General features: G+C 37.3%; 2 protein-coding genes across 5 annotated transcripts; one reads left to right on the forward strand and one right to left on the reverse strand.

Annotated features, from left to right (window-relative positions):
• Window positions 1-3,436: 3,436 nt before the first annotated feature.
• On the forward strand, window positions 3,437-36,016 carry TRMT10A (tRNA methyltransferase 10A). Of its 4 annotated transcripts, XR_009353062.1 has the most exons (9): window positions 3,785-3,928; window positions 9,151-9,356; window positions 10,190-10,352; window positions 11,714-11,785; window positions 12,830-12,904; window positions 15,249-15,398; window positions 17,073-17,178; window positions 18,376-21,441; window positions 34,978-36,016. XR_009353062.1 is itself a non-coding variant. In XM_059172420.1 (8 exons), exons 2-8 carry the CDS (start codon window positions 9,172-9,174, stop codon window positions 18,642-18,644), a joined length of 1,020 nt encoding a protein of 339 aa, XP_059028403.1. In that variant the 5' UTR covers window positions 3,437-3,570; window positions 9,151-9,171; the 3' UTR covers window positions 18,645-22,075. The 4 variants fall into 4 exon arrangements, 3 of the variants coding, with proteins under 3 accessions (XP_059028403.1, XP_059028389.1, XP_059028408.1); XM_059172420.1 differs by lacking the exons at window positions 3,785-3,928; window positions 34,978-36,016 and adding an exon at window positions 3,437-3,570 and having other exon boundaries at window positions 18,376-22,075; XM_059172406.1 differs by lacking the exon at window positions 34,978-36,016 and having other exon boundaries at window positions 18,376-22,075.
• Window positions 29,084-58,620, reverse strand: C1H4orf17 (chromosome 1 C4orf17 homolog). The gene is made up of 9 exons (XM_059172429.1): window positions 58,382-58,620; window positions 51,768-51,987; window positions 43,693-43,902; window positions 41,070-41,134; window positions 38,147-38,290; window positions 33,872-33,953; window positions 32,309-32,495; window positions 31,351-31,394; window positions 29,084-29,897 (listed from the first exon to the last, which is right to left on the reverse strand). Exons 2-9 carry the CDS (start codon window positions 51,892-51,894, stop codon window positions 29,710-29,712), a joined length of 1,047 nt encoding a protein of 348 aa, XP_059028412.1. The 5' UTR covers window positions 51,895-51,987; window positions 58,382-58,620; the 3' UTR covers window positions 29,084-29,709.
• Between the last annotated feature and the right edge of the window lie 13,469 nt (window positions 58,621-72,089).

Consider the following 72,089-nt stretch of genomic DNA (forward strand, 5'->3'; position numbering starts at 1 on the left):
GATTGGGTGTAATAGATTTCTAGCCTCATGGTTTTAAAACTTCCTTTTCTCATGTTTTCCTACAATGACACCTATGTATCCTTGTCATTTCTGAGCTCTGTCTCTTCTCTCTCACTTTGATTTGGACCTTAATTTTTCTTTGCCTCTACTGTCCCATTCCTGTTCAATTTGGATTCTATTCCCAGAAGTTTCTTTTCTTAGAAGAAAAGCCCAACAGGGGAGCTCAGGTTTATTAAGTTTTATAAGTTCATAAACTTATATCTCTCCAGCACTTTCAGACCTTCCTGCTCCTCCCTTTCTACTTACCCTGAGATTACAGACAGCCCGTTTTGCTCTTGATCTCATATTGGTCTCCCTTGCTTTTCAGTAAATACGTGTGGGCAGTTTGGGGGCCCTCCCATTCTCATGGCCTTCAGAAGCTCTGTTGTCATCCTGTTGTTTCTTCCTACCCAGAAACTGATATTAAGTTGACAGTTTGTTCCCACCTGCTCATATTATGAGCTTTATGAGGCTTCTTTTTCACTTAGTTATGTTTTAGTCATGGTCTGTATTTGTTATTGTTATTGTTTTGCTATCCAAGGTGTTCAACCTGTTTTTAAAAAGAGATTCAGACTACAATGCCTCCATAGTTATCTTCACAGAGCTTCAATATTCATGTATTAATTGGAGAGGGGGTACGTTATATCTTTTCAAGTTTTAAACTTTTCCTATATATTTGAAATCAATCAAAATACAAGTTGAAATTATTATATTATTCTGCCTTTTAGATAACTCCAGCTAATTTAAAAATCAATTTGTTTTGCTTTCTTAGCCTGAAATTAATGTACTCACAAGGATTAGTCTATTCCCATACCTCCCCACTCCCAACTTGCTGAAGGACACTCTTAGACTTAATGAAATAATACAAGTAGGCTTAAAATAATGCAATTTGTGATTACTGCCCAATGTTCTCAGGCCAAACATTTGGAGGAGCTCATGATTGTATTTATTACCATTTGTTATTGTTGTCATTGTTGTTGTTGTTGTTACAGATTTCTGGTTCTATCTGAGCCCCTTTCTCACCCTACAAACTACAGTCCAACTTAACAAACTGGCTGCTAATTATCTGACTGTGGTCCACATGTTTTGTTTAGCCTGCTCACTATTTAAAAAATGAACAAAATAGTTGTCAACACTTAAAAACCAGATTTTACATAAAAATCCGGTTTCCTGGCTTCTCTTTAAAAATTAAGATCTGGTGTAATGAAGCCCATATTCCTACTTGGAATCAGTGCCCTGACTAAACAGAGAAAGGTCTCTCAGGTTAGTACTTTTCTCCCATATAATTTCTCTCATTGTTATCTTCTAGTCCTCATAGACATTATAGGTTTGCAACCCATGAACTTGAATCTCTTTTATTTCAAACTCTTATTTTGGCTTAAACCACTAAATATTTGCTAATGATTTCTAAATCTGTTTCTACTTAGAAATCCCACATACTCCCCCGAACCCACATATTCAATATCAAACTATTTTTTTTTAAACCTAATTTTCTCCCACTATTCCCTAAATGACCCAGTTAACATAATTGCATTCCTATAGTTGTCCAAATTAAAAAACCCTTAGGGTTATTCTTTTCTCCTTTTTCTTCATCCTATCCACAGCTTTTCAATCATGTGCCAAATTGTGACATGTCTTTGTTTTTATAGCTCCCAATATTTGAATACCTTTTTCTTCTTTATACCTTGAAAACCACTTACTTTCCAACATGGAGCAAAATTATTCAATTTCTAAAACTATATTTCCTGTCTCCAAGAGCATTTAGTTGCTCCTTTTCATGTATAGGTATCTCAAGTACATTGTATGTTGTATGGGTATTTATTTACTGTTGGCTTGCCACTAGTCTATGGATTCCTTACAAGGACACAGATTATGATCTAGTTATCTTTGTATGAACAGTACTAAGACAAAAACATGAACTCGATAAACACATGAATTTTATAAATCAATGAAGGTTATTTCAGATCATGAATTTACTTTCCTATACTTTCTATATTATGCTTCAATTTCTGATTAATCCTCCCCCCCTTTTTTTGCTGGCACTTTTTTGGTGCTTGATAGTAGAATCATTGATAGTAGATCACTTAAATATTTGCACCACATGACTGTAGAGTTAAAATGGCTGTATCAAAAGAAAACTTAGACTCTGCCATGAAAATATGAAGGTTTTTAAGGTAACTTAAAAAAATCCTGCCTTAAATACATAAGGATGCCAAATAGTAACACTGAAAAAATATATTATTACTCATAAACAGAATCCTGAGAGGCACTGAACAGCTGTTGAAAAACTTGGCACGTCATTATGCCAGCCTGAGTTTAATGACCTACATGTGAAGGGCTACATATCCAATTACTAATCCTCACTCAGCTACTCTTTGCCCTGATATAGAAGCAGCTGGAAAAGAGATGCCCTACTAACATCAGAAATGGATCCAGAGTTTGTTGTCAATGTTCAGTTAAGAGATCTTTTAGATTTAAGATGAGGAAGAAACAGGGAGTAACCCGCAGTCTTATAGCTGACCTAGCTTTTCAAGTAAAATTTGAGGGTTTAAAACAAGAATGCTTTCAGTTTTGTGATGAGAGAACTCAAATTTTGAATTTAATTTTCTATTCATTAAAGCCTTTAAACATGTTCAAATATGTTTTCAAGTATCAATAATTTACTTCATAATTCTTCCCATACCAATATGGCAGTCTTCTATTCATCCATTCAAATCTCATTCTTATATTCAAATTCTGCAACAATCACCTATTAGAAGAAGGCTAAAATAAAAGCTAAAATCGCCAGTCTACTAGATTATGTTTCAGTTTTCCCTCAAGTTGACTTGGTCTATATATAGCAAAAAGATCATATAAGGTCATGTATTATGAACAATGAAACGTCACATGATGTTTTGCAAAACTGTAAGAAATTAGTTCAAGGAATGAATGGAGAGTAAGACTTAGGGTATAATGAAGAAAAAAAAATTAAACATTCTAGATTTAAATGCATCTTATTGGGAATTTGACTCACTCTTCCAATTTGATTTTCCATTTGAGTTGTGTGAGATCATGTGATACTGACAGCCTTCTTCCGTATACATCATAGTTCAGGCGTAGCTATGCTTTCCTTCCATCTCCAGTAGAGAATTAAAGAGCTCTCCAACACTGCTTCGCATTTAAAATTTATAAAAGTAGTTATGCCTTACACCCTCCTCTATCCCCATAGGAATATATAAATGAATACATGAATACATGCCTGCAAGCATACACTTGCTTTGAGGTGCAAAAGCGGACATCATTGTAACTACCTCCCCTCCAAAAACCCTCACTCCAGACCCCGCCCAACATGAATTCCCTCCCCTTTCTGCAGGTCCAAATGTGGCGCGGTTTGATGACGTAAAGACGTACGCGCCCTAGCCTCCTACGCGTAGCCGCGGTCCCTGCCTCTGGGAGTTGAAGTTTCCTTAGGAAGATTCGGGAGCTCTATCAAGACCATTACGAGAAGGCTCTGGGTTGGTGTTCTCAGTTCCCTGACAACTCCTCGGCTCCGTAAGTCTCTTGGCACTGCCTCTGGCTCCTGCCTACTCTCTGGTCTTCTTTGGGCGCAAAAGGGGCTCTTGGCGATGCCATTCTCGACTAGCAACACGGCTTCCGGGGGAGAGGGGAGTGGGGCTGTAGAAATGGAGCCGCGACTCCGTTCCCGAAGGAAGTGATGTCACATAGAGCGCGTCCCCCGCGCCACGCAGCTCCCTGATTCGCTGGCTGGAGTTTAATCCCTCCTCGAGTGCGTCCGCCGACGGCTGCCCTGGAGGGGAGTGTTGGGCGAGGCTCGGCCCACCCGCAGTGGGAGTGCCGGCGGTCGGCGTGTGTGTGGGGGTCGGGATCCGGTCCCTAGTGTATGAAGAGAGTGAGTTTCCAAATAATGAAGGGAGAGGGAAATCTGGGCCCCGAAAGGCTGGCAAACGAGTGTGGTTCTGCCCCTTGGTGGCTAGAGACCGCGAGCTGCCGCTTTACCTCTTTAAACCCGCCTTACCGCTGGGAGCAGCGAGGGGCGGTCGTAGCTGAACGCTCTGAAATGCTGAGAGCCCCAGGGAAAGTTGCTGCAGGTGCAGGTAGCCCCATGGTGGTGAGCCGAGGATGGTTTTTAAGAAGACAGGCGTTACTTGATTTCAGCGAACTATTTTAAGTGTTAAAATTCGAGAATTTTTTTCTAGAAATATAAAGAGGATAGCAACAGATGATGACTTTCTCCCTTTTGGTTTTGGTGGTTTTAATTCCTTCCCCTCTCCCTAGGCCAGCCCAGCTAAATCGTGCGCTTTCGATACCGCAGATCTGGCCGGCGCCTTTTAACAAAGGTTTTCTTTCCCTCTCACTTTTCTTAAACGACCTGTCACTGTCAGGCCATTCAACTCCATTTTGCAGTTATTCCAACATTCGTTTGGGTCTTTCAGGTGGGGAGGTTGTCATAAGTAATGAAGACTTTATTTAGCCCAATCAAAATCCTTTTTTTTTTTTTTTTTTTTAAACTTTTGACTGATATATGTCTGTGTTCCCTCCTGGAAGCTGTGCTGAGAACTGGAAATACAAGGAAGATTGAGATGACTTTTACTTATTTGTCTCACACCAAATGGCCTTAGTCACCTTTATCCAGTTCTTGGTGTTATCAGACCATCTGATAACCTAATTCTTGTAACTAAGCGAACCAACTTTGTAAAAATTCTCTATTAAAGTAAACTAAATTTCACACAGATATTTCTATACAAAATATTCTTAAGTATTTGTTGAACGTGATTGAATAAATGAAAATATACTGTGTCACAGCATGGGAGGGAGGAACACAAAACTGCTATGGAGCTTATAAACTGTGGCACAAACTTTAAAAAGCAAGTATACCTGGTAAAAAATGCCACATTTTGCTTCAGGTCATCTGAACAAGCTAGTATATGGTGAAATGCTTATTGTATGGTATCGGAAGTGAGAGTTGATACTTATCTTTGAAGAGTGTGATGTAAGCAGCAATATATTGGGTCTCAAGCTAGCATCATTTTTATTTTGTGCCTCAATGCATCTAGATTATCAAAGCTTAAAAAAATTCACTCGCTGCAGTGTATTTTTTTAATTCAGAATAGCTTTTAAAATAATGAAATTGTCAACCAGCTCGTGACCTTTAGGCCAAGTTAAATTTAGACTACTCAGGTACGAAAGACAAAAGCTCCCCCTGGTGTACATGAGCTGTAAAACATAGCTATATATTGCCTTTTTTTTTTTTTTTTTTTTTTTTTTAATTTTCACATTATAGAGCCAGTCAACACTTGAAGTTTTTTAACAGAATAAAGAATAGCAAAACACGATGCCATTGATTAACAGAAATGTTCTCTTTTGGAATATGAGTCATTGTTTTATGAAGGGAGCAATTTGTTTCCTGTGAATTTTAAGTTTGCGTATTTAGCTTAGTGGATCGGGTTTAACTTATTTTCTCTACCTTGTACGGTTTTGCATACATGCATTGCTTTTATTTAATGAACTATGTATATAAAGGAAGTAAAATAAAAGTGATTCTGGGGATCACAATATATATTTTAAAATTTTCTTTCTTCTGATTTTTTCAGGTTTGCTGATTTTCTCCATCTCCTGTTTCTTAAGTTGAATGCTTATTTATTTTCCAGCTTTTTAAAAACACTCTTTAATGAATGAACTCAAGGTTGTACATTGATCTCCAGTTTACCTTTTTGCTTGTATCTCTCTCATCCTAATATTAAGTCTTTCATGTCATTTTGTTTCTCTGAATTCTGAGATTGTCAGGATGTCTTCTAATTCATCCATTTCCTCTTGGGCTCCAGGTAATATGGAGTTTATCTTATATCTTGAATTTTTTATGTCTTTATTTACTGGTTTCCAAATAGGCTCTTTTCCATAGATTCTTCTTTTGCTTATTTTATACCTGCTTTTGTGTCCCAATTTCTGGTTTAGTTTTTATTGTTCTATTGCTATGATCTCTGAAAGATTCCAATCAAATTTATTTTAAAGTCTTTCACATTGTCCTATTATTTTCAGTTTGTGAAGAGTGGATTTATCTCCTGATCATTGATTTTTCTGGGATTTTCCCATCATTTCTTTGTGTAACTTTGCTTTGCATAGTCCTCTTACAGAATTATCTCTACCCACCCCTCAAAACCATCTTTCTATCTGCTGCTGAATTTGTGGTTGCTCCTATCCTGGCCCTGTTAAATGCTTCCTTCCATGCACAGCTTGCAAAAGTGATTCAGATTTCCAATTCTAAAATATTCTAAGTTCATATGTCATCTCATCGTTTGGCTCCAGTTATAGCTGAGAACTAGACACGGCTTCCTTCAGGTTTCCCCAGGTAACCAGTATGGTATAAGCCTTTAGTCTAAATTTCATCTGTTTTCAGGCTTTTCTTCATGGAAAAAGGAGCCCCATCCCCAACACTAGTTTAAGGTTCATCTTAAACTCTTTGCTAGGGGTGCCTGGCGCTCAGTTGATTAGATTCTTGATTTTGGTTCCTGTCATGATCTCAGGGTTGTGAGATTAAGCCCTTGTTCAGTAGGGAACCTGCTTCTCTCTTTCTCCCTGACCCTCTCCCTGCCCGGCCCCCACCAGTGCATGTGTTTTCTCTCTCTCTCTCTTTCTCTTTCTCTCTAAAATAAGTAAATAAATCTTTTAATAATAATTTTAAAAAGTGTTATTCTCTCTACCATCCTCTTTAAAGCTAGGAGAACTCCCAGTTGTCTTTACATTGCAGACCCAGCAGGAACAACATCTATTTTAGTTCTTGGTTTTGAGAGAAGCTATTCCTTTTTTGTTTCCCCTTGGATCTTATCTACTGTTGTCACGTATTTCAAGATACAGGAGACAGGATGCCTCAAAACATGAACTTTTGGCAACTATCTCTAGGAATATTCTGTCCCATTTTTGTATTCAGTTGCATAGGAATTGAACTGGAGCTATTTTTTCTCCTCTTTCAGTGACACAGTGTTCTCAGAGCCCTCCAGCTGTAGGGGTGAAGCTGCACAGCTCTTTTACATTCTTTGGAAACCCTCATTTTCTAAATAAGATTTTGGATTTCTGGGAGAGAGTAGAGTTGAAGCTGGGTTTGAATCTTAGCTCCATCACTTTATTTTCTATTCATTCAGCAAGTATTTAGAGGACTTTGTCCTAGATTTGTTCTAGATGTCTTGTTTCTTAGGAATTAATTAGTACTTTTGTAATTTGAGGCAAGTTATTTTATCTCACGGTGCCTAAAGTGGACATGATGCTTTCTACCTTGTAGGGTTGTTTTAAGGATTAATTTAGATAATATTATTTAGCATAGTAAGAATTAACAAGTGTTTGTTATAACTACTTTCATCACTTTTAAAAACTTTTGTAATATATTCACTCATTTGTTTATTTTGCAAATAAATAATAAGCATCTACTGACATCCAGGCACTCTGTTAGTAATGTAATGTGGTGCTAAATGTTAGGCAAAAGCAGACCTCATCCATGCCCACAGGCAGTTTCCAGTATAAAATCAAATTTGGGTTGTCACTTCTAAGAGATATTTGCCCCCAGACTAAGGATACTGTTTGGTTAGTGGCATAAGGAAAACTTGCGAACTCTTACTTGGATTATCAGATGGTTCTTTCCCCTTCAGTAATTTGTGACTTAGCAAAACGCCAGGGTTTTTGCTGTAGCCCCTAATACACACATCTTAAAATTTATCTTTCAGTCAAAGTCTGGTAACCTTTGTATTTTCTTAGTTATCCCCATGTGTCCTGTTATAACATTACATTTTTAAAGAAAGCGAGAACCCTAATAAAACTGCGTAAATTATCTTCTGCAAGGTTTTGTCCTTTCCGTTATCTGAATTGTTGGAATTTTTCTCTTAGATTCTAGCTTCTCTGCACAGACTTGTTAGCCATCTCTTTAAGAAGGAAGAATCATAGAGTTTTCTTTAATGCCAGTAGAACATTTGCAAATCATGCTTAGTCTTTGCTAGGGATAAATAAATTTTTAAGTTATAGTGCTAGTAATCTATTAAAGAGAAAAGACATCTTAGTATTTTTAGCTCTTTCCTAATCTGAGGGTAAATTCAGTTCTGGACAACAGATATGAAGATGTGGGCAGTTAATCCAATTAAATATGTTTGAGATGGTCCTGCACCTCCCATGACTGATTATAAGATCAGCTTACATATTTTGTTCTATAGCCAAGACTAAGGTGGATATTTATAATTATGTATTTACAATGAAATATACTGAGAGGCAACCAAATTTGTTTTCTTCACTGTCCAAAATATATAAATCTATAACATATCTTTTGTTAAAAATCATTTCCGAGTGTACACCCAGGTAATGAAAATAACCTTTCCCTTGTACTGTAGCATTAATGACAACTAAAAAAACGTTCTTCCCATCACTTTTTTAAAGTATTTTTTCTTTCATAAAGCAATATATTTTCATTATATAAAATATAGAAAATGCAAAAAGGTGGGTAAAAATTAAACATGATTATGTGTACATATTCTTTTTAAAACAAAGTTGGACATAATGTTTATATTGTTTCTGGTTTTTATTTTTTTCTACTTAGTATAACCATTTCCTTTTATCACAATAGTTTGGGGACACAAGATTTTTACTGGGTGGTTAGTATTCCCAGCCCATGTTATAGATGAATTGTAATTTACAGACCCCTCTTGCTGACATGCAAGTAATTTCTAATTTTCATTGTTAAAAAGTATATTCTGGTACATATACTCTTTTGCATTAATTTTGTGTATATTTCTAATCCATTTACAGGATTTTATTCTAAGGAAACAAATTATTGGGTCAAAGGGTATCATGACATTTTAAAGCTCTTGAAACACAGTTCTGCGTAACTTTCTGGAAAAATTGCCATGACTGCTAATAGTATATGCAAACACCCATTTCATCAAATGGTCTTTGCCAGTAAATGACATTTAATTGTCTAAATTTATATTTTTTTCATTATTGATAGGATTTAATTTTAATTACATCTTTTGGTCTTTTTTTTTTTTTTTAACTTTCTGTGTGTGTGTGTGTGTGTGTGTGAGAGAGAGAGAGAGAGAGAGAGACACTTACCTGTTCACATCAAAAGTTGCTTTTCAGTTTTTTCAGAGGCATCAAATAATGTCTTCTGAAATGTTGCCAGCATTTACTGAGTCTTCTAATGTTGAAAGAAAGCAAAGCTTAAGTGAAGATCAAGAGAAGAGCCAGAAGCCAAGATTAGGTGAAGAGTTTGAACCAATATCTAAAAGACAAATGAAGAAGCTAATTAAACAGAAACAGTGGGAAGAACAAAGAGAGCTCCGCAAGTATGTTTCAAAATGTATATATATGCTGTACCATTCAGGAGTGCTGAACTTTGCATAGCCCTTTGACACATCAAAAGTAACTGTGATAATTAAAATTGGGGCTATGTATGTTGTTAGCACTGTCATTTGGCTGTTATTTGTTTCCATCTTGGTAGATTTACAGTACACTTTTTGTCACGCAGAGCGTATTGTGAATAGCAGCACAGTTTCTGAAATAGCTGACTTAGATAAGGGATATAGTTAGCATCCATGTCCTAGATATAGAACAAAAATAACCACCTCAGAAAGATCAAATTTGGGCCTGACATTGATTTTGCTAGAAAAACCATTGGTTTTGGTGAGAGCAGTTAAGCTGAAGCTATTATTATATAATGCCAACATTTATTGAGGGAAAATAAACTTATAGTTGGTGTAGATTATAGGAAAAGTATGAAGTGTTTTTAAAAAAACACTCTTACTTTGCTTTATTCTATATTAATGTTGTTTGAAAATCATGTAGGAGAAGAATGATAAAAGTAAAAATTCATCCTTAAGTCCAAAATTTAGTATTTTACAAAGTCTTAGTACAGTGTAATACCAATGATAAATGAAATTAGGAGTAGTGAGGGTCTGTATAGAAAGTATTTTATTGATTTTACAAAATAATATTCTTTCTATCTAAAGCTTTTTGGTGGACAATATAAAATAGCTAACATTTGATCCACAGAAGTGGCAGTTTTATGTGGTTCAGCCTGCTAATTCAAATAAAACTATTGGCTTTTTTTGTCTATTTAGAAGAGTCTTGTAAATATCAGAATGTGTAAATAACAAAACGTTTCAATTCCTAATTTTAGACAAAAGCGGAAGGAAAAACGCAAGAGAAAACAATTAGAACGACAATGTCAACTGGAATCAAACGTAGATGGAAATGACAGAAAACGCATTCGAAGAGATGTTGTCCACAGTACACTCCGCCTTATCATTGACTGCAGTTTTGACAGCTTGATGGTATTAAAGGTATCATGAATCGTTGTCAGAAAAATCCTGTAGGTAAAGTAGGTTGAGGGGCGCTTGGGTGGCTCGGTAGGTTAAGTGTCTGCCATTGGCCCAGGTCATGATCCCAGGATCCTGGGGGGAGCCCAGAGCCTATTTCTTCCTCTCCCTCTGCCACTCCCCCTGCTTGTGCTCTCTCACTCTCTCTCTCAAATAAATAAATAAAGTCTTAAAAAAAAAAAATAGGTTGAATAATTCTTGCTTTAATAGGTAATATCACTTTAATGTAAACTTATGTACTAAAATGTATCTTAAATAAAGTTTTTCAAGATCATGCCCCCTAAGTTAAACTAGCTAATAAATTGCTCTTATATGCATAGAAGAGAGAGACAGACATGGTAATTAGATTATAAGACTCAGTAACTGTATATTAATCATAAAGATCCAGGAGTTTTTTTTGTTATTTGTCCTAATCAGAAGAAGAAAGTAAGAAATGTGATTGGTTTAATAAAATTATTTCTTATGTAGTAATTTGAGAAAACTGGCTATCTGAACAATGTAGGAAAGAAAACATGCTTTACTTACTTTCCAAACCATTAGTAGGTTATGAAATAGCAGTAGTGTGGCTCTACAAGAGTTTTTCTTCTTTTGTTGTCTTTTATTTATTTATTTATTTATTTTTTGAAAGATTTTATTTATTTATTTGACAGAGAGAAAGCACAAGTAGGCAGAGAGGCAGGCAGAGGGAAAGGGAGAAGCAGGCTTCTGGCTGAGCAGGGACCCCAATGCAGGGCTCGATCCCAGGACCCTGGGATCATGACCTGAGCCAAAGGCAGACTAGACTCATAACGACTAAGCCACCCAGGTGCCCCCTTTTGTTGTTGTTTTTTTTTTTTAAGATTTTTTTTTTTTTAATTTATTTGTCAGAGAGAGAGAGAGCGCGCGAGAGAGAGCAAGCGCAGGCAGAAAGAGTGGCAGGCAGAGGCAGAGGGAGAAGCAGGCTCACTGCTGAGCAAGGAGCCTGATGTGGGACTCGATCCCAGGACAATGGGATCATGACCTGAGCCAAAGGCAGCCGTTTAACCAACTGAGCCACCCAGGCATCCCCCTTTTGTTATATTTTAAGAAGAGTAAATACTTTCATGAGTGAGCATTTTAAGTGGGTACAAAATTGAGTTACTGATCAGGGTATTGACTTGACTTACAGTAATTATTAAATCAGTATGTACAGAAGTTGAATGGAAAATGTCACAAAGGACCTGTATTTCCAGAGGAAAAAGTGTACTGTCTTGACCCTCTCTTTTGCTTATTTTATTCTACTAAGATTATGGAATGGCCATAGGTGATTTTCAAAGTGCTGCTTTAAAAATTGCACTCTTTTATAGGACATTAAGAAACTTCATAAACAGATTCAGCGATGTTATGCCGAAAATCGGCGAGCACTGCATCCTGTGCAGGTATGTTTGGGGAATTTAAAACAGATTCCAGGTTCCTTTTTCTGGAAACTTCTTCTAGAAAAGGCGTAGATAATCCCAGTTGCCTGTACAAGAATCTTACAGATGCTTTTCCCTAAAGAACAAAATGCCTATTTGAAAAATGTTCTAATTTGCTACAAAAATAAAGTATTTTCAACATTTTTTCCTGTGTCAGTCTTAGTCACACGCTGCACAGTCATTGTGTTTTGTACCCACTGACCTCATTCCTGTGTAGTTGAACATCTTTGCTAAAGGACATATATGTATTTTCATACCAGTTTCTCAGCTCTCAACTCCTTTCCTCACAGAAAGTGAGGGAACTTCCCCCAGCTTGATGTGTGCCATCGTACCTGTTGGTTAGGTTTCTTCTACCTAAGGGATTTTGAGTCTGTGGCCATTTGGAGAAGTACTCCCACTGTTAAGAGTAGATTGGGTCTTTTTTCTATTTGTTTGAATTCTAGGTGACCTAAAAATGAACACTAGCTCACTGATGTTAAGAACCAGAAATTCTTAATATATTTCTGATTAGATATTTATTTTCTTTTTATCAAGTAATAGTATTTTTATATTTTTACATCTTATATTCTTCTCACCCTTGATTAGACTTGGAATCGGTGTCAGGGTTTAGAATCAAAGGAAGATTATGAAGACTTTGGACTGGTTAAAAAAAAGTGGTGGCAAAAGAAACTGAATGAAAACTTGACATAAATGTAGGGAGTTTGTAGAGAAGCGATTATTAAGGGAGAGTCAGATTGTAGCTGCTTGTAAAATGGGAGAAAAATGTGGATGGAATACTCAAAGTAGTGGGTTATGAGATACACCAAACATGTCACTTTTATCATACATTTATTCTTGTATGTTTTAAAGCATGTCACAAATTATTTTTTTCTAAAATGGCTATATATATATATATATATATATATATATGGTTCATTGATGATCAGATGATTTTAGAAGAAAAATAAAATACTGGACTCTGGTAGTTATTTGCTCTTTCTTTCTGTGTCCACCAATCTCTTTTATCAGTTTTACTTGACAAGCCATGGAGGCCAATTGAAAAAGAACATGGATGAAAATGACAAAGGATGGGTCAACTGGAAGGTAATTAAAATAGATGAACTCTCACATAATTCCAAGTATTTTTATGCTTAAATTTTTTACTTAAATTCTAAGTAATGCCAATAAATACAGGAATCGACAGTCTCTAAACCCTGTATATCACTATACCTAAGTCTAATGTTACTAATGGTAGAAGCTAAAGAAACTGAAATGCCTATTCACATGTTCTCATTAAGTCTCACTTATTTTGCCACCTTTATCTTTTTATTTTGTTATTTCTTTTTTTAAAAATTTATTTATTATTTATTTTCAGCATAACAGTATTCATTATTTTTGCAACCACACCCAGTGCTCCATGCAATCCGTGTCCTATATAATACCCACCACCTGGTACCCCGACCTCCCACCCCCAGCCCCTTCAAAACCCTCAGATTGTTTTAATTCTAGTTAGGTAACATATAAGGTGAAATTGGTTTCAGGTGTAGAATTTAGTGATTCATCACTTACATATCACACCCAGTGCTCCTCAAAACAAGTGCAGTCCTAAATTCCTATCACCCATCTGGCCCATTCCCTGCCCACCCCCCACTCCAGCAACCCTCACTTTGTTCTTTACTGCCAACTTTAAAACAATTTTAAAGTCTGTGTGTATAATCTCTACCTAGCAAACTGGTAATACATTACCAGAGTGAAATCTCTTTAAAACTTGGAAATGTACTTATATTCTGTTTCTACTAAATCTGTGCCATCCTGTGTGGTGACCACTATCCACCTGTGGATATTGAACTCTTGAAATGGGACTGGTCTGAATGGAGATGTGCTATAAATGTGAAATATACATTGGATTTGAAAGACAGTATAAAAAAAAAAGAGAGAATGTATAATACCTGCTTGAAATTTTTAAAAAAACATTATATGTTGAAATGTTAACATATTGGGTATAATGTGTTGGGAACAATGTATTAAAATTAATTTCACCAATTTTTGCTTTTTTAAATGTGTCTACTGAAAGATTTAAAATTACATATGTGGCTCACATTTTCTTTTTCTTTTGGACTAAACTGTTCTCATTTGCAAAGATAACAAATAGTTTGGCTTTAGTACTAATCCCTGAGGAACCTTGCCCTATTCTGAGAAGTACTGGGGTAGTCCTATTTTTTTTTCTGTCTCAGAGCCAGTTTTTACGTGATAAACTTTCCCTCTCACACTCACTAATCCCATAATACTGCTTTTTTTTTTTTTTGGAGAGGTGGGTGGGGGAGGAAGAGAGAAGATCCTAAACTGGGACATGGGGCTTGATCTCATGACCTTGAGATCATGACCTAAGGTGAAATCAAGAGACACCTAAACGACTGAGCCACCCAGGCACCCCTGAATTTATTTTAATAATAGCCTATGGTATGAAACATTTTCTTCAAAAGCTTTCCTAAGTTTTAAAGTACAATATATTTACCAAGTTTTATACCCATGCCTATTTTCCTAAGAGATAATGTAATTAGTATAGGCATACTTTCAGTTATTTTCTGGCTTGTTAAATTTATTATTTATACCACCAGTTTTTCAGAGACTCACAAGTTAACTGGTCTTTACTCAGGGCCCTCCAGGACCCCCCATTAAGCATGGCCGTCAAATTAATAATACCATTTTCCAGAAAAGCAGCTATTTATTACCTAGTAGGTTATACATTTAAGGTGAAAAATCTCCTTCATTTTTTATTTCTTTAAAAATTACTAAGTAAATGCCATCTGAGTCTGGTGATGCATCATCTCTTATTCTATCAATGTAGTTTGCAAAATTTTGACTGCTGAATGTTGTTCAGTCTTGTACCTCTGACCTGATAATTTTGGTGAAGATTTCAAATGTGATCTTTATAGAAACAGATGTGTAGAATTTATTAAATCTATAGTCCTTTTGTGATGATACAGGCAGATGGATAGGAAGGATTGGAAGAGGCATTCTTTGGTTAGAGAGAAGTTTGAGCAGATTGTGGCCAAAAAAATACATTTGTTTTGTTGGAACAGAGCCAAAGTTAGAAAGCTACATTAGTGCCATATTCAAGAAAGAGTTACTGAGTAAAAGGGTTTAAGTTTCATCCTAAATCATTGAAAGTAGGGTTTTTAGAAAGTGAGTCTGCCATTGGTATATAGAAGTAAACTGGAGGGATCTGGGGCTAGAGACAGGGAAATAGCAATAGGAGGCTGCTTAAATAATTGGGGTGTGAGGTGATGAGGAATTGAAGTAGTAGGTTCTCGATAATTGTAAAATATTGTTTCATACTTCTTTTCATATGCTCTCGGGTGGCTTTGCTTAAGGAAAAGAAAATAATCCTTTTTAGCCAATTTTTACAAAATCTTATTAATAACATCTTTCTACTTATGTCTTAAAGGATATACACATCAAAGCAGAGCATTATAGTGAATTCATAAAGAAAGAAGACCTAATTTATCTAACATCAGACTCACCTAATGTGCTGAAGGAATTAGATGAATCAAAGGCTTATGTGATTGGAGGGTTAGTAGATCACAACCATCACAAGGTACTATTAAGTTTTTATTTTTACTTTTTTGCTCATATTTTAAAATGGATATCACCAATTTTCTTGATAGTAAAATAATACCAATAGCTGATCATTATTGAATGCCTACTATAATCCAGTCACCTTTCTAGCTAAGAAAGCATTTCACATATATTTCTAGTTTGCTTAATCCTCCCTACAACACAGTGAGGTTAGTGTTATTATCTATATTTTTGATGAGGAACTGGGGGCACAGAGAAACTAAGTCTAAACTCAATAGTAGTAGGTGATAAAGCAGATATTTGACACCAGCAGATGGTTCCAGAGTCCACATGCTTAAATGATAAGCTGTATTGATAGTAGATGCTGCTGATGGTAAGATTTATACCAAAATTAATGCCAAATGGTAAATTTATATGAGTTTTTAAATACATAATTTTCATGGGATGTGTTTTCTATTCTCTTGTATTTTGTACTTTTGTCTCTTCCCACCACCTCCTTACCCTCATTTGAATGAAAAATTACAGAAATTTACTTTATAAAAGAAAACATTATTTTGTTCTTGGCCAGCTACTTTGCAGTATGCTAAATTCAACCCAACTCAAGAAAAACATGTTTACCAGTTGTCTAAGGAAATGCTATCAGAATAATATGAAATAATTCATTATTCTTGTATAACATCACTCTGAGGTAGAAACTGTCAGTACTGTTGGGATAGTTTATATCATCTTGTCCATTATGATAGCCATGTGCTGTTGAGCACATGTAATGTACATAGTTTGATTGAGAAACTCATCAATTTAAACTTAAGCAGTCACAGTTGTGGCTGTAACTGGGGAATGCAGCTCTGTAGCATCACAGGAAATTTGTATCAGAATGATCTTTAGCTTCTTAAAATTTTTTTCTTAGTGGAAAAATTCTATTTTGTTGTTTGTGTAGAATCATATTTTTTTCTCTAATGTTCTATGTTTTTCTGAACTACATTAAGTTTGTTTTCAAAAGCACCTGTCTCAGTCTATTATTTGTCCCTAAAATTTGCAAACTACTGGTTAAGAAATTTAGCTCTTCTTTCTCCTGTACTTTGTCTTTTGGCTATTTCAGTTCTGTTTAGAACAGACTCTAAGAATTTTAATTTTGAGGAGAAAATCTATATTTAACAATCTTTTAATTGGTAGGGAAAATAAAATTTATAGGCAATTTAAAATTTTTTTCAAATCAGGTTTTCTTTTACTTTGTCTTTGCCATTTGTGCCTCTTACTGTTATATAATTGAAACATAGTTTTATCTTTATATGTTTTTACATTTACGGGAAGAGTGATGATGCTTCTCTAGGAATTCAATTTGAGTATTTTAAACTGAGAGGAAGGCAGTGTGGAATGGTGAAGAGCTATCTGAGTCAAAAGGCATGAGTCAGATTTTTCTTGTGGTTCTTCCACTGAGGAGCTTTGTGTTGGGGTAGGAAACACTAAATTAGTCTTTGGTTTCCTCATTTGTAAAGCTGTTAAAGCAAATGCCCTAAACATTCTGGACGATACTTTCTGTCGAAAGAATGCTTCCAGATTAGCAATTACACACACAAACACACACACTTCGTCAGATAATATTCTCTGAACTAAAGTTGTTTCTTATTCTGTTGTAGACTGTAAGTTAAAATAATCTAATGTTCTAGTCCGAGTTATAGTATCTTTGTTTTAGGGACTCACATATAAACAAGCATCAGATCATGGAATTGACCATGCACAGCTCCCCCTTGGAAATTTTGTGAAGATGAATAGTAGGAAAGTTTTGGCAATTAATCATGGTAAGCTATAAGTGGATTATGAAAATATGCTTGAGTGAACAGTGTGAAGAATAACATTACCTTTGGACAAGTAGAAAATATACATCTTGCTGGAGACAAAATTATAAAATGTAATCATTTATAATTTGAATATTGCATATTTTAGAAAAAATTAGAAATGTAGAAAAATACGCTATAATTCCACTACCTAGAGTTACTTGCTATTAACTTCTTGGGTGTGTCCTTCCAGTTCTTTTCCTATGCATAGATAATATTATTTGTTACATAATTGGATTTTTACTCTGATGCATAAAATATTTTAAATTTGGATGTTTTCTCCCATTTATAATTTTATTTTCTGTCATTGAATCATTATTAATGGCTACATAATATTCCATCATCTGAATATACAGTAATGTAACTGTTGATTTTTTTTTTCTTTTTTACTTTTGTAAATAACATTGTAGTAGATACTCTTAGACCTGAGTTTTGCCTGGAGTTTTGCTAAGATTTTTTTTTTTAGTGGAGATTTTTGTTAGTATACAACTACTTATTGAGCTCTTTTTATGTGCTAAATTAAACACTTTCTCTACAGCACACTCTAGGGAATTACAGAAATGAATTTATTGATTCAAGGAATGAACTTCTAAGACCTTTGATAGATAGTGGAAATTACTTTTTCATAAAGAAATTCAAATTATGCCCTTTAGCAATATATTAAAATGAGAGTAACTTGCAGACAGTATTTATATTCTTTATCTCTAATGTAAAAAAAAAAAAAGGGAGGGCAAGATACTTCCCAGAGTGAGTGACTCTCTATAGGAAGGACAGAAAAAATTTAGATTAATGCTAACCAGTTTTTTTGTTTGTTCCTAGTTTATGTTAGCATATAAAGGATATAGAAGTGAAACGGGTAAGAAGAATAAGAAGGAAATGAAAATGGTGCCCTGCCTATTGATTATAATTGACAAAAGATAATGGTATATCTTTGAGTGCTCAAGAACTGAATTGAGGAAAAACTAGAGATGAGGTATCAGGCCTAGTGGGCCTTGGGGCAGATTGGCTCTTAACAATGCATAGGAGAAGGAAGTGATACAAACAATGTAGTTACTAGGACATCTTAGCACTCTTAATACAAAGGCAGTGTATTTTAAAATACAGAATGCAACATTGTGATGAACCTGGCCAAGAAATGTATGGATTTTTTCTTTGTTGCAGTGTTTGAGATTATTCTGGAATATCTGGAAACCAAAGACTGGCAGGAAGCATTTTTTACTATCTTACCCCAACGGAAAGGAGCTGTTCCCACAGACAAAACCTGTGAAAGTTTTTCGTATGACAAGACATCTGTCAGGGTTGAAGATGGATTGGACAGTGATTCTAGTGAGGAAGAAAATAGCAGAAATGAACTAGAATCACCACATGAAGAAGAAAAGCAAGATAAAGAAAATAGTAATGAATCTACAGTGAACTCTATGCCACACTAATGTTATCTGTTGTTTTTTGTTTTTTGTTTTTGGTTGTTTTTTTTTTTTAGTTTAAGGAAAGCCAGAGAAAATGAGGTGCTTCATAGAATATTCTAACTGGGAGAAAATTTTATTTCCTCTTATTTCTGTTGTCAATTTTTAAAACTTTTTTTAGAGCTAATTGATAAAAAGCCCTTATAAGAAAGTATTTTTTGTTTTTACATAAAATGTAAATGTATAATTTTTAAAATAGTTTTCTAAGTCTCAAGAGGTAAAACTTCATTCTCTCATTTACTGGATTATATTTTTTCGAATGTGCCTTCTGACCTTTCAGTTTTATTTTTTAATGTTTATATCAAGTGTCTTTCTGATTTTTGCCTACTTAGTTGTAGAGGTACATATTCATCAATCTCCTCTAAGTCTACTGAAATGTTCTGTCTGGGAGGTTACCTCCTATTTGCAGCTTTTTTTAATTCAACTTAGTTACTTCAAAAGAATGCAGTTATCTTAGGAAGAAGTATTAGACTGATAAACTCAACAATTTATTTCTTTTGGACTATGGAGCCCATCTCTATTCCTCCTCTGTGATGCCTTTTTGTGGCTCTAAAGCAATCACCGAAGAGGGTAAAGAATCTCTTTAATGGTCTTTCCGAAGTTCAATAATGGTGGTAACTTATTTCAATTACCAAATGTAATTCTTCAGACTAGATTATTTTAAAAGGCCATTGAGTATCAATTTTGTCTTAAATTTAAAAGGAAACAGCTCTTAGCTGTCCTTTCCTTCTGTATGTACTTCTATTAAATAATATATTTCTTGGTTCTTAAAGTGAACAAAGTTAACTTTATATGTGCATCTGTCTACTAGCATATAATATACAAGCTAATATAACTGTATGTTCCTATAAATAAGCATGTATGAAAAATATACAATTGTATATATATCCACAATCATGTATGATTCTCAGTTAATAACAGAACTGAGTTGCCAAATATCTGTATAATTGCCTCAATGACTGTGTTGAACAACACTAAGAACTTGAATTTCAGAAAGTGCAAAAATCCATAGCTAAACTTTTATATGAGGACATTGGCAAGGTGGGGCTGAAAGGAGATGTTTTTATTTTCTCCTGGTAAATGTAGAGCAGATATGTTTAAAATAGTGATTATTCTTTGTCATAGCTAAAGCAAGATTTCAGAAGCCTTCACTGAGTTTGGTTAAATTTTCTGTTCTTTTTACTCACTGACATCTCAAATTATGTACACATTTGGTAGAAAGTTCATTAGATTTAGTATTGATAGTCACGGTCTCTTAATTTTTGTTGCTTTATTCCTAGTAATATAGTTATCCGTTTAAAAGAAGGTCTGTGAGCAAGGTACAGAAATAAAAGCCCCTACCATTCTAGAAGAGCAAAGCATATATCTCGAGTTGTATTTCTCAAAGGTTCAGGTTTTCCTAAGTACGGTTTAGTAAAATGAAATCTAGTTAATCCTTGAAAAGTGTGGGGATGAGGGTCAGCAACCCCCACAGTTGAAAATCCATGTATAACCTTGTCTCAAAACTTAATAGCCTACTGTTGACCCAAGATCTTACTGATAACACAGTAAGTGTATTTAAACATGTATTTCTATGTTATATGTATTATATACTGTGTTCTGAAAATAAACTAGAGAAAATGTTAAGAAAATCATAAGAGAAAATACATTTACAATACTGTACTATATAGAAAAAAATTCACATATAAGTGGACCCATGCATTTCAAACCTGTGTTGTTCAGGGGTCAACTGTATTATGCCTTTTACTTAAAGTATTTAATATGGAATGAGGCACAAGTTAATTTTGAAAGGAGGGGCAAAATCATTACAGGCACTGTGCAGTTTGTCACTCATTATGAAAGCCCTGTATTATTTCCTAGTGCTGCCATAACAAATTACCACCCGGTGGTTTAAAATAACAGGAATTTTTTCCCTACAGTTCTGGCGGCTAAAACTCAGAATCAAGATGGATCATGTACCCTCTGAAGGCTAAAGGGAAAAAAGTCCTTCCTAGCCTCTTCTTGGTTTTTGGTGGTCCCAGCAATCCTTGCTGTTCCTTGGCTTACAGCTGCATCACTCCAGTATCTGCTTTGTCATCAAATGGCTTCTGCCCCAGTCTTTCTTGCCTGTGTCTGTGTCCCTCTTATAAGCATAGCAATCATTGGATCAGTGTCCAACATAATCCAGTATGACCTCATCTTAACTGGATTACATTTGCAAAGATCCTATTTCCAAATAAGGTCACATTTAAAAGGTACAAGATACTAGGACTTGAACATATATTTGAGTAGGCACAGTTCTATCCATACAAGTTTATATCTTAGGCTGTTGGTGACAGGGAGATACAACCTTCACCTCAGGGTAAGATTACAATGAGAAATAAGTAATTGCTGAGGTATTTAAAAATCTTTTTTAAATTATGGTAATCTCTCATTTTAATGTATTACTTTTAACATTGTTTTGGCTTATTGAGGTGCCTTATTTAAGACTTCATTTGCAGTGAAGTCTCCTGTATTGGGACATAATAAAGGTAAGGAATTCAGTTAGTATTTAAATAAATGCATCCAAAGGAAATATGTCTCCTGAAATAATAAAATTTTCTCTCACTTCATTTCTTCAAAAACCTGCAGTGTTAATAAATCAAGCTTGTTGATAAAGGAAGGAGCGTTCTTTGGATTGATTCCCCAGAAGTCAGTGTGTTGCCATCTGGAAGCATTTGAAAATACTTGAAATTGGAAAAGAAAAACAAACAAAAAAGGCAAGCACTTCTGAAAGAATGTTAAGGTGAATGAACAGTTACGAAACCTATCAACTATTGCCAATTAAAAAGGAAAGTGATAGACCATTTTATAGATGGAGAGAGTCACAGATGATATAGGGAAAAGGCAAGAATTGTCCATAGAGCACTGAGAACACATACAACAGTTGTAAGAAGAAAATTTTAAAAAGGGAAAAAAATGGCAGAGATTAGAATTAGGCAGCAGTGGTGTATGGTGCTCATTAAACTTTGACCTCAATTGGCAGAGAGATGCTTATGTGTGTTTCTAGCTCCTAGTCAAGCACATAGAATAGGCTTTTCATAAATGTGAAGGAAAGAAGCAGTGTCACAATGAAAAGACAACAGAGTTAGTGGGAAGAATAGGCTTAAATTTTGGCACAGCCACCTTTTGATTATGACTCTGGGGGAACTTAATGAACTTCTGTCAGTTTTTGTGTCCTCACTTGTGAAATAGGAATGTTACCCATTTATCCTTTCTCTTAGGGTTGAGCAATCAATTGATTTGAAACTGAGCAGAAGCTAACTTCACAATACTTTCTCATTAACATTCCTTCATATCTTGCCTTGTTTCCCTTGTTTCACATTGTTTGACATGATATGCACCCCCCCGCAAAATGAATAAACCATATATAAGCCTTTGTTTCAGACTCTGCTTTCTGGAACCCAGATGTAGAGAAGATTTTAAAATGTGAACTTCTAAATTAGCAGAATGAGCACTCGTGTAACAAAATATGGATATCATGGATCATTTAGTGAATTATTTTAAAAGACACTGAAAACAGAATGCTAATATAAAACACAATAACCTCACAAAACCAAATCTCTCCTATGAACAAGTATAAATGTTGAAAACCACCAGTGTTAAATTAAAAAGAATGAAGAAGGGCATATTGGGCTAATAAAAAGAAGTCAAGTTTAACATTAATTAAAGGAACAGAAGGGCAGGTTGTAATGTTCAAGAATGCGATCCTTATGGGCGCTGCATGGCTCAGTTGGTTAAGTGTCTGCCTTTGGCTCAGGTCATGATCTCAGGATCCTGCTCAGTGGAGAGCCTACTTCTCCCTCTCCCTCTATCCACCGCCCCCCCCCCCCCGACCCTTTCACTGTGTATGCGTGGGTGCATGCTTTCTCTCAAATAAATAAAATCTTTAAAAAAAAAATAAAAATAATGAAATCCTTAGTTAAGATTTGACAGTTGTGAATATCTATACACAAAGCTTAGTATTCAAATTCACTGAGGAAAAACTGGGATTATATGAAATACTAAGAAATTCATTAGTAGAAGGAGGCTTTAAGGCATACTTCACAACCTATGATAGCTGAAATGGACAAAAGATAAGTATATGGGAGATGTAAATGCTATAATTAATAATTGATAAATATCAAGTTCTCTAAGCTGAAAGTAGTTTTCAGCATCCATGTAATGTTCATTAAAGTATCTATATATTAGGCCACAAAAGAAAATATTTGCAAACATAAGCAATAGGCAGCTTATCTGATAATATATTAAAGTAGGAAATAAACTTGTGAATGGGAGGAATGCCTTACTACCCAGAACTTTTTTCAGTAAAATATTTTGTAAAAATAGTGTTAGAGATAAAGTTGGTCGTAACTTCATTATAAAATTATGGACTGTGTTTGCACATCATGTCAAAATGTATGAATCAAAATGGACAAAATTACAAAAACCACAGAAATACAGACATTTTTATTACACATCTTTCTAATTGATAAACAAAGAAAAGTTAGATAGTATATATAAAATTTGAACAGTACAAATAACACATTTGTTCTAATGGATAGAGCTGCAAATTTGCATCCAAAAATTTTTAATTTCTCTACGAGGCATTTATAAAATTGACCATATGCTAAACCTCAAAACTACCCTCAAGAAGATAAAAGGATTGGTCATTTTTACAGATCACATTATCTGACCACAATGCAATTAAATCATTTAAAAATCTAACAAGATTGAAAAACAGTCTATATTTGGGAATTAAAAAAAAAAACTCTTCTAAACAACTTGGTCACAGAAAAAAGTAAAAATTAGAAATATTTTCAAGAAGATGTGGTATATATACACAATGGAATACTATGCAGCCATCAAAAGAAATGAAATCTTGCCATTTGCAACAACGTGGATGGAACTAGAGCGTATCATGCTTAGCGAAATAAGTCAAGCAGAGAAAGACAACTATCATATGATCTCCCTGATATGAGGAAGTGGTGATGCAACATGGAGGCTTAAATGGGTAGAAGAAGAATAAATGAAACAAGATGGGATTGGGAGGGAGACAAACCATAAGTGACTCTTAATCTCACAAAACAAACTGAGGGTTGCCGGGGGGAGGGGGTTGGGGAGAAGGGGGTGGGATTATGGACATTGGGGAGGGTATGTGATTTGGTGAGTGCTGTGAAGTGTGTAAACCTGGTGATTCACAGACCTGGGGATAAAAATATATGTTTATAAAAAATATATGTTTATAAAAAATAAAAAATTTAAAAAAAAAAAAAAAAAAAAAAAAAAAAAAAAAATTAGAAATATTTAAAAGTAAATTTAATGAAACCATGAATTAAAACTTGTGGAATGTAGCTAAAGCAACATTTAAAGGAAAATGTATAGCCTAAATTGCTTAAGTTAGAAAGAAAAACTATCTTTATTGAGCTGTGCATTTAACAAGTTAAAAGAAGGACTGCAGAATAAATTCACAGTTGAAAAAGGAAAATAATAAAGATGGCAATAATAATTAAACATCATAAAGAGGCTCAAGGAAAAACTGACTCTTTGAAAAGACTAATAGACTAACATCTGGCAAATTAAAAAAAAATTTTTAAGAGGGAGGGAGAGAGAGAAGACATAAATATGGAAATTAATAATGGAGATATTAGAAACATAAATATTAGAAAATACTTCATGTCAATACATTTGAAAGTTTATATGAAATAATTAAGTTGTAAATTAAAATTACCAAAATAACCTTAAAAAATGAAAACTCCAAGAATTTCTTAACTCAAAAATAAACTGGTGTAGTGTTTTAAAATCTAGGCCCATATGTTTTATGGGCATATCTGTGAGACATACCAAATGTAAGTCAGCTTACACAGACTCTTTGTAGATAATTAAAAATGAGGGTACACTCATTTTATGATGCTTATTAACTGTGCTGTTGAAGTCTTTATATTTTCCCATGTATATATAATTTTAATTATGATAAAACTATTAAATTTACCATCTTAACCATTTTTAAGTGTACAGTTTAGTAGTGTTAAGTATATTCACATTGTTGTGCAACAGATCTATAACTGACTCATCATGAAGCACTGAATTCTATGTCCACTAAACACCCAATTCCACCTCCCTTATCTCACCTGCCCTTGGTAACCGCCTTTCTATTTTGCTTGAAATTTTGACTACTTCAGATACTTCAAATGGTGGAATTTGAAACACAGTATTTCGTCCTTTTGTGACTAAAGTCCTTTTGCTTAGCATAATGTCCTCAAGGTTCATCTATGTTATAGCATGTGACAGGATCTCCTTTTTAAAGCTGCATAATATTCCACTGTATGTATGTACCACATTTTCTTTATCCATTCATCTGCTTCCACCTCTTGGCTATTCTTAATAATGCTATGAATGCGGTATGAAAATATCTCTTTAAGATCCTGCTTTCAATTCTTTTCCATATATAGACTGAAGTGGAATTTCTGGATCATATGGTAATTCTATTTTAGTTTTTTGAGTTGTCTCTAGTATTTTCCATAGCGGCTGTACTATTTTACATTCCCACCAACAACGCATAAGGGTCCAACTTATCCACGTCCTTCCCATATTTATTTTCTGTTTTCTTGATAGTGGCTCTAATGGCTGTGAGGTGATATCTCATTACAGATTTGATTACATTTCCTTAATGATTAATGATGTTGAGCATCTTTTCATGTGCTTCATGGCAACTGGCATATCTTCTTTAGAGAAATGTTTATTCATGTCCCTTGCCCATTTCAAATAGCCATGTCTTTTGTCATTGAGTTCTAAAAGTTCTTTATATATTTTAGGTATTAACCCCTTACCAAATATATGATTTGCAAATATTTTTCCCCATTGCATAGGTTGTCTTTTCATTATATTGTTCCTTTTGACAAAAAGTTTTAGAGTTTAATGGAGTCACATTTGTCTGTTTTTTTATATTGTTACTTGTGTTTTTGGTGTTATATCCAAGAAATCATCGCCCAATCCAATGTTCTTAAGGGTTTTTGCTCTGTTTTCTTCTAAGAGTTTAAGTTTCAGGACTTACATTTATGTCTTTAATCAAATTTGCGTTAATTATGTATATGGCATAAGGTAACTTCATTCTTTTGCATGTGGAATCCTGTCTTCCTAACACTATTTGTTGAAGACAGTCCTTTCCCCATTGTGCAGTCCCAACACATCTGTGTTGGGAATCATTTGGCCATAAATGCAAGGGTTTATTTCTGAGCTCTCTATTCTGTTCCTTTGGCCTACATTTCTGTCTTTATGCCAATACCACAATATCTTAATTACTGTTGCTTTATAGTATGTTCTGAAATCAGTGAGTGTGAGGCTTACAACTTTGTTATTTTTCAAGATGTTTTTGGTTATTTGGGGTCCCTTGAGATTTCATATGACTTTTAGGATTTTTTTTCTATTTCTGCATGAATTGTCATTGAGATTTTGATAGGGATTGCACTGACTCTATAGATCTTTTTGGCTACTGTTAACATTTTAGCAATATTTTTTTTCAACCCGTAAGTTTAGGATGTTTTTCCATTTATTTGTTTCTTTGATTTCTGTTAGCAGTGTTTTGTGGTTTTTAGTGTAAAAGTCTTTGACATCCTTGGTTAAGTGTATCCCTAAGTATTTTATCCTTTATGATGCTGTAGTAAATGGGATTTTTTTCTTAATTTCCTTTTTGAACCAATCATTGTTATTGTTTAGGAATGCAACTGATTTTTATATCATCAATTTCACTAAATTTGTTTATTAATTTTAACAGGCCTGTGTGTGGTATGTGTGTGTGCATATAATCTTCAGAGTTTTCTTCAAATAATAGGATGTCATATACAAACAGATCATTTTAGTTTGCCTTTTCCCCAATTTTTTTTTTGCCTTTTATTTCATGTTCTTGTCTGATCACTCTGTCTGGAATTCTGTTCTTGTACAATATTGACTAAAGTATAGTGAGAGTGGGCATCCTTGCCTGGTTCCTGATCATAGAGCAAAATCTTTCAGTGGTCCCCCTTATCAAATATGGGGTTAGCTGTGAGCTTTTAATATATGGCTTTTATTATATTGAAGTGGTTTCTTTCTATTCCTGGTTTGTTGAGTATTTTAATTATGAAGGGTTTTGTCATCTTAAAAACGTATTCAAATACATGAGAATGAATGAATATAACTGTAGTAATCCAACTCAAGACATTGGAATACTAATGAATCTAAAGAAACTAAAATAATGAAAGAAGATATTAATGAAATAAATTATAGAAACATTGTGGAAAATAGCACTGAATCCATCTGATTTTTTTGAAAGTAATAATAAAATATAAAAGCCATTAGCTAGCTAAATAAAAAAAAAATAAAATACATAAAAATGAGATCGCAGGGTAAATATAGCAAGGAATTTAGAATTATAGTAAATCTGTCTTAACTCTAGAAAGATAAGTTTGGAAACATGGATGAAAGGCTTAATTTTCTCAGAAAAATCAAAATTTCCAATCTCAGTCCTCCAAAAAATACAGAAAACATAAACAGGGCAGTTACAATAGGAGGAATAAAATTTTCAAAGGGCTAAACACCAAACCTACATGGTCTGGGTGGGTGAATTTTACCAAGCTTTCAAGGAAAAGGGATGTGCAGTACCATTGTAAACTCTCTGTAACAGGGGGAAAAAAAGAGAGAGGAAAGCTTTGACATTAATTTTATGAAATGAGCCTGGTTTTGATACACATCAGTAGTGCCTAGCGGTTAAGCAGATAGGTTCCAGCCACACTTTGAGTCAGCCACTAAACCTTTGTGTCAGAGAGAGTTAACTATCCACCAGAATTCAATTTTCCTCTCCATAGAATATAGTTGTAACAGGAATATGATTCCCACTTAAGAATTTTATCAACCCCCTTTCTGCTAGACCATTTTTCAACCATGGTATGTGACTAGAAGTGATGTTTGCCATTTCAAAGCCAAGATTTTAAGTAGATGTACCGTCTTCGTAGAAGGCAGAATAATGTCAAGATCCTAATCCCTGGAACCTGTGATGTTACACAGTGAGGGGAAGTCAAATTGCTAATCATTTGCCCCGAAGATGATCTTGACTAAGCTGGATACCAGGCAGGCCCAGTGCAATCATAGGGTCCGTAACAGTGGAAGAAGGGGACAGAAGAGTCAGTGTCGGAGGGAATGTTGTGGAAAGACTCCACTGGCCATTGTTCACTCTAAAGATAGAAGGGAGCCATGAGTCAAGGAGTGTGGGCAACTTCTAGAAATTGTAACAAGCAAAGAAACATTCTCACTTAAAGCCTCCAAAAGGAATAGACCCCTGCCAACACCTTGATTTTAGCCCAATGGGACCCATTTCAGGCCTCTGTCCCAGATATGCAAGAGATTAAATTTGTGTTGATTTAAGCCACTAAGTGTGTGGTAATTTATTACAGCAGCCAGAGGAGGTCAAGACTTTCCTCCACTTCCCTTTCCGTCTCTTTTGCCAGCAGGATGCAGTTGATAGTGATACCCTGGGTGATGGTTAAGTCACAAGATAGAAGGATCCCTGGTCCCTGAATCACCAAGTAAAGCAAAATCACCTGCTGACTAAAAACACACACTCTGTTGGGTTTATTTATTTATTTTTTGTTATTATGTTCAGTCAGCCAACATACAGTACATAGTTAGTTTAAACCAGGTGATGGGTATTAAGGAGGGCATGTGTTGCAATGAGCACTGGGTGTTATATGCAACTAATGAGTCATTGAACACTACATCAAAGCACACACTTTGAACTCTTACATGAGAAATAATCCTCTACTGTATTTGAAAAGTGACATTTATTACAACGATTTATCCTATCCCGATGAGTACGACTCTCAGCACCTCAGTTTTCTTATTAAAAAAAGAGAGAATAGCAATAGTATTTATCTCAAATAGTTATCATGAAAATTAAATGTTACTATATCCACTCAGTTTTCTTATTTAAAAAAGAGAGAATAGCAATAGCATTTATCTCAAATAGTTATCATGAAAATTAAATGTTACTATATCCAAAATGTTTAGAATGATCCCTGACACACAATTAAGTGTGATGTAAATGTTGTCATTAAAATCTCACAGACATGGAGTGCCTGGGTGGCACCAATGGTTAAGTATCCAACTCTTGATTTTGGATCAGGTCATGATCTCTGGGTCATGAGTCGAGCCCCATGTCAGGCTCCACATTCAGCACAGAGTCTGTTTAAATATTCTCTCTCTCCCTCAGCCTCTCCCCCCACTCCTTCTCTAAAAAAAGAATAAAAGTGTTGCACACACCCATACACACATACACAAAATTTATAGTATCTCTTGAATATCATCGCAAACATTCTAAAAGATTGGCTAGTTGGTAGACAGAATCCAGAAATACACTGAAAGAATAATAGCTATGGCCCAAGAGTGGTTTATTTTAAAAATACAAAAAAGCTAAGTATTAGGAAATTTGTTAATATCACAATTAGCAAAGAGTAGAAACTAGTTCCTCTCTGGCTCATAAATTAGTGATAATTTTTGTATCTTTTTTGGGGACAAGGCCAGTATTTTTCCATTATCACTACAGAATCCATTCAGTGCTCTAACAGCATTGAAACACGGTAGACTGTGAAAATTAGCTCAGATGTTAAAATTCTGTGTTTTTGTTTTTATTTTTCTCTCTTAAGAGTTTGGGGCACGCATCAAACTGCAGCTGCAAAATTCTGTTATGGATGGCTTTTCTAGAATCAGGACCTTATGACCCAAATACAATTGTACAAATACAATCAGTGCAAGACTAGAAATGTAGCATATAAGTAAACATACTTCTTTTACACATGGTACCAGATTAACTACAAATAGAAATACTGTCTCCATTATTATTTATTTAGTAGCATTATATACAGGTGCTTTGAGATTTACATGTGCCACCAATTATTGATTCTCTGATACTGAAATATTTTTTAAAAAATAATTTGTTGTTGTTATGGAGTGAAGCTCATGTCTGTGAAAGAAATAACTCAGTCTAGAATTTCTACCTTTGGAATGTTTAAGGATAAAATGCTCTCTGGGGAGAGAGATTGAATCCTTGTTGCATATTCCTTGCAGACATTGGTTTTGTTGATATGTTTTCCTGAATTTTAGGCTTGGGAGGAGATTTTGGTTTGCTGAAATATTCTGCAATGGGAATTCTCATATTATTTCTTCTTATAAACAATGGAGGCCTGTCCTCAGCCTCTGAAATAGAAAAACAGAACAAAACAAAACAACAAAATAAGACCAAAATTGAGACATCAAATATAGCCTCTGCCATGTTTTAGTAGCAAATGACTTACAAAAAATATATAATGTTTAGGTGAATCAAATATACCCCAAATTCATAAAAGAATCTATACTTATCTTTCTCACCACCAGCACATTTTTTAATGCGTTATTGGTCCTATAACATGTAGGGTATTTTCTATCCTCTTAAAATCAAACATTATTTTGGAAGGAATGAATTAGAACTGCTGATCTGTAAAGGTGACAGGCAAGGATGGGACAAGTGAGAGAAAGGAAAAGGACCTATGGTCCTGATAGACAAAAAATAAAATAGACAAACAGATTAAAACAAGTTAATTATAAGAGCTTCGCAAGACCTATAAGGTCAGACCCAAACAGGAATTAGAATTTGGAGAGATGCTATCACCACTGGAGAATAAGAAGTGTTATTGGGGCTTCTTATACAAAACTTCTCCAAATATCTAGACAGGGGCCAACAGGTAAGACATAGAATTGAGTAATGGAAACCAACCCTGTCCTGATTTTGTCGTCTTGGGTGAGGAGTTTGGTGGAAGTCAGACACGACAGACTATCCTTGGTGTGTCGGAGTAAGGGAGTATTTTCTAACTTCTCTACTGTATTTCTCATTGCCTGTGAGCACAGATAGCCTCTTTTGGGTTTGGTTAACCCCCATAAAAGCTGCTGGGGCTTAGAGTGACCTCAAAGAACTCTAACTGATTACCATGTGATTCCCTGGATAAGAGAAGCTTGTAGAAACATCAGGATAGACTTTTGTTTCAGGCTTAAAGACCTACTTCCTAGTTGTTGTTCTATGGTCATTTTTGTCACACATGTTTTAAAGTAAGGAGCTGCCAAACCCACAAGGATTTGGTCTATTCTGGACCAAAGTAGGACATTCTACAATTCTTATTTCTTCTTGGTTCAAATTGTGGAGTGTGGCTGGGTTTCTGATGGGGACATAAACTGCTCCTCTCTCTCGTACTTCACCTGTCTTGTAGAACATCTGCTTGCAGCCGATTGCCATTTTACTGTTTTCTGTGATCGACTTGGTCTCTAATTAAAATAGCTGAGCTCGATAGTTAAAAGCTATGAAGAACCAAACTCTGAGATCATTGTCCTTTTTTTAGGTCAGTGCAGAGCTATTGGATTGGCGTGTCCAAACCTACACTTCCTGCTACTCTGTTATCTTACTTCTAAAAGAGTATCCATTGGTCTCCGATGAGGCACTTGACCTTGCAAAACAAAGTTAAGTTTATGTCAAATTTATCTCGGTAAGAAATTCAGCAGACACTGTCCCTTAAAGGTAATTGGAAATCAATATTGAATTTTACTGCCTTTAAAACCACATATTTAAATACTTACTGGTTTCCCTATACCAACTCAGTAATTATCACAAACTGTACTTAACCTTTTGGCACTTCATTATTTCCTTCAGATCCTTGGCTTGATACTCTAAATAATCGGAGAAAGAGAAAATGAAATTCACAGGTATATACAAGTACTTTCTACTGACTGCACTATCATCAATATGTTAACTACATACATATTTTAAACATTCTATCCCGATTCTTTGTTTTTCAATGCAGACAGTATTAAGTATACTTTCCAACAAAAGATTCTTCTGACTTTGAGTAAACATCTAAACAGTATCATACATTATTCACTAACATAGAGAGACTAACTCTATTTCCCAGTTTCCAATTTTATGGAAACTTTAAGGTGGAGACAAATTGCAATACAAAACTCTCTGTCTCAGTGATTTTTTAAGTGACTTGGGTTTTGAATATTTAATTTCTCTTGATTTAAGCTTTACCTAACTTTTCATTTTAAAGCAACAAGATTTTTTCTTCTGACTTAAATAATATCTTATTACATTTTCACCACATTGAGTATGCATATGTATTTTCTTCTGTCATTGAACTAATAACATTTAAGAAAAATTTATACTAAAAAAATTCCCAATTCCTATAATACTTATTTTCATCCTAGCAGCCTCCAGGAGTGTGCCAGAGAAAATTAAGTGAAGCAGTTTATTTTAATCTATCATTGTTCTACACAAGAAAAGTGATACTTGTGTGAGATGCATTTAACAAAATATGTAATACAATTTTGGTGTCCTTTATTGCTTTCATGTTTAGATCAAATGAAAAAAAATTTTCTTAGATGTCTGGATGGCTACAATAGGATTTAGAATGAATCTCATATTACATTTATGAAAGTAAAAGAAAACAAATACACATTGTGGTCATTTACTGAATAAAGAAGAGACTGAAACATCAGCATGTTTAGTGCTTTGAAAGATAATGAAAAGAAAATGAAGTCTTTCTGTACCACATGCCCTGTAAATAGCCATTATATCTAATTACCTGGAGGGTTGATGTTCTTGCCTCGTTCTGGTCATCACTTTCAATTTTGCAGGTGAATTTGGGGGTGATTTAACTTTGGGTGGCTTCCTAGTCCCTGCTGCTAGGTTTGCTGTGATGTTTCTTCGTTGGGCCAACAAGTTTTTTTCAGCCAGTTCAGCATGAATCAAAGCTGAGACCCACTCTTTTTCTGATTAAAAAAAAGGGGGGGTAGGCATGGAGGTTATAATTATCACGTTGGCTAGAAACACAGGATTTGTTATTTTATCCAGCACTGTAGTGTGAAAGGCTGGTGATATGTTTGCTGAGTGGACATTCATTTGTGAGTCAACGTTTCTGTGGACAAGCTGGGTCACATCACCGTGATATCTGTGACCTGTGATATTATGGACTGCCCCAAGTAGTTAACTCACTGAAGGACTTGTCCCCAAATTGCAATGGAATAACCTAAATATTGAGTACAAAATTTCAGGTTGTTGCCAAATAAAAAAAGAAAGCATATCTATACAAAATACTAAGACCAATATGACCTCATTAAAATATAGACTGATAAATAATAGTTACAAGCATATCTGTAAAGATAGATACCAAAGTCATCACTGAAATGATATTTATGATGATTTGATTCATTATTGTTCTTCTTTTCTTGTATTTTTTCTGATGCATCTGGGTCCCCCCCTCCCACCCCCAGCAGTAAGCACTTATTATTTGTATATATTTTTTAAAGTTACATTCTTAAAAAGGAAAACAAAAGTATAAGTAGTAAAGACTCCTTACCCCCAAATACTTCTTAACTGCTTGCCAAGTAGTCTTGGATTTCTAGGTAAAGGACTATTTCCAAAATGCTCCCTATTCAAAAGTATTAGTCTATCCCTAACATGCTGACATTTCCTAACCTTATTAGTGCAGATTCTCAAAGAGTGGCCCCCAGACCAGCATTATCAGTATCACTTGGGAACTTGTTAGAAATACAAATCCTCAGGCTCCACCCACCTCTGAAGTTTTGCCTTAGTCAGTCTGAGGACCATTTAGGTCTCAGGACAGCTACTCTGCCAGTTATGGTTGCCCCCCTGGGACTGGCACATGCTTCAATGGAACAGTCCACAAAGGTCCCAAAGGAGCCTGGGAGAGGACTGAACTGACGGTTTTGGTGGAGGAGTTGGCAAGGCTGTTAGACTCCAGAACTTGGAAGGCCATGCTCCTGCCATCATATCAGAGAAAGGAAACAGACTCTGCACTCAGGGTTCACATCCGGCCAGAAGATATGCTCAGGGAGACCCCTGAGATCTACACGACCTCGAGAAGCAGCAAAAACCAACCCTGGACACAAGCACTTCACATCACCCCAAGAAGTTTCAATTGGGACATGCCAAATTTGTGGTCATCGAATGACCAGTTGAATACAGTCAGAGAGGGCTGCAGAGACTCGGATACTGAATCAGTAGGGAAGTAAAAGTGCAGCAGTATGTTTGCAAAGCCAAGGTTGAAAACTTCAGATATTGGCACATCCCTATTTTCTGATAAGGCACTGAGCTCAGTGTTTGCAAATGCTTCTTTTAATCTCACCTTTTGAGCTTGCGTGAAGCAGCCACTGTAGAACTTCGGCCAGGGAATCAGTGCGTAAAATGTTACAGAGCTTCGCCAGAATCTGACAGAGAGTATTAGAGTCACACAGGGAGCAAATAAATGGCACATGGTCTCTAATACTTCCTTTACCTCCTCCACGATCTCATCTTTCCAAAAGTCACTCTACACGTGACGCTCAGTTAAGTCAGTTGGGATGTTAGCCTGGGAACCCTATGTCAAATAGTATGCAGTGGAATCTTAAAACAAAACCTCTCCAACACAAGCAACAGTTTGTGGAAGGTGATACAGCATTCCTCTGGTTTTGTCTGCTCAGTACCCAAATTTTCTGGAAGCAAGATTCACTTTTTTTCTTTTGGAGAATGGATCTTACCCTGCTGTACCAGGGTCTTTCCCCCCCCCACGCTTTTTAAAATTGTTGTTGTTTGTTTAAGATTTTATTTATTTGACACAGAGACACACACAGGGAGAGAGGGAATACAAGCAGGGGGAGTGGGAGAGGGAGAAGCAGGCTTCCCACCAAGAAAGGAGCACGAAGTGGGGCTTGAACCCAGGACCCTGGGATCATGTCCCGAGTTGAAGGCAGATACTTAATGACTGAGCCACCCAGGTGCCCCTGTACCAGGGGTTCTAACTGAAATTTTCCATAACTGTCTGGACTCTCCCTTACTGCACTGCTCTTCTCCGTAGTGGGTGAATCTAGCTGGAGTCATTTTTCCTCAGTTCCCTGAACACGGTGGTTGGCCCAGTGGGGCGGGGGGGAGGGACATAATTCCCTTTTGTCAATCAGAATCCCTCCTTGACATTTTTCATCTGAAGTTAAGGGCTGACATGCGGGTGATAGAGGAGATAAATATATGAAATAACTGTAATAAAAATGGACTATAATAAGCATCAACATACAAACATGAAGCATGGGTAATGATGATTTCAGTTTGATCTTAAATTGTGTCTATTCTTAGATTTAGACCCATCTGAAATTCAGTCATATATATATATGATATATATTTATAATAATAATAATTATAATATTATATAATATAAAGAACCCAGATTATCTAAAACTAAGCCCATCTTTCTCTTTCTAGAACCTGCTCCAATTGGTTCCTCCTCATCCCCCTGTCTCGGTGGATAGCATTTGCAAACCCTGAAGAGATGTCCAAGCCAGACCCAGAGATCCATTGTGGACAACTCCCTTGCATCTACAATATGTTGCTGGACAACAAGTTCAGTAAATGCTTCATTCTCGATATTTCTCACATTTCTCCATTTCTTTTTATCCCTACAGCCCTGACCTTGTCTAAACTATCATCAGTTCTTGCTTAAGCTACTCTGCAATATCCTTTTCCCTAGTCTGCCTGAAATTTTTTCTTTTTTTCAAAAGATTCCCAAAGCTACTTTGCCTTTAATGGTTTTTTCATCAAAATGGTGGTTACACAGTGCTCCCAGCTTCTTTTAACTTACAGATCCCTCTAGATTGAATGTGGAAATCATCCCAATTGTTTCTCCTCTCTGAACTGTCATAAATCTGTGCTGTCTGTTGCTTAATGCCTGAAAACAGTTTCTTCATGTGTTTCCCCAGTTTTGTATAGTTGTTTACAGCAGGAAGCTAAGTCTTGGACCTAATCTAACATTTGGAAGCAGAGTGCCTTCTGTGCCATTTGGCCTCCACCTTCCAAATTAGTTCTGCATATTGTATCTAGAGCGATTTTTCTAAAGTACAAATCTGACCATGTAATTCTTATATTTACAAAGTGATTTCAGTATAAGTTGGTGTTTGAAATTCTTCACTAGCTTCCCACAGCACTTCAGATGAATCTGAACACTTATTTCTGGTCTATGCCTAAGTCTCCAACCTCAAACCTTAAAGCCTTCTCCCTCCGAATCAGCCTTAATGTTTTTAGTTTCTTGAATGAACAGTGCTCTCGCTTCTTAGCCTTTAGATATGAAGGTCTCTTGTCTGGGAATGATCTCTTCCATACTAATCTTCATCTTTTAATTGTATCTTAAATATTCTTTAGGTTTATTTCCCTTTGAAGAATCTCTCAGCTCCAAAATCTCCTAAATGTTATTACAATGCCTGTACAATTCCTCTCATAAGCTATGTGAATAAAGGAATGAACTGTATTCCCAAACTCTAGTATTTTGTCATTGATAACAAAATAAATGAAAGTATTTGGCAGACTTTCCATGTCAATAGTAAAGAGACTATTATTTCTGTAAATTCAAGATTTTTGAGAGGAAGTCTAAAGACAAGATATCAGGAGACACAGAACTCTGTTTTTCTTTTCCTATAAAGTAATAATTGTGAAACTGTATACTCTTTCATACACACCCCTGCACAAACATGTCTTGCCTTCTCAGCTATTCAGAATTACCAGCCTGGATTGCAGGAAATAGGAAGAGAGTTCAGATTTTTTTGGAGAAGGTATGAAAGGTTGGAATACAACCAAGATGGATCTATTTTTAGGACTCATTTATACAAGCCAAAAGAGTTTGGTAAGACTTATATTCTCACTTGACCCCCTCTGTTTTCATTTATTTCACAAATAGCCACCAACTATTTGATAAAATGCCATGCTGTGTATGCAGCAGTTAGTTTTCAAGCAAAGCGATGAGTGCTGACGAATGAGTTGTGAAGTAGAAAGAAAGGATCCTTTCCGTCAAAGAGTTTACATTTTAGTGGATTTTGTATTGATGTCCAGTTAAGTCAATATCTGTGAGGTAGAAGACGCTTTTGAGAGGAGGGCTCTTTTATAGATGCCCAAAGTCCAGTTCTGTAGGATCATGTTGCTGGCCCAATATTGATGTGCCTAAGGAAGTAAGACAGCCTGACTCAAACTCCACTCAGTTTATGGTTTGGTTGTGTTTATCAGATGTGAGCATATCAGAATGACCTATAATAGGCAGGCCCTATGTCAGTTAACTGATTGCCTACTGTTCCACTCTGACCTTGGTAAAACTTTTCTTTTTAATTCTTGTATTCAACATTCAGTAAATGCTTTTTAATGATTACTAGAGGCCTAGCACTTATCTAGACATAGGAAGATAAAGCAGGAACCAAGACAGAGGAGTATGAGATCCCATAAGACTTAAATTTTAGTGTGAGTGAAGTGAGAGGCAGAGACATTACTGAAACAAATAAATACGAACATATCAAATAGGACATACACTATGCAAAGAAGAACAGAGGTAATAGCATAGAGGGTAAGTAGGTAGCTACTTCAGACTGGGTGGTCAGGGAAAATGTTTCTGCGTGATATTTTAACTGAGACCTTAATGAGAAGACGGTGACCACTGAAAGGATCAGGGAGAAGAGATTTTTTATAGGGAATCAGTGGTGCCAGAGTGTAGCAGTAAGATGGACAGTGATTCTGAAGACTCTATATAATCAGGAGTCTTTCACCAGAATCATCACGAACACATGTATAACCATAACTCTTGTCTACAGATACTCTCTTCTCTTCTCCTTTCATTTTCCTCATTTTAATCATCAGCATAATTATACCCAACACCACTGTTATGCTTTCCTTTTAAAGTAGTTCCTTATCAGGATTATTCAAGAACAATCCTTATAATATGCTCTTCTATTTGTAATTGCTACTACAGAGGACTCATTTAAAACTGCCATCAAAGTCATCATTATAACACTTTCACCCTTAATTCGTTGCAGCGGGTCTTACTGTGAAGCAAGGTGGAGGTTACCAAAAGGATCTAAAGAAGGAAAACAAAGGAGGAAAGCAAACATCAGCTGATTGAGTCGTTCTTTGTTTTATGTCATTCTCAGAAATAACCGTGGTCGGAGAGAACCTTCCAGTCCTCTGATATGACACAACTGTAAATACAACTGAGTTTATAACCCCAGGCAGAGTAGGTTTGAGGAAACAGTTTTCCACAGATAAGACGGAGAGATGGAAGTTGATTGGAGGAACTCTGCCTTTAAGTACGGGAAGGAAATGTATAGGTAACAGCGAGTAGTGCCTCTCAAGCACTAGGAAGATAAAGAAAAACATGGGGAGAAAGGGCCCAGTGTTTGGCAAATGCCAAGTTCTTCCTTATGTCTAAACCAAGGGTTGTGCTTCTGTAACAAACAGTGACTGGAAATAATTGAAGTAGGCCTTGGATTTCAGGCTAAGGGGTTTTAAATCAATTTGGTTGTTAAGGGAACCACTAAAGAATCTGAAGGATGTTAGTAATGTGATGTTTTGTATGTTCATGCTCTTCCCCGGTTACGGATTTAAGAAACCTGCCTCTTACTTTGATTTCCTGGTCCAGATAATTTGGTATGCAAACAGTATTCTCTTTGACGTCAGTCTTGGTACTCATCACCTCTGAAGAACAGGAGTCAGCACTGGAGCATGCTTTTGGAGGAGACAGTGGCTTTTTTACCTTTATTTCTTCCTAAATCAAAGGCATAATATAATCAATATGCATATCCAACCCCTTATATTTTCTATGAAAGTTGCATATATTCAATTCATTGTTAAATTTGAAGCATGCAGCCAAAGCGGTGTTTATTTAAAAATCATAATAATATATGACCATCTTAGAAAGAAAAATGGTCTCAACTCAATGACCTAAGCTTCCATCTTCTATAAAGACAAGAACCAAAATCGATGAAATAGGAAAAGAAAAACAACAGATATCATCAATGAAATGAAAGGTTTATTCTTTGAGAAATTCAATAAAGCTACCAAACCTCTAGTTAGATTCATCAAGAAAAAAAAGAAGATACAAATTCCCAATGTCAGGAATGAGAGGCAGAACATCTCTACAGATCATATAGTCATTAAAAGGATATGTTATGAATGACTTTATACCAGTAAATTGAACAACTTAGATGAAATGTACAAATACTTTGACTAACAGAAACTACCAAAGCTCACTAAAGAAGAAACAGATAACCTGAATGTATCTGTATCTGAATGGTCTACATCTATATGAAAATAAGAAAATGAATTTGTAGTTAAAACTCTAACTCTAAGAAAACTCCAGGCCCAGACAGCTTCACTGAAGAATTCTACAAAATTTTAAGAAAGAAACAGTACCAATTCTACATAAAATCTCCCAGAATTTTAAAGAGAAATTCTGAACTTACTCTACGAAGCCAGGGTCATTCTAGTACTAAAACCACAAAAGACATTACAAGTAAACTGCAAACTCATATTCATTATGAACATAGACCAAGAATGTTAAACAATATTTTATGAAATTAAATATACAAAAAGAATATCATAACATGACCAACTGGGTTTCCCACCCCAGCAATGCAAGGGTAGTTTAACATTTAGAAGTTAACCCATGCAATTCACCATATTAGCAGATTTTAAAAGAGTGATCGTTTCAAATACATGTAGAAAAAGCATTACGCAAAAACCAATCCCTATTTCTGATACAAACTTTTAGAACACTAGGAATGGAAAGGAACTTCGTCAAGCCATGTGAAGAGCATCTATAAACAAAAAAACTGACATCACATTCAATGATGAAAGTATAAGGTTTACAGCTATAATTAGGTGTGAGGCAACAGTGTCTGTTCTCATCACTTCTATTCAACATTGTACTAGAGGTTAGCCTTTACAGTAAGGCACAATAGAGAGGTAAACATCATGTGGACCTGAAACTATGATAGAAAAATTCTAAATTTAGACTTCATCAAAGTTATAAATTTTGGTTCTTCAAAAGTCACTGTTCTAAAAATCAAAGGTAAGCCTCAGATTGGAAAAAAAAAAAATTTGCAAAATGTATATGTGACAAAATAATTTTTATCTAGAATATATAAAGAACCTTTAAAACTTCATAATAAAAAGACCCACAACCCAATTTATAAAATGAGCAAATATTTGAACACACATTTCTCAAAAGAAGGTATATGGATGGCAAGTAAGAACATGACAAGAGGGGCACCTGGGTGGCTCAGTGGGTTAAAGCCTCTGCCTTTGGCTCAGGTCATGATACCATTACATTACAAGCCCCGCATCGGGCTCTCTGCTCAGCAGGGAGCCTGCTCCCTCCTCTCTCTCTACCTGCCTCTCTGCCTACTTGAGATCTCTCTCTGTCAAATAAATAAAATCTTTTTAAAAGAAAAAAAGAGATTCTCTCATAAAAAAAAAAAAGAAGAAGAAGAAGAAGAACATGACAACCTCACTAGACATCAGGGAAATGCAAATTAAAACCGCAGTGAGACACCACAACACACCCACTAAATTGGCTAAAGTTAAAAATACTGACCATCCTAAATTTTGGCAGGATGTGGGGGAAAGGAAATCGGTAAACTGCTGGCAGAAATATAAATTCATACAACCACTTTGGAAAACACTTTGGCAATTTCTCAATAATTTAAACCCACACCTATAATAAGACCCAGTTGTTCCACATCTACCTATTTAACCAAGAGGAAAGAAAATATATACCCATACAAAGACTTGTACCCAGATGTTCATATCAGCTTTGGCAAAAATTGGAAACAAGCTAAATGTCCATCAACGGGTGAGCATGTACACAAATTGTGGGATACCCATTGTGGGATACTCTTATACAACTGAATACTACTTAGCAATAAAAAGGAATGAGTTATTGGTCAACCAAACAACATGGGTAAATTTTAAAATAATGCTGCTGAGTTAAATAAACCATTTTTAATGTTTCTATTTAAATTCCAGTCGTTAACATACAGGATTATGTTATGTCGATTTACAACAACATGGATGGAACTAGAGAGTATTATGCTAAGCAAAATAAGTCAGAGAAAGAGAAATGTCATATGATTTTACTCATATGTGGAATTTAAGAAACAAAATAGATGACCATAGGGGAAGGGAAGGAGAAATAAAATAAGATGAAAACAGAATGAGACAAACCATAAAAGACTCTAGGAAACAAACGTGAGGGTTGCTGGAGGGGTGAGGGTGGGGGGTGGAGTCACCGGGTGACGGGCATGAAGGAGGGCACGTGACGGAATGAGCACCAGGTGTTGCATGCAACTGATGAATCACTGACCTTCACCCGGGAAACTAAGAATACAGAGTATGTTAACTAAATTGAATTTAAATTAAAAAATGCTTTAAAAAGCTGTAAAAAATATTGTGGAATGTACTTTTTCAGAAAGCTATGGGAAGAAAAGGAGAGGAAATGACAGAAATTGAACTGAATAGATAATTGTAAATAGTTGTTTCTTTACCTTCTTAATTGCTAAGGGATTCTCACTGGAAGTTTTGAAACACTCCTTGATTTTTCTACAGGGCTCTGAAATGATATTGCAGGAAAATTATATTTAGATCAAACTGAAAAAACTTCTACCATGTGACACAGACATCAGTTGCTGAAATAAATGAGAGTATACCTGGATTTCAAATAAGGTCAACTCAGAAATATGTTTTTAAATATTGGAAACCTTGCAGGTAAAGTTATACTACAATGACATGATAAAAGGATCTTTATGTTTACAAAACTAATTCAATGCCCAGGAAGATGGTACAAAGAAAGACTGGAAGAGCTTTCTCGATCTGGATAAACTAATTTTTAAAAATACATATTTCAGTATGACATGTTTTTCTGTTTTCTGTCCATATAACCAACACCTTCTCTAATCAAAGAGATTATATGTGCGCTGTTTGACCTGTGGCCAGAAGGAGATGTGTGCTGAGTTATAATTTCATTTTTTATTTTATTTCTTATTTCATCAATCTCTCACCCCCACACATTTCATAGATTCATCTTACAAAGCCACGCTAAAACCATTTTAATGTTTACGTAATTCCCTTTTGCATTAATTTTGTTATATTCTCCATAAGCAATGTTATCTTTTTTATGGAAAAACAGTTAACATAATTTCTTAAAAGATGAAAAGATTTGGTGCATTTCCCAAAAGTAACTGAAGTCATTAGTCCTAGCTGTAGAAAGAAAAATATTGTAAAGTTACCTCTCTCCAGAAGAGAGCAGGGAGGAAGTAGGAAGAACGGAGTTAGGGGCTGTGAGTCTATCAAGTTAGTGTTCATGGTGAGAAACAGAAACCACTCTATTTTAAACTAGACTGTAAATTAGACAGAGAATTAGGTTTTGCAATTTCACTGGAAGGGCTGGAGCAGTAAACTCTGGTGTTGACCGTGTTGACCGTCGCAAATCACTTCAAGAGCAGAACCTTGTCCCTGGGCGACCCATGGGGCACAGCCTTTATCACAATCAGGAGGAAGGGGAGTCAGGATGCCCCTCACACTTCAGTTGCTGTCACAGCATCTGTGTGGCTAAAGATTAGGCACTGGGTCACTGCTACTGTCAGAAAGCCACCGTATCGGGTGACTTTACCACAGACACCCATAACTCCAGAATATGAGCACTGGGATATCATAGCAGGAAAAGTCCTTGTCTCCAGTCATGCCTGAGGGCAGACAGCAGCCAAAACAATGACCTGAGCCCCACATCTGAAATGTAAATCTTACCAGATGGTGACACTTCCCATCAAGGGGCTTTTGCAAACGTAACTGTTAAGTTTCTGGGTTTTATGGTATGAGAACGAACGAAAGAAGGTGGCATATGTGAGGTTTTGATTCCTTGTTGCTAGCATGTAAGGAAGAGGAACTCTCGAAAGCATGAAATGAGTTAACAAGCGTGAAGACCTTAGACTGGAATCACATGGTAAGTACTAATGGTCCGTCTTATGGTTATCCTTTAAAGGATAATATATTTTCCCACATTATACCAAAATAATTTTCATGTGCCCTGAAACTTTCAGTAAAAAGAGAAAGAGAGGAGTGCCTGGGTGGCTCAGTGGGTTAAGCTTCTGCCTTTGGCTCAGGTCATTATCCTGGGGTCCTGGGATCAAGGCCCACATCGGGCTCCCTGCTCAGTGGAAAACCTGCTTTCCTCTCCCACTCCCCTGCTTATGTTCCCTCTCTTGCTGTCTCTGTCAAATAAATAAATAAATAAATAATAAATAAAATCTTAAAAAAAAAAATCAGAGAAAGAGAACTGGATACAATTTCCACCACCCAGAATTCCTTCTGTTTTACCTAGCGCTTTAGATTTTGCCATACTATAATTTTTTAAAATATATTAGTTTAAGACATACAGCATAATGATTTCATATGTGTATATACTGCAAAATGATGATCACAATTAAGTGTAGTTAACTCTTCCCTCACAAAATTTACCAACGCTTCCTTGTGATTAAAAATATTAAATCTCCTCTTCTAACTTCCAAAACCCTTTATTAACTCTTTGTTCTGCTGATTACACTACATACACTTTTCGTTTCATTTCAGTAAACATCAATTAATTGATTGATTTCTAAAGATCAAACACTGTGCTGGGACCTGGGGAGACATCAAGAATACCAGAAACACTGAAGGCAATAACACTGGGCCCCGAGCTTCAGGAGCTGACCATCTGGTGGGGGAAGACGGAAGCACGAAATTCCATCGCTACTGCATTTTCCTGACTCACTTTTTGCTGCAGTAGTTTCCCCAATCTTGTTCGCTAAACATTCATTTTTAGTACCTCTTAGTTACTTTTGTCGGCATTAGAGACAAGAACCACACATATATGTCCTGGACATAATAAAGACAAAAATATGTATTAACATTACTGAGTTTAAATGAGATTAAATGAGTGAAATGAGATTAAATGTGTGAAAGCTTTTTATAATGAATTTTCTATTTCATAGTGAGAAAATTTCTTGACTACTTAAAAATCACTGCAGCTATATTAACAATCATAGAGACTATCCTCCCTTCCCTCCCTGCCCCCCGCCCCCGATAGTTTACAGGAGGCCTCAGGAAAGATTTCATGAGTTGCAAGGGACGCACCAGAATGAGGCCTTGGGGGCACCTTGACATTGTTTGGGGCTGGCGAGACTCCTCTGACGGGGCTCTCCGGGGCTACAGCGCTGGGTGCATAACCGCTTTTGGCAAATGGTATCTCGTCCTTCTCCAAGTGGTCGAACTGGCCAACACCCCACAATGCTCCCAATGAGTTGTCATCATCATTCACGGTACAGATGGGAATGTTATTCAAACCTAGGTAAGGATAAACAGACCAAACAACCACATTAGGTTTGGGGCAGATTTTCTTCAAATGATCAGCCATTTCCTGATCAGATATTGTTAAGTGTACACATTGTTAAGATGTCAGACTGTAAATTGTATGAACCAATGTCAGGTGGATATTCTTTGAAGGTCAGTGTAGCAAATTATGTTTGCCATACATGCTTCCTGAAAATGTTCTGCCATCTTTGTAGCCTTGAGAACCAGGCTCACATCTTTGATCTTGGGGTTAACAGTCAAGTACAACAGATCTGCTTCTATCCCAGACAGACCTCTCATTTCCCAAGTCTTGAGGATGACTGAGGAACTATGTTAGCCCTCTTCATGAGTATCACATTCAGGTGTTTGGAAGCATCCAGAATGTCTCAGTACACGGCCTCTGAAAAGACATACATTGGCCCTGTTTTTGTCCTCTCAGAAGGTTTAAATGGCAACGGGAGCTCGGAATAGGAGGCAGGATGAGGTAGACTGTGGTGAAGGGAAGGAAGGAAAACACGGTACAAAGGAACCTTCTTCCTCATGTCTAAGCTTTCTAGGCTCCTTTACTCTCTTGTAATAGTTATTTGCCTTTGACTGATTTATTGAGTTATAGACAGATCCTCTTCCTGGTATCAATGCCATGGTCATGACATACTAGACAGCTTAGGAAGGTATACAGGACTTTGCTCTATGTTAAACAGTGAGAAGTTTTGAGAGATAGGAATGGATGTCTGCTTTGTTTCCAAGAAGTTGCACAGGAAGCTTCTGAATAGTGTTTTTCATACTTGCCCATTTTTCTCAATTTCCTTCTAGGACTATCAGTCCACCGCCTTCTCATTTGTTCAAATGACATCAAAAAGTTCTTGGCTGGAAACCCTGACTGAAATTTACCCCCTCACACTGTCCCTTTGAGTGCTTTTATTCTTCCCATGGCATTTGTGACCTATCATATCGGTTTGCATATTGCTGGGCTGAGCTGCCCTGGAATGTAAGCTTCACGAAAGCATGCACTTTGTTTGTTTTGTTTTTTTGCCACTCTATTCCTGGTGTCTAGAATAGTGCCTGGCACAAAGCTGATACTCTATGATTATTTATCAAATGAATGAATAACACAACCAAATATAAACCTTTTATTTAGTCTGATACTTAGAACTTTACTGATAGTAACTGGTTCCAAATAGAAATGAGAATAAAATTTTTGAAAATAACACCACATCTTACCATTTTATCTTAGTGATTGACCAGGTGCATGGTGAAACATTACTTACCAAATGAAATATTAATATGGAGACAGGTCAATGGCAAAATCCCTATTTTCTCTGTTATTTCCTTAAATTAAAAAATGGTAATAAGTAATATGAAAGAATTCAGATTCTATCTATCCCAGAGTTAGGAAAGAACTACATAAAAATACAGAAAGTGCAATGTCATTAATGGCTTCAGAGTCATGGGACAGAGTTAATGGGACAGTATTAAATGATTTAAAGGTAGTCGGGGAAATGTGAAACCCAACCCAGCAGTGAAGGAGATCGGGACAAGATGAGTGAGAATTTCATTAACTTCCTCAACATACAGGAGAATTAGGTAATGGAGTCTGGGGCTCAGGAAGGACCAGCTCCCCCTACTGGACATCAAATTTCTGTTCTGCAGGATTCCAAAGGACTCGCCTTTCAGAGACTGCTGGGTGAAGATTCAAAGTTCACATTCCTGCCTTATTTCTGACTGATACGCAACCTCAGTTTAATGCGAAAGTAACTCTAATTTTTTTTCCTTTTTTTCTTTTTTTTTTTTCCCAAGGTAACTGTTTCTCTACTTGATGGTGTGCTTTTAACTTTGGGAAGGTTTCAAATAAAAGATAGAAATTATAAAATGTGAGAACTACACACTATTCTTATTCATCGGTTAAGTTTAGTAAAAACCATTGCATGTGTGTTTTTAAAATGTATATAATATTAGGCAGAAAAGCACGAGAATATCATTACGTTGGTAAACAGTATGGAAGTGTTTTAAATAATATATTTGTCTATATTTATGCTTAATTTAATTTATAGGAGTTATTTATAGCTTGGTGAGAATTCACAGGATAAAGATGTGAAATATTTAAAAAAATCAAGTCTACTTAATGCGTAATTGGCATTTAAATCTTTAAAGGTATTCTTTTACTAAGTTTACGAATGGGACTAAATATTAATCAAAGATCCCCTTGAAGTGATTGTTAAAATTTTCTAGATGTATAAGCAAAATAATAAAATTTATAAGGTAAATTTAAAATTTAAGTTTAAAATTTTAAATTTTAAATATTTAAATATAAGTTGAAGTTTAAATTTGAAAGTTAAATTTTAAAGTTCACTTTAAAATAACAAGTAACTGCATTAATCTTTATTGTGCATAAAACTTTCCATCAAGAATGCCAAATACTGGGAGCCTGGGTGGCTCAGTGGGTTAAGCCACTGCCTTCAGCTCAGGTCATGATCTCAGGATCCTGGGATCAAGTCCCGCATCGGGCTCTCTGCTCAGCAGGGAGCCTGCTTCCTCCTCTCTCTCTCTCTACCTGCCTCTCTGCCTACTTGTGATCTCTCTCTCTGTCAAATAAATGAATAAAATCTTTTAAAAAAAAAAAAAAAAAAAGAATGCCAAATACTTACTATCAAGATAGCAAGTGCTATAAAAATATTACTACTCCACATCACACCCTCCTCTCCAGGCCAAAGATGACCCAGCCTCTAAAGACCAGCAGGGGAGTGGGGGTATGGAATGTTTTTCCTCCCCCTTACTCTTCCACTCTTCCTTCCCCACTCACCGCTGTCAGCTCCTCTGGAGTTGGGGTGGAGGAAGAAGGAATAGTGAAGGGGACCACAAAGTCCTGCTTGCTTAGTGGTTTTAATTTAGTGTTGAGGCATCTGTGAGGCAGAGAAGAAATGCTGGCTCTTTCTCTCATGAGGTATTTTTATGGGTTCTTTGGAGACCCCTGGCTGAGGAAATCTCTGACACTGTTCATTGTCATGGATAATGTATCTACCAGATAATTGCTAACATCTCTTCCTTCCCACCTTCACCCCAGGTGAAACGTCACCAGCCTCTTTGGGTTGGAGTTGTCCAATGAGTTAATCCTCTTGGGCTGGGTCCTTGCAAGACAGTTCTCGACCAGCTTCCTCCGAGTGTCCACTCCAGCCCACAGGAAACAACACTCTGCCTGGTCTTCTGTGGGAGAGCAACTCAATCCCAATCTGTGCCACTGACACAGTGAGTTTCAGCCAACTCCAGGCAACTCTTGTCTTGACATTTTAGAGGAGAATCAGACACCATTCTCTGTGTCCTCCATAACACAGAAGATACAGAACAAGTTCACTGTGTAGTCTCCCCATGATCCACTACAGAAACAGGGTAGGGCAGACCAAGAACAGCATGGGCAAGGAGATAGCTAGCCTGTGAGATCTGTCTCCTCTCTAGACATTCTCCATAAATGATTCCCTGGAAAGCCCTGGACGTTTGGTAAAGGCAGCTACTACTTCTCTTCATGGAGGGGAAGGGAAGTACACAGCACCCCAGTGACTCTTTTCGAAGAAATCTTCAATCTCTCTCCTTTCTATCAAGTTTTCTCCAAAGCAAAAAAGCCTAGAGATAGGCTATCATCATAGGGCTAGTTTCTAAATTACTTCTTAGCAAGTCATGCATAAATGATCTCAAAATACAGCTTTAGCAAAAGTTCCAAAAAGCCTCATTTAATTCCATGACTAAATATAATGCTTTTTGCCATGAAGTAGGGGTACTCAAATTTCTTTGGCTACTGTGCTCTTTGTTCAAACACATTTTACTCCATCTTTGTCTCTTGCCTACCTAGATTTCTAGGACTCTTCTGAATACAGCTTAAAAACTTCTGCCAAGCAAATGTAATTTAAAATCATTTCTCTCTGTTTTCAGAGATGTTTTCTATCAAACATCTCTGCTATTTTCAGTCTCTTTCTCTGGATTTTCTGGAAATCTCTGGGTTTCCATCCCTGTGTTTTTCAGAGTTCTGTTGGGATTTCTTTCTTGGGCGATAACATTACTGTTTTAACCTAAATGCTCCTGCTTTTCACATCTACTTTAGCCTCATCTAACCCTTAGCCTCCAAGTCCTCCTATCAATTTCTCTACTTGGTCATTTACTCCTGAATGTTCCATTGGCATATCAAGTACAAGGTTGTCTGAAATGAAGCTTTTAATCTTACCTCTTACATATGTCCTTCATCCTATATGCTCAAGATTAATAGTTGGTTCACTATCCACCCAGTTAACCAAACTAAAAAAAAAAATTGATAATAATTTGAGACTTTTTATTCCATCCTTAAATCCAGTAAATGCCCCCAAGTCCCGCTAATTGTTTCTTCTTAATTTTCATCATGGATCTTCTAGTATAAACCTCTTGAAGTGCATTCCTGACACTCATCCAGTGGTTTCCCTATCTGTGTATTACATCTGAATTTCCAGCATTCTTCTATCACTGCCCATAACACAATGTATTATAACTATTTCCTATTATTCCTATCTCCTCCAAGTACACTGTGAGCAGAAACTGGCTTATGTTGTGTTGCTAACAAAAAGCATAGATGTATCACAAATGGAGACTTAAATTGACATTTCTTAGACCGAACAAACTTACTCATGATTTAATTTTTTAAGGACTTATCTACTAAAATAGCACTAGATCTCACAGACTTAAACATTTGAATGTTGGTAAAAATGGACCATAAGAATTATCTTTGGGCTGAAACTAATGAAACCAGTTGTAGTGTCCTTGTGCTGAGTGTGGGTTCAAGCTACAGATCTGTTAACAGTCAGAATAGAGCAGGTTGCTCCTCTTCTCTTCCTCATGCAATTCCAGTTACTAGGCTTTCTAGAATTAGCATGGATTTCCTTGAAATATTTCCAAAGAAAATTTTCTATCCAATTGAACGTATTTTTATATGTGGACACACCGTACTATAAGCAAGGCTTTGTGGTAGGCATTGTAGGGAATTTGAAGACATAAAAGTCAACCTTTGCCTGCCAACAGTTTTATACTGGATTATAGGTATAAGATAATTCAAGGCAGAATGTGAATTACATATACAGGACTTATATATCAAGTACTTTCAAGTATTTGGAAGTCAGAAAAAAATATTACGCTCAATTTGGTAATATTTGCCCTCATAGAGAAAAAAAGTTCTAATGAAATGCAACGTTTTTCTCATGTGGGTTTTAAAAACCTGTATTGTCAGATTTTGTCAAGACAACAGATTCCAAGGCATCTATGACTTCTTTATTGTAATATCTGTTTGCTCTCTCTTGGCCTTCATTTTCCTGATCTTCTTTAGGAATTTGTCTTTGGTGTTCACCCAGCCATTCTCATTCAATCTTATTTTATCTCATAATCCTGTGATGACTTTCCCTATACTGCTCATCTGGGCTTTTCTCTTGCTCTAACCCAAAGTTCAGTCTTCACTTCTCTAACCTGCTGTCTGCCCTGGCCCATCCTTCATCCCTCTCACTTGAATGACTGGGTCAGCCTTTCAACTGACCTCCTAACCTCTTCTAAGGCCACTGTTCCCCTTCCACTTTCTACAATACAGCTAGAAGGAGTTTTTTTAAAGAATGAAATCACTTGCTCAAGGACACACAACTAGATAGCTGAGGTACAACATGAACCCTTTTTAAAATCTTTTAGAGGCTCTAAATTTTTATTTAAATTTTATGCTTCCTTCTTTCCTTCCACAAGAATTATCTAGTACCTCCCATATCACAGCCACACTAGGAAACTGAAAATAAGTGGTGAGCAAAAGAGACACATCTTCAGCCTTCAAGGTGCTCACAAATTTGTGGAAGATGCTTGATAATAATCAAATAAAAATATTTAGTCATAAGCTGCAATAGTTGCTGTCGTAGATGTGGGGATGCACTACCCAAACCATGTCTTCAGGACTAGCACGCTTATCCGTCCACCTGACATGTGTCAGCGACTGATGGCTCATGCTGAGTCCCTCTCTGAGAATTGCTCTCAGCTGAAGACAGCTCTCATGCATGACGGAAACTTGACCAATAAGTGGTTGATGGGGGTTACAAAGGCCTGACCCCCTTGCTTTAAGCTGAGACACCTCCACAGAGCTGTCCATGGCTCCTTATGGGACTGACTGAGGCTTTTTTTATTTACAATACCTCTGTCCAGTCCTGCTTCCCTGGCCCCCTATACGTGTTATTCCTAAGAGCAGTTCCCAATAAACCTCCTTCACACAAATATCCATCCCAGAGTCTGTTTCCAGAGAACCTGATCTAAGACCATTGCCCCGATAGAATACTATGAGAATATACAGTAAAGAAAGTGAATTTTAGATTGAAGATGTGGAGCCTAGAAGTCTTTTTTAAGTTACTTAAACCAAAACCTGAGAAACGAGAAAAAGCAAATAATGAGGGGATTTTTTTGGTGAGAGGAAATAGTATGAGTGAAAATCCAGAGATGGGAAAGGTCTTATTATACGTTCAAGGAATTTAGGCAAGTGCAGTATGGCATATATATAATGAAAATGGGTGGGTGGGTGGCTACGGATAGGAGATGAGTCATAAGAGGCAGAGGCCACAACATAGTGAACATTTTAGTCTTACATCAAGATAAACGTTATCTTAGATACATGGGAAGTCTCTGAAGGGTTTTGAGTAAGGCATTGAAACAGTCAAATTTACATTTTAATCCGATCTTATTCCATGGAGAGTGGATAGGATGAGGGCAGGGTTGGAAAGAGGGCAGTTAGGAGGCTACGAATTACAAAAGTAGCAGTCAGACCAAGAGATAATAATGGCCTAGAAAGGAGCTGTAACAGTGGCCAGGGAGAGAAGTAGCTTAATTTGCAAAATATTTAGAAAAGAAAGTGACAAGATCAAGTTAAGTATTGCGAGAGTACCATTTACTAGTACCATTTACTAGTTCAGGTAGAGTAGTTGGAGAAATACACTTTTGAAGGAAGATCCAGAGTTCTGTTTCCAAGAGCCAAATTCAAGGTGCCCATGAAGCATCCAATGCCTCACATATAGGTCAAACAGGCAATTGAATATGGAGGTCTCAATTTTAGAAGAGTAGTCTGAGTCCAAGACACCCATCTGAAAGCACTTGGTCTATTCAGTTTTTGAAACTTGTGAATGAGTAAATTGTAGTAGGGTCACGGTATAGATTAAAGAGAGGAAATGGCTAAGGACTGGGCTGTGAGGGACTCCAACATTTACTACAGAATCAGGGGAAAAAAAAACAACTCTGGGAAGGAGCAGTCAGAGAGATAGGGGAGACGATTAGCAGTATATGATGTTACAGAAACTAAATTTTAAAAGACAGAAAGAAAAAGAGAGAGAAGGAAAGAAAGAAGAAAGAAAAGAAAAGAGAAAAAGGGGAAGAGAAGACATGAGGCAAAGATGGAGAAAAAGAGAGATGGAAGGAGGGAGGGAGAAAGAAGAGAAAAAAGGAGAGAAAGTAACAGAAAGGGGAAAAGGGCTGGAGGGTAAAATGTATGCTTCTCTAGGGCTAACATTTAGCCTGTAAGTGCTAGCACGAATATGCAGTTTGTTGAAATATTGAATACTTTTATACCAATTGGTCAGTTGTTGCCTGTGAACTCTTTGGCCCCCCTCCAGGTCCCTTTCCTAACAGACAGGAAATCCCAGGGTTAATGCCTGGCACAGGGGATGCTTGCAGGCTCTGCTCTAACGTCAAGTCTGGTCTCTGGTCTCGATGGTCCATACCCGTGCCTCACCATTAGATAAGTATTCTGAGTACTATCCCTGTGTTTACCCACCAGAATCATCAAGTAGTCTAAATGCAGGGAGAGAGAGAGATTCTAGGATCTCGAGTTCCCTTACCTTTGATGTGGCAGACCCTTCTGGGGTGAGGGGTGTGCCGAACTAGAAAACAGCTTCCATTTCTAGCCATGATATGGCTGCCTTTGCTCTCAAAGGGAAGAGCAGACGCTGGGGACTTGAGGCTCATGTTCTTGAGGTATTGGTTTGCTCCTCTCCGCTGTTGCCCCAAAAGGTCCTGGGGTTCTACCTTGTTAACCTCACTTCCAGAGGTGCTTAGACCCTGAAATCATAGAATGATATTCATTCTGATGAGGGGTTCTTGACATTTCCTTACACATCAAACATTTCTTCTTTGTTTGCACTGCATTATTTCTCCTGTTGAAACAACGTGAGGCTATTTTACTTTGGACCAAATTTTTGTAAACATTGAAATGAATACTGGCATGGGTGGAACAGAGGCATTTTTCCCTGGAAAACTCAAAATCTTAAAATATGTTCTATATTTAATTACGTTTAAAGTCACTTTGTTAGCTTACCAACATAAAAATACATAACGTGGCTATCAATTTTGAAATAATAAATGAAAATGAGAGCTTTAAACTATAATACCTACAACTGTGTTTTATATTGATGCACCTTTCCTATTATGATGTGATACATATAATGAGGACCCTCCCTATTATGCTTTAAGACAACCAGCTTCTTAAATTTGTATCATCTTCTGAGAAGAAGGTAAAACCTAAAGGAGAAAAGAAATCTGATAGTTACGTCTACAAATGATGTTGCATCTACAAACGATAAACTAGGGAAGCTTTGGCATTCGTTAGTTGCAATATTCAGTAATATTTAATGATTTTTCTCTCAGTCACTCAGCAATCATTTATTAGACACCTACAGTGTCATAGGCTTAAGTGATCAAAGATAATGTTATGGCTCTTTGGGAAGTTACAATTATGTGGGGAAATTTTCTGGGTGAGAAACACAGGAAAGAGTTAAATAAACTTTCTCTCTCTCTCTCTTTTTTAAAAGATATTATATATGTATTTGTCAGAGAGAGAGAGAGAAAGCCCTGTTGGGGGGGGGGGGGGAGACAGCAGGTGGAGGGAAAAGTAGGCTCTCTTCCGCTGAGCAAGAAGCCTGATGCAGTACTCAATCCCAGGACCCTAGCATCATGACCAGAACAGAAGGCAGTCACTTAACTGACTGAGCCACTCAAGCGTCCCTAAACAAACTTTCTTAAAGATGGCTTAATATTGGGATGCCTGGGTAGCTCAGTCAGTTAAGCATCTGCCTTGGGCTCAGGTCATGATCCCAGGGTCCTAGAATGAAGCCCTGTGTCCAGCCCCATGTTGGGCTCCCTGCTCAGTGGCAGCTTCACCCTCTTCTCTGCCATTCCCCCTGCTTGTGCTCTCTCTCTCACTTTCTATCAAATAAATAAATAAAATCTTTTTTAAAAATGGCATACTATCTTGAAATTTAAAGAGGATTTTATATTTCCTATCTTACATGGAAATCTTATTCATCATAGCAGTACTGGAAAATATACATTTTACTACTAACCATGGCAGGGAGTTTTTCTGGTTAGAATAATTTTCAGCATTCAAATACATCCATGTTCTAGAAACTGATCTCAAGATTGGGGCACACATTTTTAGTTTATTGACTACCTTTTTAGACCATAGAATCTGTTTTCAACTTTTTCATGGTATATACTCAGAGTCTATGGTATATAAATTTCCAGCCCTGTTGTCACAAAACACCTAATATTAATAAATTCTAAACTTATTCTAGGCTAAATAAGATATATTAAAATATTTGGAATTCATAAAATACTGTTATCTAGCAATAAAATGTGTATTTTCTTATTGTTCCTCATAAATAATGAGGAGTTAGTTCTAACCTCTTTCCTTAACTCAAACTGTAGAGTTACTGATTCTTTCTGTGTGATATCTTTCATACAATTAAGTTAGTAAATTCATTTTGTCTCTATTGGGGAAAAAGGATACAGTAGGCAATTTGGAGAGTGGAAAGGACACTGAACTGAAATTTAAAAATGATATATATGGTCCTAATTTGTCATTAAGAAGCTAAGTGATCAAGGATAAATACCTTTATTTCCTAGATTTTGATTTGCTCATCTGAAACTTGATGGGATTGATGGAGTGGTCAGCTAGAATATTACCTGTTCTACTATGTGTGTCTTCCCCACATCAATCATTCTCTTAGGTTAATTTGAAGGGTAGGGATATACTTTAAATTCTGGTGTTATAGGTTAATAAACAAACAATGAAGAAAACTCTTCTTTTTCCTCTTATGAAAATTTTGCTGCCTCCAAGAAGTTTGAAATTCATACATTTAAAAAAGTGCTATAGAATTTACTCTGGGATTACAGAAAACTTAATTATATGATGTTGTGACTTTTATTGCTTCTATTGGAAGTTTCAAAATAATTTCAAGATAGTTGAAGAGATAAAGGTGATATGTAAATATTTTATCCATATATATCATTAAAATATTTACAAAATCAACAAACATCATGGACTAGTGAAAGTCTAATTTAAACTTAAATTTTTAGGACCACCTGAGTGGCTCAGTTGGTTAAGTGGCTTCAGAGATCATGATCTCAGTGTCCTGGGATCGAACCCTGGATGAGGCTCCCTGTTCTGTGAGGAGTCTGCTTCTCCCTCTCCCTCTGCGCTCTGCGCCTCCCCCTTGCTTATTATCCCCGCCCAAATAAATAAATAAAATATTTTTTTAAAACCTTAACTTTTCAGAAATGAGGTAAATGAGTAACTCCAAAGTTGTACTTTGAATTGTTCTAACAAGTGATCTAATGATGAAAAAATAAAACTACCTCGAACCTGAATAAAAGTGAAACTATATTTCACTTTATGAAAGACATTGTTAACAGAATGAAAAGGCAGGTCACAGACTGGGAGAAAATACTGTGATACACATATCTGATAAAGGACTTGTATCCAGAATAATAAGGAAACCTTAACACTCAACATTAAGAAAACAAATAGCCAAATTAATAACTGGGCAAAAAAGCTTAACAAATTCTTCATCAAAGAAGATAATCAGATGGCAAACAACCATGCATATAAAAAGATACTCAACATCATTTTTCATTAGGGGATTGCAAATTTAAACAATGACATACTGCTACACACCCATTAGAATGGCTAAAATCCAACATACTGACAATGCCAAATGTTGACAGAAACATGGAGCAACGGGAACTCTTATTTATTGCCAGTGAGAATGCAAAATGGTATCTTATTTTTTTTAAAGCCACTTTGGAAGACAGATTGGAAGTTTCTTACAAAGCTACACATACTCTTACCATATGATCCAACAATTGCACTCCTAGATATTTACCCAAAGGAGTTGAAATCATGTTGACATAGAAACCTACACATGAATGCTTGTTCATAATTACCAAAAAATGGAAGGAACCAAGGGGTCCTTCAATAGGTGAATGGATAAATAAACTGTGGTACATCCATACAATGGAGTACTATGCAGCAGTAAAAGACATGAGCTATCAAGCCATGAAAAAACATGGAGGAACATTCAATGTATATTGCCAAGAAGTCATATAAAAAGGCTACATACAGTTTGATTCCAACTATATGACATTCTGGAAGAAACAAAACCATGGAAACAGTTAAAACATGAGTGGAGGCCAAGAAGCTCTCAAGGGGAGGTGGGGGAGTAATGAATAGGTAGAATGCAGGAGATTTTCTGGGCAGTGACACTAACCTGGATTATACTGCTCTAGACCATAACTGTGGATCCATGACATTATGCATCTGTTGAATCCTACAGAACTGTACAACACAGAGTGAATGCTAGCTTAAAGTACGGACTTCAGGGGCGCCTGAGTGGGTCAGTAGATTAAGCCTCTGTCTTTGGCTCAGATCATGATCTCAGGGTCCTAGGATCGAGTGCCGGCCTCATCAGGCTCTCTGCTCAGCAGGGAGCCTGCTTCCCCCCTCTCTCTACCTGCCTCTCTGTCTCCCTGTGATCTCTGTCTGTCAAATAAATAAATAAATAAAATCTTTTAAAAAATTAAAATACAGAATGGACTTCAGTTACTAATAAGGTATGATATTGGTTCATCAATCATAACAAATGTACCACACTAACACAAGATATGAATAATAGGGAAGACTAGGTAGGTAAGATACTTCCTGTGCTTTCTGCTTAATTTTTCTGTAAGCTTAAGAACTACTCTAAAAACTAAGGTCTATTGATTAAAGAAAACAAACAAACAAACCCACCCAGAAACTACCTCAAGTCTAAAGAAAAGCAAAACTCTTTTAGTTACTATAAACAATGGCCACATCTTGTGCTTCTACCTGTTGCTGATACTGATTTTAACACTCTTTGACTGACAATTCATTCCTCATTTATTTTAATGTAGATCATTATAAAGTTCATGAATTGGCTTAGAATAATTTTTCTCTATTAAGGTATCTCTTTGTTATAAGCACTGATTTTGGACTATAACTCAAAAGAAATGAATGAATCATTAATTCTCAGATGTAAGAATAGATTTTCCCCCCAAAGACAAGAGCAATATGAAAAGAACATATTATTAAAATAAGGAATTAACAGAAGACCAGAAAATTATTTACTCATTGGTAAACAAAGATTATCTTTATTATACAATCAAAAATATCACTTATTTTATAATGAAGTGACTAAAAATTTTCCTAAATCAATGTTAGAGATACCCTTTAATGCAAAACTGGTTGATGCATATCATGGATGGATTCTGTAAGACTAAACCAGTTATAATAACTTTCACAAATAAGCCATGGATTCTTTACTATACCCAAATACAATTTTATGAAATTTTTAAAAAAATCCAAAACAAATAAGCAACAAAAAAAGAAAACACAGAGAAAACAAAACACACACATACTTGTTTCTACTATTTTAACTTGTTAGGTTTTTACTGTATAATATGGAGTAGTTCCCAACCTACTTCTCCACCGTGATGCACGTGGTAGGTGGTGTTCACAGGGAAAGACACATCCCCATCTCATGTTCCAACTTTAAAGAATGCATTCCACAGTTGTGGAGAAGCAAAGGACTAAAAACATTTTCAGTCACTGCAACTATGGTGTGTCAATAACTGTTGTTCAGAAAAGCTGTATGTATTAACAGGTTTTAACTTCAATCTTTCCAAACAGGTAGGCAAATGACATTGCCACTAAATACCAAGAGATAGTGTTGGAAAACTTACCCTTCTTTATATTAATTCCTTTTAAAAGCGAAATGATTTGCAAACATGAATATTTTAGCTATTATTAGTAAATATGTTGTGTTTTGCCTAACCACCTGTGTTGCAAAACCTTGGTGGAGCCCTCCTGACTTAGAGGCTATGCACAAAAGATCTGCTGAATGAAAGTAGCCAAATTCTGTTTATAATTCTATGTTGCTTGTGATGCTAGCATTCTGCTTTCATTCTGGAGAATGGGAAAAAAAAAAGCTGTATAGTGGTAGCTGAGGGAAAATCTGATTAAAATTACCATTTGCCATACAGGGAATTATGAAAGTGCTTCTGAGAACAACATTTTCTTTCCTACAGCCTCTTGAATTGACCTGTATATTAGCAAGTCACCGAATTTTATGTAGACTACATGACACAAAATCCTCAAATCTATGTTTTAAAAACATTAGTAATCATCTAGTCCTAACTTTGGCCACTGTTATTTTTAAACTATGCAAATCTGTATTAAATATTAATAATCTTAGTCCAAAATAACACTTATGTATGATGTGTGTTTAAAACAGGAGAACATAATACATGATCGAGAAGAACTGAAAACTACTATGAATTCCCAGAGATGCAGAGATTACATACATAGATGATGAATGCTGAAATATTTTGCATTTGCTAGGAGTAGCCTAAAATGTACACCACTCAGATCTTCACTTCATTGCTCTGCCTAAAGGAGACTTCCTCCAAAAGTCTTCCTTACCCTTCTCTAAAGTAGTTCCCTACCATCTCCCCAGCCTCCATAACTCTCTATCCCTTACCCTCCTTAAGCTGTCTTCATAGCACATGTCACTTTCTTTTTTTAAAAAGATTTTATTTATTTATTTGATAGAGAGAGAGAGATCACAAGCAGGCAGAGAGGCAGGCAGAGAGAGAGAGAGGAGGAAGCAGACTCCCTGCGGAGCAGAAAACTCGATGCGGGGCTCTATCCCAGGACCCCTGAGCCAAAGGCAGAGGCTTTAACCCACTGAGCTACCCAGGCGCCACCACATGTCACTTTCTGATTTTTTTTTCCATTTCTATATTTATTTTCTGCTTCTCACCATAAGATATCATAATTAAGCAGGCAATGGTCTGGTGTCCAACCTCTATATTCCCAGTATCTGTCTCATAGTATATGCTCAGTATTTGTTACATGAAGTTACTGTTTTCCGCAGAATGTGGAATAAATGTGGAAATAAATTCCACAACATTAGCTCATTTTATTTATATGATCTCCTCAACAACAGATGGTTTACTTTAAAAGATAATACCCCATTACCTCAAAACAGATTTATTTAGCCTTCACATGGTCTTGAAAAGAAGATGAACCTGAGGTTCATTACCTAAACCATACCAAACCTTTTTGAAAATTATTTTAATGATGAATTTAAAATTATACCTGAGGACAGTTTTCAAAGAAGGTAATCTGGTTGACAGGAACTCAAGGTTGCTGATACCCTCCAAGCCCCATAATGGGTCTGTACTTAGTTGTCATTGATTTCCTTTAATCTTTGCACTTGAGCTGGAAATTTTTAATTGGCAGAGACAGACTAACGTCTGATGCTTCCAAAAGAATCTCACTGTCTCCCTCCAGTTTCTCCCACTGTTACTCCAAGGAGCCCACGGGGCTCCCTGGTTGTTAAGATACACTACACAGCTTAGCAACGTTGTAACATTCCTTAGGGAAATCTGAATTCCAGAACCTCTTCACCTGCCATTCTTCTCAGAGCTTCACTTACTCACAGCCTCACAAAACCACGTGGGACTGGCGACTTTCCTCCGTTTCAGACATAGCATAGTGTTGAATGGAATGCAAGAGAAAGAGAAAAGAGAGGGCAATTTCAGTCATATTGATACTTCTCCCCATAATTCTGCTCGAAGAAACATACCATGCAGATGTACAAATGTAATCAAACTTAGTTCACCCAAAACATATGGGGGAGAAAGTGTGAGTGATTTTAAAGACATCTCAGTCATCGTGCTTGGTAGCCAGGATGTCCATGATGATGGCTTGTTCAAGAGCCTTGAAAAGAAATTGAAATGTTAACTAAAAGTCAATAAAGAAACATTAATACAGTTAAAGTCATAAAATTTCCTGTCAAAAGTGAAGGTGGAATCATATGCAGTAATTCCATATATGCATGCATGTGCACACACACACACACACACACGTTTCCAACTATCAGGATTAGATAGACTGGGACTTCCTTATCAGACCATATATGATTTTAATTTCTGAATTACAGTCTCTGAAATCAACATAAATAATTTGTAAAAGACAAACACGAATTGAAACAATACAAGGATAGCACATAAATGAGTCTGTTTCTTTCTTTCTTTCTTTCTTTCTTAGATTTTATTTATTTATTTAACAGACAGCAATCACAAGTAGGCAGAGAGGCAGGCAGAGAGAGAGAGGAGGAAGCAGGCTCCCCGCTGAGCAGAGAGCCTAACGTGGGGCTTGATCCCAGTACCCTGGGATCATGATCGGAGCTGAAGGCAGAAGCTTAACCCCTGAGCCACCCAAGCACCCTTAATTAAGTCTGTTTCTTGACTGGCTCAAGAATTAAAGGCTAAGCATCTCCTCATGCCTATAATTCATTTAGGATTTATACCACGCCATTTAACTGTATTTTATGGAGGATTTAAAGGATTTTCTGAGGTAATTTTGACATTCTGAGATTTTCTTTCTACACTTTGTATCAGTTAGGCATTTGCTTTACCCAGCAAGTCACAGAGACTTATTTCTCTGTCACATGAGAGAGTCCAATAGTCCAGGGTTCGTATAGAAGCTTCATGGTGTCATTTTGGACCCAGGTTTTTTCCACGTTTTAGCGCCATCTTCTTTAACATGTGGTTTCCCTCCTTGAAGTTAACTCTTATCCAAGATGCTTCCTAAAGTTCCAGTCACGAAAATGGCTTCTCTGTTTCCAGACATTAAATGCATAGTTCAGGCAGAAACAAAAGGAAAGGGGGGTAAGCACAGACAAGGACATGTGATGGCTCTGTGCTTCCTCCATAAAAGTCTTCTCATGAGTCCCAGGCAATAATCTAGATGCACTGATCACTTCTAGCTGCAAGGTGGAGAAAGAAAATGTAGCTTCTTCACCAGGCACGTTGCCACTGATTTTTAGAATAGGGGCTCAGTTACTAACAAAAAGGGGAGATAAAGTATATTGGGTTGTAAACAGCAGTCTCTACCACAGTTCCTGACATTCAACCCTAACCTCTGTGGAAGAAGTGTCCATGCTTTCTGTGTAGTTACACCTTTCATTAGACAGAGCCAAAGGTCCATCAGACATATGGGGGGGGGGGACATATCCCTGGCTATGGAACTATGGGTCTATTATAGTCCCTTTATGAAGACCTATGGGACCTCTCTTGTCTCATTACTGGGAAAAATGATTCAACTGGTTTGCTTGGGCACAGTTTTCAGTAATTCCGTCAGAATCAAGGGATAAGAGATTGCTCTGTTGCTCTGCTCAGGGCACACATGTATCTTTGTTGCCTTGGTAACAGACTACCAGTCTGAGACACTATTATTTTCAGCAAAGACAGAAAATAGATGGAGAGATTTCTTGGAATATGTGCATGAATTTTTGAATGGTGATTAGTAATTTTAAAAAACACTGTCTGGGGCACCTGGGTGGCTCAGTCGGTTAAACATCCAACACTTGATTTCGGTTCAGGTTATGGTCTCAGGGTCGTGGGATCAAGACCGGTGCTGGGCTCTGTGCTCAGCATAGAGTCTGCCTGTCCCCCTCCCTCTACTCCTGCCCCCACTAATGATCCCATTCTCTCTCAAATGAATAAATAAATAAAATCTTAAAAAAAAAAAACAGCAATGACACTATCATCATAAGCAAGCTGAACCCAAGTTGTTCATCATCCACAGATATTTTGAGTATTATATGGACTGAACTGTGTCCCCCTAAATTCATATGTTGAAGTCCTAACCTGCAATGTGACTACGTTTGGAGGTAGGACCCTTAAGGAGGTAATTAAGACTAAATGAAGTCAAAAGGGTGAGTCCAAATCTGATAGGACTGGTAACCCTGTAAGAAGAGGAAGAGACACCAGAACTCTCTCTTTCCATGCACACATAGAAGAAAGGTCATGTGGGGACAAAGCAAAGACGTGTCTGTCTACTGTTAGGGTCCGTAATCAAAGGAGCGAGATTGATACAAAGCGAAGGTCAAGCAAAGCTTTATTTCACGCCAAGCATTGAGAATCAAACTGACCGGTCAGGGCCATCTCTTACAAAGAGGTGACCTCTCCCAGCCTCACAGACTAACTTTTATAGAGGTAGTTGAGACTGGCTATACACAGGTGGCCAATGAGATTGCAATACACAGAGAAAACTGCATAGTCCTGCTAAGTCTGTAACACACAGAGAAAACTGCACAGTCATGCTAGGTTACACACGGTGGCCAATTGAATTTCAATTTACCCTAGTAGATATATGCACGCCCCACTTATTGGATGTCTCCACCTGGCCTGACCTGCCCTTGTATCTGGGCTTTGCAAGTAAGTTCCTCTGGGAGGGGCAGGGTCAATCTAAGTTCACTGCATAAACACAAAATGGCTCCCTCTAGCTAAGTAGGCCCGTACGTCTACTAGCCAGGAAGAGAGGCTTTATGAAAAACCATCTTTTCCAGAATCTTGACCTTGGACTTCCAGCCTCCAGAATTGGTGGGGGGATGGGGCGGGAAGAACTTCTGTTGTTTAAGCCACCCTATCTGTGGTATTCTGCTATGGCGGTCCTAGCAGATGAATACAAGTGTGAATAGCAGGACACTCTCTTAGGTCCATTTTCTCCATATAATAAAAAAAAAATGTAGCCACATCTAAAGCTGTGAATTGCTTAGATCTATTCATCTTTATCCTTATTTTGTATTTTCTATATCTATATCTATAGATATGCCACTGTTTTTGCTTAACATATAAGAAGGTAATGTAAATAATTTAGGAAAGGCAAAAATGCTTATTTTAAATAATGCAAGAATAAAAGCTTATTTCATCTGGTGTCTTGTCCACCCTCTACTTTGTTCTGTCAATTTTGGAAACACATAATTGAGCCCTAAATTTGCAACAAGTTTCTGCAATTACAGAAAAGGATACCTTGTCATCACCAGAGTGTAACAAAAGTACTGATGTTAAGTAGAAAGAATTCTAAATTAGCCTCTCCATTTCCTCCCCCCTGGTGTATAATCCCCATCCCTTGATAGTGGGCACACCTGTGAATATGGTAGATGTCGCTCCTGTGATTAGGTTACATTCTATGGCAAAGATGAAGAGATTTCACAGATATAATTAAAATCCCTCATCAGAATTGCTGTGAGTTCATCAAAAGGGGATTGTTTGGGGGGTGAGTCTGACTTAATCTTTAAAGGAAGATTTAGGCTTTCCCTAAGATCAGATAAGCTTCCCTGCCAGCCTTCAAAAAGCAAGCTACCGTGAGTTCTACAGCTGCAAAGAAATGAATCTGCCAACAACCCTGAGGGCCTGGGAAAGGACCCCAAGCCACAGAAAGATCTCAGACTCAGCTGGTACTTTGACTGCAGCCTTAGGACATAGGACCCAGGTAAAGTTAAGCTGTGCCTACACTCCTGACACATGGAAACTGTGATGTAACAACTTCGTGTTATTTTAAATTGCTAGGTTTGTAGTCATTTACTAGGCAGCAGTGGAAAATTAATACAGTAAATATTACTTAAGAACACTATTTACAATTGATACTCAAATATATAAACAATGTCTGTTTCAGGTATGAGATTATGATCTCTTTAAGTGAGGCAGGTTTTGAAGGTGGTTCACAGGTTTGGGTCATAAAATATATCTGTGTGTTCTCAGGGGTGTGTTACAGTTGTGGGCTGCATGCATGTTCTTGGGTAGCAAGCCAACAGGGTGAAATTCAGCCACCCTGCCCTGACCAGGTGTACTGACCATTTTCAGCTACGTCCTCTCCTGTTGGTTGGTATCTGTGCCACACAAGTTGTCAGATATTTTGAGTATCATCTCTCATTATAGGATAATCTCTGTCTTCTCAATTTTTTAAAAAAAGATTTTATTTATTCATTTGACAGAGAGAGAGATCACAAGTATGCAGAGAGGCAGGCAGAGAGAGAGGGAGGGGGAAGCAGGCTCCCTGCTGAGCAGAGAGCCCTATGTGGGGCTCTATCCCAGGACCCTGAGATCATGACCTGAGCTAAAGGCAGAGGCTTTAACCCACTGAGCCACCCAGGCACCTCTCTGTCTTCTCAGTTTTGACAGACTGTCTAAAATGGCCCAAACAAACCAGTTCCTTGAAGGAAGAGGTGATCATTGCCTAAACTTGACATTTGAAATGCCTCAGGTGGGAGCTCATCAGGAAAGCACGGGTGATATAGTGGGAAGACAGAGCACGAGTTAGGCCAGTGCAGCACTTCACGGGGCTTTCAGAGGTTTATGACCATCCCAAGACCATGTGACAGGCAAAGCCTGCCACAACTCTAGGACCTTTCAGTTTCAGCACACTATTAGTAATGCAAGCAGGAGGTTGGATGTTCTCAAGGCCTGTCTGATAGAAAAGAACCTTAGCAGGAAGCCCAGCCCGGCCCATGGAATTAAACTCTTGAGTGAGCGAGAGGTAACTGTCTAAAGAAGGGTTAAGCAGAAGCCTTTTCTTTTGACTGTTTTTGCCAGGATCTGTGTGTGAATGCGAGCAAACGTGAGTGTGTGTGCATGTGTGCGCACGCACGTGCACATATAGGGGACGTGCAGGGACAGGCCGCAGGTGTCCACTGTGATCCCTTCACTCTTGCCATCCTGCACATAGTCTGTGTGCTCTTTCGCCCTCAAGGACATTGTGAAAACTAGTCATTTTCATTGGGGAATGTCACTGGGAAGAATGGAAGCATGATGAGAAAGACAGTTTCACAGAGAGAGATGATGGAAAGAAGTCAGGCTTCTGTCTCCTTCTCAGTATCAGTCCTGTCCTTGCTGTCTCTCCCTCGCTCTCAGCCTTTATTCTCACTGCAGCTGAGGTCTCTGTGTTGCTGCATTTTAGTTTTGCTCTCACTTTTCCTCTAACAGTGTTTTTATTTTATTTTAATTTTTAAAAAAATTTTATTTATTTATTTGACAGAGAGAGATCACAAGTAGGCAGAGAGGCAGTCAGAGAGAGAGAGGAGGAAGCAGGCTCCCCTCTGAGCAGAGAGCCCAATGTAGGGCTCCATCCCAAGACCCTGAGATCATGACCTGAGCCGAAGGCAGAGGCCTAATCCACCAAGCCAGCCACCCAAGCGCCCCAATAGTGTTTTTATTTTAATTAATGTCTCACTCCACAAGCTGTATATCATTCATTCCTTTCAGAATCTCTGAAATTCTATGGGCCAAGCATTGTGCAAGGTGCTGGGCACACAGTTGTGAACAACAGAAACAACAAAAGCCTGATGGCTCCTTTCTTCAGAAAACTCAATCACAGACTCGAACACATAAACCGATATCATCTCCCAGCTTGTCCATTATCTGTTGGACAGAATGTCCGAAATGCATGTCCATATAGGAATTAAGGTTTGTCCAACCAGGTCATTCTGAGGAAGATGGTGGAGGAGGAGTATCCTATATTCTCCGTGTCACATAGATATTCCTAGTGTGAACAACCCAGAAAACAACCTGCAGAATGGAGAGACGCTCCACAGCTAAATGGACAGAAGAGGCCATATCGAAGAGGGTGGGAAGGGCAGAGACATGGTAGGGAGCCAAACTGACCAGCATGACTGTCCATGGGAGGGAGGGACACTAAGAGTGCAGAGAGGAGAGAGGAGCAGGCCTCACAGTAGACACCCCAGGTATGTGGGTCCCCCACACTGGGAAGAGAAATCCTCATAACATTTGGCTTTGAAAACCACAGGGGAACTTCCCAAGTTTTTATGAGTGGAGCTTAACACCTAGAACTTTAAAATTCATCAGGCTCAACCAGAGGGCGCTAGGAAACAGTCCCTACCCTTACAGAGATAGCAAAACAAACATCCCTGCTGAGATACAGCGTCGAAGTAGCAGTTTGAAAAATACCTGAGGTATAAGAGAGGGAGATTTGCTTACTAATCCCAGAAAGTGCTGGAAAGGTAAGGGTCTTTGGGAGACTTCTCCAAGAACAAAAGAACTAGCAGGCACCATTTCCCTTCATCCCACACCAGCCCAGATGCACAGACACCTGCAGGAACCAACACAGTGCAAACATTCTCCACCTAACTTGCTAATAGTGTGCCCTCTCCATCCCCACTCTCACATTCTCCTGCTGACCCAACCCTCCAACCTGTTCTGGGTAGGAATTCCCCAAAGCGGCTACAAGTCTCTTCTCATGTCAGACCAGCACAAACTTCGCTAACACCACGAGCCCCACCTCTGGGTTCTCCCACAGACTCCCCAGCGTGCCCTTGGCAGGTAACCATCCAAAGCGACACAAGCATGCCGGTGTGCAAAGCAGCCCTGATGGTGATCAACAACACTCCAGAGTGACTCTTGCCCTGGGGAGAAGGGAAGATAACCACACACATCAGTCTGACTGACCCCCCAGCGGTGGTACCCTACAACAGTAGGGTATATGCGACACGCAGAAGAGACATCCCTAAAATGTAATCCCTGAAATGTAACAGAGGACGTTGCACTGCAGGGCATTATAGGATTTCTTCATAAGACCACTATGTAGGAGGAGATCTTGTTGACTTTCCTAAAATATAGGAACAGACACACAGTGTTTGACAAAATGAGGAGACAGAGGAATATGTTCCACATGAAAGATCAGGACAAAATCACACCAAAAATACCTAGATGAAATGGAGATGAGTAATATGCTTGATAAAGAATTTAAAGTAATAGTCATAAAGGTGCTCACTGGACTTGAAAAAGAGTGGAGGACCTCAGTGAGACCCATAGCAAAGAGATACAAAACATAAAAAAGATCCAATCAGGGATGAAGAACTCAATAACTGAAATTAAAAATATACTAGAGGGAAGGGCACCCAGGTGGTGGAGTCTGTTAAGTGTCCAACTCTTGGTTTCAGCTCAGGTCATGATCTCAGGGTTGCGAGATTGTACCCTGTGCCAGATTCCAGCCTCTGTGTTTGGTCAGAATCTGCTTGAATTTCTCTCTACCTCCCCCCGCTCTCTCTCTCTCTCTGAAAATAGTAAATAAATCATTTCAAATAATACACTAGAGATAATACAAATAATACACTAGAGGAAGCAGAATAAATTAGTGACCTGGAGGACAGACTAATAGCACCCAACGTGGAAGCACCCAAATACATAGAGCAGCTAATAACAAACAGAAAGGGGAGCACCTGGGTGACTCAGTTTGTTGAGCACCATCTCTTGGTTTCTGCTTAGGTCATGATCTCAGGGTTGTAAAATAGAGCACTGCATCCAGCTCTGTGCTCATCAGGAATCTGATTGGAATTCTCCCTCTCTCTATCCCTCCCTGTCTGTGCCCTCTCTCTCTCTCTCAATTAATTAATTAATTAATCAAAATAAAATTTAAAAAAACTAAGGAAGTAATCAAGAGTAATACAATAACCATGGGGGGCTTTAACACACCCACTTACATTAGTGGATAGATCAGCCAAACAGAAAATCAACAAGGAAACAGTGGCTTTGAATGACACATTGGACCAGATGGATTTAGCAGAGATATTCAGAAAATTCCATCCTAAAACAGCAGAGTACACATTCTACTCAAGTGCACATGGAACATTCTCCAGATTAGATTACATTCTAGGCCACAAGACAAGTCTCAACAAATTCAAAAAGACTGAAGTCATACCATGCATCTTTTCCAACCACATTTCTATAAAATAGAAATCAACCACAAGAAAAAATCTGGAAAGAGCACAAATATATGGAGGTTAAATAACATGCTACTAATCAATGAAAGGGTCAACCAAAAAATCAAAGGTAGAATAAATAATACATGGAAACAAATGAAAATGAAAACCCAGCAGCCCAAAAATGGGATGCAGCAAAGGCTATTCTAAGAGGGAAATTTATTACAGTAACACAGGCCTACTTCAAGAAACAAGAAAAATTTCAAATAAACAACCTGACCTTACACCTAAAGGAGCTAGAAAAGAAAAGAACAAACAAAACTCAAAACCAGTAGAAGGAAGGAAATAATCAAGATTAGAGCAGAAATAAATGAAATAGAAACTAAAAACAAAACAATAAACAGGATCAATGAAACCAGGAGCTCTTTCCTTTGTAAGATCAACAAAATTGATAAAACTTTAGAAAGACTCATAAAAGTGGGGGGAAACTCAAATAAAATCAGAAATGAAAGATGACAAATAACAACTGATATCACAGAAATACAAAGGATTATAAGAGAATTTTATAAAACATTATATGCCGGGGGGTGGGGGGTTGTGTGAGCCTGGTGGTGGGTATTAAGGAGGGCATGTATTGCATGGAGCACTGGGTGTGGTGCATAAACAATGAATCTTAGAACACTGAAAAAAAAAATCACAAAAAAATAAATAAAAAATTTAAGAAATCATTGTATGAAAATAAATCAAGCAATCTAAAAAAAATGGATGAATTCCTAGAAACATATAAACTACCAAAACCAAATCAGGAAGAAAAAGAAAATTTGAACAGGCCTATTGCTAGCAATAAAATTGAATCAGTCATCAACAATTTTCCAACAAGCAAAAGTTTAGACTCAGATGGCTTCACAGGTATTTCAAGTATTTAAAGAAGAGTTAATACCTACTCCTCTCAAATTCTTTCAAAAAATACAAGAGGAAGGAAAACCAAAACTGCATGTATCAAAATCCCAGATTTTAAGATAGTAATTAAATGTAGTAATTAGAGCAGGATGGTACTGGCACAAAAACTGACACATAGGTCAACAGAACAGACTACAAAACCCAGAAAGGAACCCATAATTAATCTTTGATGAAGGAGGAAAGAATATCCAATGGGAAAAAGTCTCAAACAGATGGTGTTGGGAAAACTGGATGGCAAGATACAAAAGAATGAAACTGAACCACTTTCTTAGACCAAACACAAAAACACAAAAATAAACTCAAATGCCTTAAAAAAAAAAAAGGTGGGGGGGTGCCTGAGAGGCTCTGTCGTTAAGTGGTTGCTTTCGGCTCATGTCATGATCCCAGGGTCCTGGGATCCAGCCCTGCATCTGGCTCTCTGCTCACTGGGAAGCCGCCTTCTCTCTCTCCACTTGCCTCCCATCCCCCACTTGTGTTCCCTGTCTCTCCCATCCTTGATTGTGTTCCCCTCTCTTGTGTTTTTCTCTGTCAAATAAATAAATAAAATCTTTAAAAAAAAAAAAAAAAAAAAGAAACAACAACAACAAAAAAACCTCAAATGGATTAAGGACCTAAATGTGAGACCTGGAACCATGAAAATCCTAGCAAGCATAGGATTTTTCTAACACTGGCCATAGCAGCATTTTTCTAGATATGTCTCCTGAGACAAGGGAAATAAAAACAAAAATAAACTATTGGGACTCCACCAAGATAAAAAGATTCTGCACAGTAAAGAACACCATCAACAAAACTAAAGGACAACCTACTGAATGGAAGAAGATATTTACAAGTGTCATATCTGATAAAGGGTTAGTATCCAAAATATATAAAGAATTTATACAACTCAACACACACACAGACATAGACACACAGACACAGACACAGACACACACACACACACACACACACACAAAGAAATAATACAATCTAAAATGGGCAGAAGACATGAATAGACATTTCTTCAAAGAGGACATACAGACACATGAAAAGGTGCTCAGCATCACTCAACATCAGGGAAATACAAATCAAAACCACAATGAGATATCACCTCATACCTTTCAGAATGGCTAAAATTCACAACACAAGAAACAAGTGTTCTTGAGGATGTGGAGAAAAAGGAACCCTTGTACACTGCTGGTGGGAAATGCAAACTGGTGCAGCCACTCTGGAAGAGAGTATGGAGGTTCCTCAAAAAGTTAAAAACAGAATACCATTTGATCCAGTAATTCCACTACTGGGCATTTACCTAAGGAATACAAAGACACTCATTCCAAAAGATATGTACAGCCCTATGTTTACTGCAGCATTATTTACAATAGCTAAATTATGGAAGCACTCCAATGTTCATCGATAGATGAATGGATAAAGAAGAAGTGGTATATGTACCATATATACTGGTATATGGTATATCCTGGTATATACTGCAAAAACATGGATGAATGTAGAGGTTATAATCCTAAGTGAAATAAGCCAGAGAAAGTCAAGTATCATATGATTTCACTACATGTGGAATTTAAGAAACAAATGAAGAAAGAAAGAAAAGAGACAAATAGATTCTTAACTTTAGAGAACAAACAGGTGGTTACCAGAGGGGAGATTGTTGGGGGTTTGGGTGAAATATGTGAAGACCCTTATCATGATGAGCTCTGTGTCATGTACAGACTCACTATATTGTATATCTGAAACAAACACAACACTGTATGCTAATATAGAGGAGTTAATTTTTTTTTTCATTTGTCCATTGAATATTAACTGTCCTTAATGCAATGTGGTATCTTACACTGTTGTATCCTTGAGTGCAATGAAAGGCTCAGAATGCATATTTTGGGGGAATTACTCCACTCTTGGTTTTTCCTTCCTATGCTTAACTGTCTTCTGGATAGTTCCACTTGAATATCTCATAGGCACCAGAAAAGATGATTCCTATTCAGCCAACTAATAATAGCATAGTAACAGCATGCTGTCGGGGGGTCTAACCCAAGTCTGTTTGAGGCAAGACCTACCTCCACACCTGCCTGCCTAACATAGTAACACAGTTACCTCTAAAGCTATATGAAGCCCTGTGCACTATGATTAACTGGGAAATGTGATGCAGACACTTAGAAATGCATTCTAACATTCTAATTTTGTTCTTGACTAACTTCACTTAGCATAATCCCCTCCAGTTCCATCCATGTGGATGCAAATGGTAGGTAGTCATCCTTTCTGATGGCTGAGTAATATTCCATTGTATATATGAACCACATCTTCTTTACCCATTCATCTGTTGAAGGACATCTCAGTTCCTTCCACAGTTTGGCTATTGTGGACATTGCTGCTATAAACACTGGGGTGCCTGTGCCCCTTCTTTTCACTACATCTGTATCTTTGGGTAAATACCTAGTAATGCAACTGCTGGGCCACAGTAATTTCTTACAAGACACATTTCCAAAGGCAAGGGTGACAAAAGTGATAATGAACTTTTGGGACTTCATCAGGTTTTCTTTATCTTCTTAAAGCTAATTACAAACCAGAGCTCTTGTTTATTGGATAAATTAGGGAGGCACTTATGTTTATGACTTCCTTTTTGGTTGATAAAGGTGGGACGGCCGATTATTATTTTGTTATGAGCTTCCAAGTTTGTAATAGCTCATATCTTTACCATAGTTTTCCTTTGAGAGTAAGGAAATAGTGAAAGTTAACTCCTAAAGTCTTCATTATTTTATAATTCTTATTAATTTTTATTTTGGAATAATTGTAGATACACAGAAAAAAGGGAATGTCCTGCAGAAGGATCTGATAGGTGGGGGAATCTGAGAAAGGCAGGGCGGGGGAAAGGGGAGGAATGGGAAAGGGTCTTAACAGGAGAGTGAAAGAGAGGGAATAGAGTCTGCAGTGACAGAAACAGGCAGAGGGGAGACAGGGAGGGGGAAGAGCTGATTAGTAATGGACACAGAGAAAAGAAGCAAGGAAAAGTGCAGAGGTTGTTGCTGGGTGAGAGGGCACCTCTCACAACTCGGGCTGAGGAAGTCTGTGTCCCCAAAGTAAAGAGACAATAGAGGAGAGACAATGGAACATATGGTAAATAGACCCCATTTATGGTGCTTCATCGGTGCCAAACCTTTAATCTCTATCATGGCATCTAATCCTTAAGCTACTTTAGGAAGCAAGCATTACTAGCTACGTTGTACAGAATAGGACACTGGCAGCCAGAGAGAGGAAATTATTTGCTCTGAGAGCACAGATGTTAAACCAAGGTCTATCAGATGCCAAGTCCAGTGATCTTACTCCTGACCAGTGGGCACCGAGTCAGGCCCCCCAGGGTCTGGACTCTGCTCAGGCGGGAAGAATGGCTCATGCCATGTGCGAGTTCACCCTGAGAGTGTCCCATGAGGGCAGTGTAGGTTTGCATATGTCTCACAGCTTTCTCTGTCCCCTGAGGATTCCACAAGCTCAAGAGAAGGGCCACTGGGCCTGGCACAGATGCTCTGATGGCTAGTTATGGGGTGACTTCACACTTGAGCACTTTGCCAGTTGAAGTTGATTTTCGCATCAAAATATAGGGATGTGAGAGGACCAGTTTCATTGTTTTGGCTACAGAGGGCTAATGTCTGTAAAGGGAAGAGCACCAAGCCGGCGCAATACAGAGCTGCCTTATTATAAATACCACGACCTTCTTCCCCCACAGTCGGCTCCCCAAACTTTGAGGAGGCATCGATCCTGTTAAAGCAGAGGTTTCTCCCAATCCCCAATGCCTCCTGCTTCCAGCTATTTTGGTGCCACAGACACCACCCTCCCCCCCGCCTCCCATGGGGGCTACACAAGACAGGGAGGGCCAGTGCAGGGTGCAGCGGAAAACAGGGACGGGAAACTGGGGCGAGCCCCTGAGGTGAGTGAGGTCAGAGCAAGGGCGTGCCATGAGATCGAGGGGAAAGGCATGGCCTGCTGCAGCTGCAGCCCGTCTGCGACTGGGGAGACACAGATACACATCAGTTAATGCGCCTCGGTCTCGCACGGAGTTTGAGAGTGTAGGGAGGGTCAAGGTCGACCTTGAGAAAACTGGCAGAGTACAGAAGCCGAACAAGGAAGTTAGAACTGCTTCCTCCCTGAACACCAGGACTGGTGCTCAGTAATGTCACGCTGTTGTTTAGCGGAGCAGCAGAGGCAAAACTGAGTTCATAGATAACCATGAATAGATTGGCAGCCACCAGAGGCAGGGGCTGGGGTGGGGGTGGGGGGTCATATTATCCAAGCTATTATGCAATTTGCTTTCCGCACTTACCATGGGATGTGATAACCCATGTTTCACTGGTTCACTGCTGC

Source organism: Mustela lutreola, chromosome 1 (assembly GCF_030435805.1).
Source record: "Mustela lutreola isolate mMusLut2 chromosome 1, mMusLut2.pri, whole genome shotgun sequence".
In the NCBI taxonomy this organism is placed as follows: domain Eukaryota; kingdom Metazoa; phylum Chordata; class Mammalia; order Carnivora; family Mustelidae; genus Mustela; species Mustela lutreola.

Bases quoted from the DNA above. Each gene is read 5' to 3' on its own strand.
- TRMT10A (XM_059172406.1), top strand. The intron at 9,357-10,189 runs GTATGTTTCAAA...TCCTAATTTTAG, and splicing joins GAACAAAGAGAGCTCCGCAA to ACAAAAGCGGAAGGAAAAAC. The intron at 12,905-15,248 runs GTAATTAAAATA...TATGTCTTAAAG, and splicing joins AAGGATGGGTCAACTGGAAG to GATATACACATCAAAGCAGA.
- C1H4orf17 (XM_059172429.1), bottom strand. From the start codon at position 51,894: ATGAGCCTCAAGTCCCCAGCGTCTGCTCTTCCCTTTGAGAGCAAAGGC. The intron at 43,903-51,767 runs GTAAGGGAACTC...ATCCTTACCTAG, and splicing joins AAGGGTCTGCCACATCAAAG to GTTTGAATAACATTCCCATC. The intron at 29,898-31,350 runs GTTAAGTACAGT...TTTCTATTTCAG, and splicing joins AAATAATGAAGTGCCAAAAG to AGGCTGAGGACAGGCCTCCA.